The 71,838-nt window shown below is 45.6% G+C and overlaps 2 protein-coding genes and 2 long non-coding RNA genes across 13 annotated transcripts; 2 read left to right on the top strand and 2 right to left on the bottom strand.

The window, feature by feature from the left end:
- Positions 1-20,343: 20,343 nt before the first annotated feature.
- LOC123191090 (uncharacterized) lies at positions 20,344-25,655 on the top strand. Of its 9 annotated transcripts, XR_006496710.1 has the most exons (9): positions 20,345-20,710; positions 21,145-21,543; positions 21,644-22,127; positions 22,645-22,810; positions 22,901-23,149; positions 23,448-23,677; positions 23,810-23,969; positions 24,780-24,914; positions 25,064-25,655. It is a non-coding gene; the product is annotated as an uncharacterized lncRNA (long non-coding RNA). The 9 variants fall into 9 exon arrangements; XR_006496706.1 differs by having other exon boundaries at positions 20,344-20,710; positions 23,810-24,914; XR_006496708.1 differs by having other exon boundaries at positions 23,448-23,969.
- Positions 25,656-35,348: 9,693 nt separating this feature from the next.
- Positions 35,349-38,058, bottom strand: LOC123186623 (F-box protein At4g22280-like). Its single transcript, XM_044598354.1, has 3 exons — positions 36,147-38,058; positions 35,842-35,997; positions 35,349-35,759 (listed from the first exon to the last, which is right to left on the bottom strand). The coding sequence occupies exons 1-3, from the start codon at positions 36,963-36,965 to the stop codon at positions 35,574-35,576; spliced, it is 1,161 nt and encodes a 386-aa protein (XP_044454289.1). The 5' UTR covers positions 36,966-38,058; the 3' UTR covers positions 35,349-35,573.
- A 240-nt stretch (positions 38,059-38,298) lies between these two features.
- On the bottom strand, positions 38,299-41,133 carry LOC780594 (phosphomannomutase-like). Of its 2 annotated transcripts, NM_001428022.1 has the most exons (10): positions 40,665-41,122; positions 40,475-40,541; positions 40,267-40,343; positions 40,150-40,185; positions 40,001-40,056; positions 39,824-39,923; positions 39,629-39,724; positions 39,466-39,555; positions 39,204-39,255; positions 38,299-38,611 (listed from the first exon to the last, which is right to left on the bottom strand). In NM_001428022.1, the coding sequence occupies exons 1-10, from the start codon at positions 40,788-40,790 to the stop codon at positions 38,556-38,558; spliced, it is 756 nt and encodes a 251-aa protein (NP_001414951.1). In that variant the 5' UTR covers positions 40,791-41,122; the 3' UTR covers positions 38,299-38,555. The 2 variants fall into 2 exon arrangements, with proteins under 2 accessions (NP_001414951.1, XP_044459795.1); XM_044603860.1 differs by having other exon boundaries at positions 38,311-38,611; positions 40,001-40,185; positions 40,665-41,133.
- A 7,713-nt stretch (positions 41,134-48,846) lies between these two features.
- Positions 48,847-49,905, top strand: LOC123186622 (uncharacterized). The gene is made up of 3 exons (XR_006493676.1): positions 48,847-48,942; positions 49,078-49,219; positions 49,867-49,905. It is a non-coding gene; the product is annotated as an uncharacterized lncRNA (long non-coding RNA).
- Positions 49,906-71,838: the final 21,933 nt, after the last annotated feature.

Here is a 71,838-nt window from a genome sequence, read left to right as displayed (position 1 = left end):
TAGTTATAGGAACATGTATAAGTCATGAAGAAAGCAATAGCAACATACTAAACGATCGGGTGCTAAGCTAATGGAATGGGTCATGTCAATCAGATCATTCAACTAATGATGTGACCTCGTTAATCAAATAACAACTCTTTGTTCATGGTTAGGAAACATAACCATCTTTGATTAACGAGCTAGTCAAGTAGAGGCATACTAGTGACACTCTGTTCGTCTATGTATTCACACATGTATTATGTTTCCGGTTAATACAATTCTAGCATGAATAATAAACATTTATCATGATATAAGGAAATAAATAATAACTTTATTATTGCCTCTAGGGCATATTTCCTTCAGATCTCTCACTAAATTATCAAGAAGTGTTCTCCCTGAGTATGCACCGTTGCCAAAGTTCGTCGTGCCCAGACACCACATGATGATCGGGTGTGATAAGCTCTACGTCCATATACAACGGGTGCAAGCCAGTTTTGCACACGCAGAATACTCAGGTTAAACTTGACGAGCCTAGCATATGCAGATATGGCCTCGGAACACGGAGACCGAAAGGTCGAGCGTGAATCATATAGTAGATATGATCAACATAGCGATGTTCACCAATGAAACTACTCCATCTCACGTGATGATCAGACATGGTTTAGTTGATTTGGATCACGTGATCACTTAGAGGATTAGAGGGATGTCTATCTAAGTGGGAGTTCTTAAGTAATATGATTAATTGAACTTAAATTTATCATGAACTTAGTCCTGGTAGTATTTTGCAAATTATGTTGTAGATCAATAGCTCGCGTTGTTGCTTCCCTGTGTTTATTTAGATATGTTCCTAGAGAAAATTGTGTTGAAAGATGATAGTAGCAATGATGCGGATTAGATCCGTGATCTGAGGTTTATCCTCATTGCTGCATAGAAAAATTATGTCCTTGATGCACCGCTAGGTGACAGACCTATTTACAGGAGCAGATGCAGACGTTATGAACGTTTGGCTAGCTCAATATGATGACTACTTGATAGTTTAGTGCATCATGTTTAACGGCTTAGAATCGGGACTTCAAAGACGTTTTGAACGTCATGGACCATATGAGATGTTCCAGGAGTTGAAGTTAATATTTCAAGCAAATACCCGAGTTGAGAGATATGAAGTCTCCAACAAGTTCTATAGCTAAAAGATGGAGGAGAATCGCTCAACTAGTGAGCATGTGCTCAGATTGTCTGGGTACTACAATCGCTTGAATCAAGTGGGAGTTAATCTTCTAGATAAGATAGTGATTGACAGAATTCTCTAGTCACCATGACCAAGTTAGTAGAACTTCGTGATGAACTATAATATGCAAGGGATGACAAAAATGACTCCCGAGCTTTTCATGATGATGAAATCGATGAAGGTAGAAATCAAGAAAAACATCAAGTGTTGATGGTAGACAAGACCACTAGTTTCAAGAAAAGGGCAGAAGGAAGAAGGGGAACTTCAAAAAGAACAACAAGCAAGTTGCTGCTCAAGTGAAGAAGCCCAAATCTGGTCCTAAGCCTGAGACTAAGTGCTTCTACTGCAAAGGGACTGGTCACTGGAAGCGGAACTGCCCCAAGTATTTGGCGGATAAGAAGGATGGTAAAGTGAACAAAAGTATATTTGATATACATGTTATTGATGTGTACTTTACTAGTGTTTATAGCAACCCCTAAGTATTTGATATTGGATCAGTTGCTAAGAGTAGTAACTCGAAACAAGAGTTGCAGAATAAACAGAGACTAGTTAAGGGTGAAGTGAAGATGTGTGTTGGAAGTAGTTCCAAGATTGATATGATCATCATCGCACACTCCCCTATACTTTCGGGATTAGTGTTGAACCTAAATAAGTGTTATTTGGTTTTTGCGTTGAGCATGAATATGATTTGATCATGTTTATTGCAATACGGTTATTCATTAAAGTCAGGGAATAATTGTTGTTCTCTTTACATGAATAAAACCTTCGATGGTCATACACCCAATGAAACAAGTTCATTGGATCTCGATCGTAGTGATACACATATTCATAATATTGAAACCAAAAGATGCAAAGTTAATAATGATAGTGCAACTTATTTGTGGCACTGCCGTTTAAGTCATATTGGTGTAAAGCGCATGAAGAAACTCCATGCTGATGGGCTTTTAGAATCACTTGATTATGAATCACTTTATGCTTGCGAACCATGCCTTATGGGCAAGATGACTAAAACACCGTTCTCCGGAACAATGAAGCAAGCAACAGATTTGTTGGAAATCATACATACTGATGTATGTGGTCCGATGAATATTAAGGCTTGCAGCAGGTATCATTATTTTCTGACCTTCACAGATGATTTGAGCAGATATGGGGATATCTACTTGATGAAACATAAGTCTGAAACATTTGAACAGTTCAAAGAATTTCAGAGTGAAGTGGAGAATCATCGTAACAAGAAAATAAGGCTTCTATGATCTGATTGCGGAGACAAATATTTGAGTTACGAGTTTGGTCTTCAATTAAAACAATGTGGAATAGTTTCACAAATGGTGTGTCCGAACGTCATAGCCGTACTTTATTAGATATAGTGCAAATCTATGATGTTTCTTACCGATTTACCACTATCGTTTTTGAGGTTATGCATTAAAGACAGCTGCATTCACGTTAAAAAAGGGGCACCATCTAAGTCCGTTAAGACGACACAATTTGAACTGTGGTTTAGCAAGAAACCAAAGTTGTCGTTTCTTAAAGTTTGGGGTTGTGATGCTTATGTGAAAAAGTTTCATTCTGATAAGCTCAAAACCAAATCGGAGAAATATGTCTTCATAGGATATCCAAAGGAAACTATTGGATACACCTTCTATCACATATCCAAAGGCAAGACTTTTGTTGCTAAATTCAGAAACTTTCTGGAGAAGGAGTTTCTCTCGAAAGAAGTGAGTGGGAGGAAAGTAGAACTTGATAAGGTAATTGTACCTTCTCCCTTATTGGAAAGTAGTTCATCATAGAAATCTGTTCCTGTGACTACTACACCAATTAGTGAGGAAGCTAATGATGATGATCATAAAACTTCAGATTAAGTTACTACCGAATCTCGTAGGTAAACCAGAGTTAGATCCGCACCAGAGTGGTACAGTAATCCTGTTCTGGAAGTCATGTTACTAGACCATGACGAACTTGCGAACTATGAGGAAGCGATGATGAGCCCAGATTCCGCAAAATGGCTTGAGGCCATGAAATTTGAGATGGGATCCATGTATGAAAACAAAGTATGGACTTTGGTTGACTTGCCCGTTGATCGGCAAGCAATTGAAAATAAATGGATCTTCAAGAGGAAGACGGACGCTGATAGTAGTGTTACTATCTACAAAGCTAAAATTGTCGCAAAAAGGTTTTCGACAAGTTCAAGATGTTGACTACAATGAGAGTTTCTCACTCGTATCTATGCTTAAGTCTGTCCGAATCATGTTAGCAATTGCCGCATTTTATGAAATATGGCAAATGGATAAACAAAGCTGCATTCCTTAATGGATTTCTTAAAGAAGAGTTGTATATGATGCAACCAGAAGGTTTTGTCAATCCTAAAAGTGTTAACAAAATATGCAAGCTCCAGCGATCTATCTGTGGACTGGTGCAAGAATCTCGGAGTTGGAATATGCGCTTTGATGAGATGATCAAAGTATATAGTTTTATACAGACTTGTGGTGAAGCCTGTATTTACAAGAAAGTGAGTGGGAGCACTACAACATTTCTGATAAGTATATATGAATGACATATTGTTGATCGGAAATAATGTAGAATTATTCTGTAAAGCATAAAGGAGTGTTTGAAAGGAGTTTTTTCAAAGAAAGACTTCGGTGAAGCTGATTGAGCATCAAGATCTATAGAGATAGATCAAGACGCTTGATAAGTTTTTTCAATAAATACATACCTTGACAAGATTTTGAAGTAGTTTATGTTGGGGAACGTAGCAGAAATTCAAAATTTTCCTACGTGTCACCAAGATCTATCTGTGGAGAGACTAGCAACGAGGGAAGGAGAGTGCATCTACATACCCTTGTAGATCGCTAAGCGGAAGCGTTCAAGTGAACGGGGTTGATGGAGTCGTACTCGTCGTGATCCAAATCACCGATGACCAAGTGCCGAACGGACGGCACCTCCGCGTTCAACACACGTACAGCCCGGTGACGTCTCCCACGCCTTGATCCAGCAAGGAGAGAGGGAGAGGTTGAGGAAGACTTCATCCAACAGCAGCACAACGGCGTGGTGGTGGTGGAGGAGCGTGGCTATCCTGCAGGGCTTCGCCAAGCACCACAGAAGAGGAGGAAGAAGAGACGCAGGGCTGCACCAACAAGAGATCGAATCGCGTGTATTATGGGCAGCCCCCTAGGCCTCATATATATAGGGGAAGGGGAGGGGCTGCGCCCCCTCTAGGGTTCCCACCCCTAGGGGGGCGGCAGCCCTAGATGGCAAAGGGGGTGGCGGCCAAGAGGGGAGAGGGGAGGGAGGCGCAGCTAGATGGGCCCTAAGGCCCATCCCCTTTAGGGTTTGCCCCCTTCCCACCTCTTAGGCGCCATGGGCCCTTGTGGGGCTGGTGCCCTTGGCCCATGTAGGCCAAGGAGCACTCCCTACAGCCCATGTGCCCCCCCGGGGCAGGTGGCCCCACTTGGTGGACCCCGGGGACCCTTCCGGTGGTCCCGGTACGTTACCGATAAACCCCGAAACTTTTCCGGTGACCAAAACAGGACTTCCCATATATAAATCCTTACCTCCGGACCATTCCGGAACTCCTCGTGACGTCCGGGATCTCATCCGGGACTCCGAACAACATTCGGTAACCACATACAAACTTCCTTTATAACCCTAGCATCATCGAACCTTAAGTGTGTAGACCCTACGGGTTCGGGAGACATGCAGACATGACCGAGACGTTCTCCGGTCAATAACCAACAGCGGGATCTGGATACCCATGTTGGCTCCCACATGTTCCACGATGATCTCATCGGATGAACCACGATGTCAAGGACTTAATCAATCCCATATACAATTCCCTTTGTCTATCGGTACGATACTTGCCCGAGATTTGATCGTCGGTATCACGATACCTTGTTCAATCTCGTTACCGGCAAGTCTCTTTACTCATTCCGTAACACATCATCCCGTGATCAACTCCTTGATCACATTGTGCACATTATGATGATGTCCTACCGAGTGGGCCCAGAGATACCTCTCCGTTTACACGGAGTGACAAATCCCAGTCTCGATTCGTGCCAACCCAACAGACACTTTCGGAGATACCTGTAATGTACCTTTATAGCCACCCAGTTACGTTGTGACGTTTGGCACACCCAAAGCACTCCTACGGTATCCGGGAGTTGCACAATCTCATGGTCTAAGGAAATGATACTTGACATTAGAAAAGCTTCAGCATACGAACTACACGATCTAGTGCTATGCTTAGGATTGGGTCTTGTCCATCACATCATTCTCCTAATGGTGTGATCCCGTTATCAATGACATCCAATGTCCATGGTCAGGAAACCGTAACCATCTATTGATCAACGAGCTAGTCAACTAGAGGCTTACTAGGGACATGGTGTTGTCTATGTATCCACACATGTATCTGAGTTTCCTATCAATACAATTATAGCATGGATAATAAACGATTATCATGAACAAGGAAATATAATAATAATCAATTTATTATTGCCTCTAGGGCATATTTCCAACAGTCTCCCACTTGCACTAGAGTCAATAATCTAGTTCACATTGCCATGTGATTAACACTCAAGGTCACATCCCCATGTGACTAACATCCAAAGAGTTTACTAGAGTCAATAATCTAGTTCACATCACTATGTGATTAGCACTCAATGAGTTCTGGGTTTGATCATGTTGCTTGTGAGAGAGGTTTTAGTCAACGGGTCTGAACCTTTCAGATCCGTGTGTGCTTCACAAATCTCTATGTCATCTCCTAGATGTAGCTACCACGTTCTATTTGGAGCTATTCCAAATAACTGTTCTACTTGGAGCTATTCTAAATTGTTGCTCCATTATACGTATCCGGTATCTCTACTCAGAGCTATCCGGATAGGTGTTAAGCTTGCATCGACGTAACCCTTTACGACGAACTCTTTTACCACCTCCATAATCGAGAAAAATTCCTTAGTCCACTACTTACTAAGGATAACTTTGACCGCTGTCCTGTGATCCATTCTTGGATCACTCTTGTACCCCTTGACTGACTCATGGCAAGGCACACTTCAGGTGCGGTACACAGCATAGCATACTGTAGAGCCTACGTCTTAAGCATAGGGGACGACCTTCGTCCTTTCTCTCTATTCTGCCGTGGTCGAGCTTTAAGTCTTAACTTCATACCTTACAACTCAGGCAAGAACTCCTTCCTTTGACTGATCCATCTTGAACACCTTCAAGATCATGTTAAGGTATGTGCTCATTTGAAAGTACCATTAAGCGTTTTTGATCTATCCTTATAGATCTTGATGCTCAATTTCAAGTAGCTTAATCCAGGCTTTCCATTGAAAAACACTTTCCAAATAATCCTATATGCTTTCCAGAAATTCTTCGTCATTTCTGATCAACAATATGTCAACAACATATACTCATCAGAAATTCTATAGTGCTCCCACTCACTTCTTTGGAAATACAAGTTTCTCATAAACTTTCTATAAACCAAAATCTTTGATCATCATCAAAGCATACATTCCAACTCCGAGATGCTCACTCCAGTCCTCAGAAGGATAGCTGGAGCTTTGCATACTTATTAGCATCTTTCAGGATTGACAAAAACTTCCGGTTGTATCACATACAACCTTTCCTCATAAATCGTCGAGGAAACAATGTTTTGACATCCTATCTGCAAGATTTCATAAATAGTGCAGTAACTGCTAATATAATTCCAACAGACTTTTCAGCATCGCTACAGGTGAGAAAGTCTCATCGTAGTCAACTCCTTGAACTTGTCGAAAACATCTTAACAACAAGTCGAGCTTTCTTAATGGTGACATTTACCATCATTGTCCGTCTTCCTTTTAAAATCCATCTATACTCAACAGCCTCACGACCATCGAGCTGTTCTGTCAAAGTCTACACTTTGTTTCCATACATGGATCCTCTCTCGGATTTTATGGCCTCGAGCCATCTATCGGAATCCAGGCCCACCATCGCTTCTCCATAGCTCGTAGGTTCATTGTTGTCTCGCAACATGACTTCCAAGACAGGACTACGTACCACTCTGAAGTAGTACGCGTCCTTGTCATCCCACGAGGTTTGGTAGTGACTTGATCTGAAGTTTCATGATCACTATCATAAACTTCCACTTCAATTGGTGTAGGTGCCATAGGAACAACTCTTTGTGCCTTGCTATACACTAGTTGAAGTAACGGTTCAATAACCTCATCAAGTCTCTACCATCCTCCCACTCAATTCTTTCGAGAGAAACTTTTCCTCGAGAAAGGACCCGATTCTAGGAACAATCCCTTATTGCTTTCGGATCTGAGACAGGAGGTATACCCAACTGTTTTGGGTGTCCTATGAAGATGCATTTATCCGCTTTGGGTTCGAGCTTATCAGCCTGAAACTTTTCACATAAGCATCGCAGCCCCAAACTTTTAAGAAATGACAGCTTAGGTTTCTCTAAACCATAGTTCATACGGTGTCATCTCATCGGAATTACGTGGTGCCCTATTTAAAGTGAATGTGGTAGTCTCTAATGCCTAACCCATAAACTATCATGGTAATTCGATAAGAGACATCATGGTATGCATCATATCCAATAGGGTGCAGTTATGATGTACGGACACACCATCACACTATGGTGTTCCAGGCTGTATCAGTTGTGAAACAATTTCCACAATGTCTTAATTCTGTGCCAAACTCGTAATTCAGATATCCATCTCTATGATCATATCATAGATCTTTTATCCTCTTGTCACGACGATCTTTCAACTTCACCCTAAAATTACTTGAACCTTTCAATAATTCAGACTCGTGATTCATCAAGTAAATATACTCAACATCTACTCAAATCATCTGTGAAGTAAGAACATAACGATATCCACTACACGCCTCACCACTCATTGGACTGCACACATCAAAATGTATTACTTCCAACAAGTTGCTTTCTAGTTCCATTTTACTGAAAAACGAGGCTTTCAGTCATCTTGCCCATGTGGTATGATTTGCATGTCTCAAGTGATTCAAAATCAAGTGAGCACAAAACGGTCCATTTGCATGGAGTTTCTTCATGCATAAACACCAATAGACATGGTTCGCATGTCTCAAACTTTTCAAAAATGAGTGAGCCCAAAGATCCATCAACATGGAGCTTCCTCATGCGTTTTATACCGATATGACTTACGTGGCAGTGCCATAAGTAGGTGGTACTATCATTACTATCTTTTGGCATGAACATGTGTATCACTACGATCGAGATTCAATAAACCATTCATTTTAGGTGTAAGACCATTGAAGGCATTATTCAAATAAACAGAGTAACCATTATTCTCCTTAAATGAATAACCGTATTGCGATGGACATAATCCAATCATGTCTATGCTCAACGCAAACACCAATCTCGATGGTAGAGGGAGCGTGCGATGCTTGATCATATCAACATTGGAAACACTTCCAACACATATCGTCAGCTCACCTTTAGCTAGTCTCCGTTTAATCCGTAGCTTTTATTTCGAGTTACTAACACTTAGCAATCGAACCGGTATCTAATACCCTGGTGCTACTAGGAGTACTAGTAAAGTACACATTAACATAATGTATATCCAATATACTTCTATCGACCTTGCCAGCCTTCTTATCTACCAAGTATCTAGGGTAATTCTGCTCCAGTGGCTGTTCCTCTTATTACAGAAGCACTTAGTCTCGGGTTTGGGTTCAACCTTGGGTTTCTTCACTAGAGCAGCAGCTGAATTGCCGTTTCATGAAGTATCCCTTCTTGCCCTTACCCTTCTTGAAACTAGTGGTTTCACCAACCATAAACAATTGATGCTCCTTCTTGATTTCTACTTTCGCGGTGTCAAACATCGCGAATATCTCAAGGATAATCATATATGTCCCTGATATACTATAGTTCATCACGAAGCTCTAGCAGCTTGGTGGTAATGACTTCGGAGAAACATCACTATCTCATCAGGAAGATCAACTCCCACTTGATTCAAATGATTGTTGTACTCAGACAATCTGAGCACAAGCTCAACAATTGAGCTTTTCTCCTTAGTTTGTAGGCTAAGAAAATCGTCAGAGGTCTTATACCTCTTGACGTGGGCACGAGCCTGAAATCCCAATTTCGTCCCTCAAAACATCTCATATGTTTCGCGACGTTTCAAAACGTCTTCGGTGCCTCAACTCTAAACCGTTTAACTGAACTATCACGTAGTTATAAAAATGTGTATGTCAGATGTTCGCAACATCCACAGACAACGTTCGAGGTTCAGCACACTGAGCGGTGCATTAAGGACATAAGCCTTCTATGAAGCAATGAGGACAATCCTCAGTTTACGGACCTAGTCCGCATAATTGCTACTATCAACTTTCAACTAAATTTTCTCTAGGAACATATCTAAACAGTAGAACTAAAGCGCGAGCTACGACATAATTTGCAAAAATCCTTTTGACTATGTTCAGGATAATTAAGTTCATCTTATGAACTCCTACTTAGATAGACATCCCTCTAGTCATCTAAGTGATTACATGATCCGAGTCAACTAGGCCGTGTCCGATCATCACGTGAGACGGACTAGTCAACGTCAGTGAACATCTTCATGTTGATCGTATCTTCCATACGACTCATGCTCGACCTTTCGGTCTTCTGTGTTCCGAGGCCATGTCTATACACATGCTAGGCTCGTCAAGTTAACCCTAAGTGTTTTGCATGTGTAAAACTGTCTTACACCCGTTGTATGTGAACGTAAGGATCTATCACACTCGATCATCACGGCGTGCTTCGAAACAACGAACCGTAGCAACGGTGCACAGTTAGGGGAGAACACTTCTTGAAATTGTTGTAAGGGATCATCTTATTTACTACCGTCGTTCTAAGCAAATAAGATGTATAAACATGATAAACATCACATGCAATCAAATAGTGACATGATATGGCCAATATCACCTTGCTCCTTTTGATCTCCATCTTCGGGGCTCCATGATCATCATCGTCACCGGCATGACACCATGATCTCCATCATCGTGTCTTCTTGAAGTTGTCACGTCATCTATTACTTCTACTACTACAGCTAACGGTTAGCAATAAAGTAAAGTAATTACATGACGTTTATGTTGACACGCAGGTCATAAATAAATAAAGACAACTCCTATGGCTCCTGCCGGTTGTCATATTCATCGACATGCAAGTCGTGATTCCTATTACAAGAACATGATCAATCTCATACATCACATATATCATTCATCACATCCTTTGGCCATATCACATCACATGGCATACCCTGCAAAAACAAGTTAGACGTCCTCTAATTGTTGTTTGCATGTTTTACGTGGCTGCTATGGGTTACTAGCAAGAACGTTTCTTACCTACGCAAAGACCACAACGTGATATGCCAATTGCTATTTACCCTTCATAAGGACCCTTTTCATCGAATCCGATCCGACTAAAGTGGGAGAGACAGACACCCGCTAGCCACCTTATGCAACTAGTGCATGTCAGTCGGTGGAACCAGTCTCACGTAAGAGTACGTGTAAGGTCGGTCCGGGCCGCTTCATCCCACGATGCCGCCGAATCAAGATAAGACTAGTAACAGCAAGCATATTGAACAAAATCAACGCCCACAACTACTTTGTGTTCTACTCGTGCATAGAATCTACGCAATAAACCTGGCTCTGATACCACTGTTGGGGAACGTAGCAGAAATTCAAAATTTTCCTACGTGTCACCAAGATCTATCTGTGGAGAGACTAGCAACGAGGGAAGGAGAGTGCATCTACATACCCTTGTAGATCGCTAAGCGGAAGCGTTCAAGTGAACGGGGTTGATGGAGTCGTACTCGTCGTAATCCAAATCACCGATGACCAAGTGCCGAACGGACGGCACCTCCGCGTTCAACACACGTACAGCCCGGTGACGTCTCCCACGCCTTGATCCAGCAAGGAGAGAGGGAGAGGTTGAGGAAGACTTCATCCAACAGCAGCACAACGGCGTGGTGGTGGTGGAGGAGCGTGGCTATCCTGCAGGGCTTCGCCAAGCACCACAGAAGAGGAGGAAGAAGAGACGCAGGGCTGCACCAACAAGAGATCGAATCGCGTGTATTATGGGCAGCCCCCTAGGCCTCATATATATAGGGGAAGGGGAGGGGCTGCGCCCCCTCTAGGGTTCCCACCCCTAGGGGGGCGGCAGCCCTAGATGGCAAAGGGGGTGGCGGCCAAGAGGGGAGAGGGGAGGGAGGCGCAGCTAGATGGGCCCTAAGGCCCATCCCCTTTAGGGTTTGCCCCCTTCCCACCTCTTAGGCGCCATGGGCCCTTGTGGGGCTGGTGCCCTTGGCCCATGTAGGCCAAGGAGCACTCCCTACAGCCCATGTGCCCCCCCGGGGCAGGTGGCCCCACTTGGTGGACCCCGGGGACCCTTCCGGTGGTCCCGGTACGTTACCGATAAACCCCGAAACTTTTCCGGTGACCAAAACAGGACTTCCCATATATAAATCTTTACCTCCGGACCATTCCGAAACTCCTCGTGACGTCCGGGATCTCATCCGGGACTCCGAACAACATTCGGCAACCACATACAAACTTCCTTTATAACCCTAGCGTCATCGAACCTTAAGTGTGTAGACCCTACGGGTTCGGGAGACATGCAGACATGACCGAGACGTTCTCTGGTCAATAACCAACAGCGGGATCTGGATACCCATGTTGGCTCCCACATGTTCCACGATGATCTCATCAGATGAACCACGATGTCAAGGACTTAATCAATCTCGTATACAATTCCCTTTGTCTATCGGTACGATACTTGCCCGAGATTTGATCGTCGGTATCACGATACCTTGTTCAATCTCGTTACCGGCAAGTCTCTTTACTCATTCCGTAACACATCATCCCGTGATCAACTCCTTGATCACATTGTGCACATTATGATGATGTCCTACCGAGTGGGCCCAGAGATACCTCTCCGTTTACACGGAGTGACAAATCCCAGTCTCGATTCGTGCCAACCCAACAGACACTTTCGGAGATACCTGTAATGTACCTTTATAGCCACCCAGTTACGTTGTGACGTTTGGCACACCCAAAGCACTCCTACGGTATCCGGGAGTTGCACAATCTCATGGTCTAAGGAAATGATACTTGACATTAGAAAAGCTTCAGCATACGAACTACACGATCTAGTGCTATGCTTAGGATTGGGTCTTGTCCATCACATCATTCTCCTAATGATGTGATCCCGTTATCAACGACATCCAATGTCCATGGTCAGGAAACCGTAACCATCTATTGATCAACGAGCTAGTCAACTAGAGGCTTACTAGGGACATGGTGTTGTCTATGTATCCACACATGTATCTGAGTTTCCTATCAATACAATTATAGCATGGATAATAAACGATTATCATGAACAAGGAAATATAATAATAATCAATTTATTATTGCCTCTAGGGCATATTTCCAACAGTTTAAAATGGAACAGTCAAAGAAAGAGTTTCTTGCCTATGTTACAAGGTGTGAAATTGAGTAAGACTCAAAGCCCGACCACGGCAGAAGATAGAAAGAGAATGAATGTCATTCCCTATGCCTTGTTCATAGGTTCTATAAAGTATGCCATGCTGTGTACCAGATCTATTGTATACCCTACCACTGAGTTTGGCAAGGGAGTACAATAGTGATCTAGGAGTAGATCACTGGACAGCGGTCAAAATTATCCTTAGTGGAATAAGGATATGTTTCTCGATTATGGAAGTGAAAAAAGGTTCGTCGTAAAGGGTTACGCCAATGCAAGTTTTGACACTAATCTAGATGACTCTAAGTCTCGGTCTAGATACATATTGAAAGTGGGAGCAATTAGCTAGAGTAGCTCCATGCAGAGCATTGTTGACATAGAAATTTGCAAAATACATGCGGATCTGAATGTGGCAGACCCGTTGACTAAGATTCTCTCACAAGCAAAACATGATCACACCTTAGTACTCTTTGGGTGTTAATCACATAGCGATGTGAACTAGATTACTGAATCCAGTAAACCCTTTGGGTGTTAATCACATGGCGATGTGAACTATGGGTGTTAATCACATGGTGATGTGAACTATTGCTGTTAAATCACATGACGATGTGAACTAGATTATTGACTCTAGTGCAAGTGGGAGACTGAAGGAAATATGCCCTAGAGGCAATAATAAAGTTATTATTTATTTCCTTACATCATGATAAATATTTATTATTCATGCTAGAATTGTATTAACCAGAAACATAATACATGTGTGAATACATAGACAAACAGAGTGTCACTAGTATGCCTCTACTTGACTAGCTCGTTAATCAAAGATGCTTATGTTTCCTAACCATAAACAAAGAGTTGTTATTTGATTAACGAGATCACATCATTAGGTGGATGATCTGATTGACATGACCCATTCCATTAGCTTAGCACCCGATCATTTAGTATGTTGCTATTGCTTTCTTCATGACTTATGCATGTTCCTAAGACTATGAGATTATGCAACTCCCGTTTGCCGGAGGAACACTTTGTGTGCTACCAAATATCACAACGTAAATGGGTGATTATAAAGGTGCTCTACAGGTGTCTCCAAAGGTACATGTTGGGTTGGCATATTTCGAGATTAGGATTTGTCACTCCGATTGTCGGAGAGGTATCTCTGGGCCCTCTCGGTAATGCACATCACATAAGCCTTGCAAGCATTGCAACTAATGAATTAGTTACGAGATGATGTATTACAGAACGAGTAAAGAGACTTGCCGGTAACGAGATTGAACTAGGTATTGGATACCGACGATCGAATCTCGAGCAAGTAACATACCGATGACAAAGGGAACAACGTATGTTGTTATGCGGTCTAACCGATAAAGATCTTCGTAGAATATGTAGGAGCCAATATGGGCATCCAGGTCCCGCTATTGGTTATTGACCGGAGATGTGTCTCAGTCATGTCTACATTATTCTCGAACCGTAGGGTCCGCACGCTTAACGTTACGATGACAGTTATTATGAGTTTATGCATTTTGATGTACCGAAGTTAGTTCGGAGTCCCGGATGTGATCACGGACATGACGAGGAGTCTCGAAATGGTCGAGACATAAAGATTGATATATTGGAAGCCTATATTTGGACATCGGAAGTGTTCCGGGTGAAATCGGGATTTTACCGAAGTACCGGGAGGTTACCGGAACCCCCCGGGAAGCATATGGGCCTTAGTGGGCTTTAGTGGAAAGGAGAAAGGGGCAGCCCAAGGTGGGCCGCGCGCCTCCCCCCTCCCCTAGTCCTATTAGGACTAGGAGAGGTGGCCGGCCCCCTCTCTCTCTTTCCCCCTCGGGGAATCCTATTCCAACTAGGATTGGGGGGGGGGAGTCCTACTCCCGGTAGGAGTAGGACTCCTCCTGCGCCCTCCTCCTGGCCGGCCGCCCCCTCCCCCTTGGCTCCTTTATATACGGAGGCAGGGGGGCACCCTAGACACACAAGTTGATCATTGAGATCGTTCCTTAGCTGTGTGCGGTGCCCCCTGCCACCATATTCCACCTCGATTATATTATAGCAGTGCTTAGGCGAAGCCCTGCGGCGATAGTACATCAAGATCGTCACCACGCCGTCGTGCTGACGGAACTCCTCCCCGATGCTTTGCTGGATCGGAGCCCGGGGATCGTCATCGAGCTGTACGTGTGCTAAGAACTCGGAGGTGCCGGAGTAACGATGCTTGGATTGGTCGGATCGGGAAGACGTACGACTACTTCCTCTACATTGTGTCAACGCTTCCGCAGTCGGTCTGCGTGGGTACGTAGACAACACTCTCCCCTCTCGTTGCTGTGCATCACCATGATCTTGCGTGTGCGTAGGAATTTTTTTGAAATTACTACGTTCCCCAACACTATGCACTTTCTGAGATGCGAGATGTGGAACACACTGTGAACTTCGAACAGCTCGGGCGGCAATTCCAACTGGTAAGCCAGTCTTCCTTTCCGGACAATGACTGGGAAGGGTCCCACATATCGGGGTGCGTGCTTTCCCCTAACCTTGAATCTCTTGACTCCTCTTAGTGGGGTCACTCGTAGGTAGGCATGTTTCCCGAGTTCGAAACTGATTTCCCGGTGCTTCTTGTCATAGTAGCTCTTCTGACAGGACTGTGTGGTCTTCAATCGGTCCCGAATTACTTTCACTTGTCTTTCGGCGTCGAGCATTAAGTCTATCCCAAAGATGCTACTGTCTCCTATCTACGACCAATTCAACGGGGTGCGGCACTTACTGCCTTAAAGAGCTTCAAAAGGGGACATCTTGAGGCTTTCCTGATAGCTTTTGTTATACGAAAACTCTGCGTATGACAAGTTGTCTTCCCATTTGGCTCCGTAGGTGAGGGCACATGATCTGAGCATGTCATCTGGTGTTTGATTTACTCTCTCGGTTTGTCTGTCCATCTGCGGGTGATATGATGTACTGTGTTGTAGCTCGGTGCTCAATGCTTAGTGAAGGCGTAGCCAGAATGCTGACGTAAATTGGGATCCTCAATCTGACGCTATGATCCTAGGTACTCCATGGAGGATGTCTATCCTTATTAGGTAGAGCTTGGCCAGTTGGTCGGCTCTGTACATGGTCTTGACAAGATGAAATGAGCTACCTTGGTTAATCTGTCTACGATGGCCCATATGGAGTCGTTGCCTTGAGTAGATCCGGGTAGCCCTATAATGAAGTCCATGCAAATGTCATGCCATTCTAGCGCAGGACTCGTAGTGGCTGAAGCATTCCTGCGGGGTTTTGGTGCTCTGCCTTCATCCCGTTGTAGGGGTCATAGCAAGATACATGGTAGGTGGTGTCCTTTTTCATGCCGTGCCACCAGAAGATCTTTTTTAAGTCTTGATACATCTAGATTCCTCTTGGGTGGATTGAGTAGGCTTCTTCGTGTGCTTCTCTCAGTATATGTTGCTTTAGTTCGGCATGGTCGGGTACGCACAGTCGATCACAGAGCGATGGCTATTTCTTTCCGGAGGGAGTAGTTTAGAAAACTGTCCGATGCCTTTCTGCTAGTAGCCTACAGGTGCAAGTAGAACAGGAAAGCTCAACTTGAAGTCGGTTTGGAGTTTCCATGTGAGTCGGTTTTTGTAACTCCTATCTGCGCACGGCATTCTACTGTTTCCAGATATTTTCAAAAATAAATAAACGATTTTGTTAGATTCAGCATTTTGGTTGGGGATGTGTGACGGCGGCGATGTCTCTTAGTAGGAATAATGTCTCACACGCTCTATCCACATCCCGATGATGCGTCTAGCATTGCCGGAGGACATGTGGAGGTGTGCCTTCGTCGGATCTCGCTGGATTTGGTCGTTGTTGGTCTTCAATGGATCTGTTTGGATCCGGTCTTTGGTCGTCTTCGTTTGAGTGCTTACATGTTTAATTTTCTGATCTATGACTTTCTTCATTGGCGATGGTTGCTACTCTGATGCGTTGGTCCTATGGGGCCTTAGCACGATGTCTTTTCGACTATCTTCTACAACAAGGTTTGCACGGCTCTAGTGACGAAGGGGCGATAACGGTGCCGCGCCTTTAGCTCGCTCCAATGATTGTAGTCGTCGCTAGATGGTCGACATACATGGTTGTAATTATTATTACCTTTTTATTTTTTGAACTGCCATGATTGAAGATGAATAGATTGAAGGTTTCTTGAAAACAAAAACAAGAAAATCAAGGCACACAGGGAGCAACTAGTTAACGAGCGCTCCTTCGGGAGCCTCACAACGATCAGCGCCACTTGGCGCGCTCTCAGCCACTTGCCACGTGTCGCGCTCTGGACGCTCCCTCCGGATTTTGTTTTTTTTTATTTTTCCGCACGCGTTTTAGGCTTTTTAAATGGTTTTTTTCGACGTTTTGGTTTTCTCCCGGTCTTCCTTAGCTTTTCGATAAAAATTTTTTTGAATTTTTTTGTGCGAAAAATGCATTTTTTTCCGCAAAAGTCACGGTTTTTTCCGCGAGAGTCACGGCCGTGCCTTTCGGAAACGAAAAAAACGCGTTTTTTCTTTTTTTTTCTTTCGCGAGAGTCACGGTTTCACTTTCGCGAGTGGCACGGTTGTGGTTTCGCGGGAGTCACGGCCGTGCCTCTCGGAAAGGGAAAAACAAAACGCATTTTCTATTTTTTTTTCTGTCGCAAGAGTCACGGTTTTGCTTCCGCGAGAGGTACGGTTGTGTTTTCGCGAGAGTCACGACCGTGCCTCTCAGAAAGGGAAAAAATACGTATTCTCTGTTTTTTTTCTTTTGCGAGAGTCACGGTTTTGCTTCCGCGAGAGGCACGGATGTGCTTTCGCGAGAGTCACGGTCGTGCCTCTCGGAAACGAAAAAAACGCGCTTTCTGTTTTTTTCCCTTCTACGAGAGTCACAGTTTTGCTTCCACGAGAGGCACGGGCGTGATTTCGTGAGAGGCACAGGCGTGTCTCTTTCGAAAAGGGAAAAAAACCGTGCTCCCGGTTTCGGTTTTTCGTCCGGTTCTTTTCGTTTGGTTTTTTTTGTGAAAAAAAGCTCGTCAAAACCTACCAACATGAGATCTAGTTTTGAAGATCTCGACGCGAGGAATCCAATGGTGAAAACGGTTCGAGATTTAGATGCACGGTTTAAAAGATAAAACGTTTTGAATAAATAAATCTATGAAAAAAGGGAAAACTTTCAGGTTGCGACAAATGGCGCGCTACATGTACGTCATTTGTCGCGACCTGAAAAAATAAAGTGTTTTTTGCAACGAGTACTTTTTAATTAGTGATTTCGAATAAACGTAGGCTATTGGAGCATAACCACGCTGGACACGCGGCCTGCCGACGGCCCAGATCCAAATCCAAGCAGCCGGCCTGCCTACTGCCTTGAGATCCAAAGGCAGGTTATTTATCTCCGTCTCCCTTGTCTCAAAAAAAAAAAAAAACTCCGTCTCCCTATCCCGATCGGCTTAGGTAACCACATACGGGGAAATCTTTCTATTTATACTTTGGCCCGGCCGCCAAGAGCCACCGGACAAACACTAGAGATTGATTGATCCATGGGTTCCTTATTCTCTTCCCCAGCCGCCGAGCCGCCGCGCCGGCGGCGACGGCGGCTACGATTACGCCAACGCTCTCCGGGACTCCGACGAGTACATCGGCCGCTCCATTGCGAAAAAAGAGTATGTAATTCCTAGCTTCGTACTGGACAATTTTCTTACAAAATTTGCTTAACTGCTTGCATGGGATCTATTCTTATATTCTTGCTATATGAGATTCATTCCCTGGATGAACGTCTGATTGCCCTGAATAACCATTCCAACCATTATGTTTATTATTTTAGAAAATGATTATGTTTATTTATTTGGTGTACCCTTGTTTATTTGGCGAACAACCTGGTATTGCCCTTGACATCGCCTTCCGAACTTCTACGCTGGTCGACATCGCCCTCCATCATTACAACTCCAACAACCCGGTATGATACTCTCTCTCTCTCTCTCTCTCTCTCTCTCTCTCTCTCATACATCCAGGCGAGTGCTTAATACTTATGATTGAGAATTTGAGATCGATCGCTGCGATGCAGGGTGCCAAGTTCGAGTATCCTGAGTATCCTCCCCAGTCGACATCGGAGATGAAGGCAGCCTGCATCGGTTTCAGAGGAACTTTCTGGTACCACCTCAGCTTTTTCGGCTTGCCCGATGGATGCCACCGCCGAGAAGCAGCACTTCTTTGCCGAGCTATATTATCATAGACAGTTCCGCCAACTAGCCGTTCAAACATGCACCATCTTAGGTACTACCTAAATTTACCTTTACATTGGGACGTACTATGTTTGCTAGCCACTTAAGTATAGGCATGTTATTATGCAACTTGCAGCTAATTCTCTCTCTATAATGTCAACAGAAAAGCCGTTGTGCCGCTTTAGCAGCTCATGTGCATTTTGTCCAGAGGAATCCAATATCTTGCACCCAAGCGATGAAGAATTTGTGTGTGGAAAGCCAGATCACAAAAAAGAATTCTTCCGCAAGAAAGATATGCTAGTGCGGCCATTCAATTCTTTTATGATACCTCCTGATATAGATAACAGCGATGATCCATGACTCGACTCTTATGTTAAAAGATAGCAACAACAATTTTCTACTTGCTTATCATCCTTGTACAATTTTGTCGATCACTAGAAAAATAAAAACTAGTATTTCGAAATTTAATGTGCACAAGAACGAGTACCATAAATGAGAAGCATGGTTTTTTTTTAAGAAAAAGAGGATCACCCTCAGCCTCTGCATCGGAACGAGTACCATAACTAAGAAGCATGGGTACAACTATAATGCATACGATCCACCAGCATTTTCTCTCTCTTTTATTTCAGTGGTGCAATTTCTGTTATATTTCACTCGACCGAGGCTCCCAATGGTAATGACCAGCTAGCCTTTTGTGTCGTGGCAATGCCATGGAGACGTTAGGCTATCCTAGTGTGTTTTTCCAACACTAGAAAATATTGATCGAGTTTTTATAAAGCTCCCATGGTATCAACTGTTCCCAAACTCATCCCTCTCATCTCTCATACGATATACCTCCGATCACATACCTCTGTTAATCTCCGTTGACACGGTGATTCCACGTCCCGCACTTCTCCAATTTGAAAACTCCTGGGCCAAAAGGCCGGGCTGCTGAGCAGCAATCCAGTGCACTTGGGCTTTGGCCCTTCAGCGTTCAAACAACGCTCTATCTCTCGCTTCCGTGCTAAATTTTTTGAGAACCCATCTCAAATGATGACGAAACTATCTATCACACTGAGCACTGGAGAGAACACTTGTAAGTTTTTCATCAACATTCTTGATGTGTTAGAGGAAGACCAGCCTCTCTCACACCCTGTACTCTTGAAACAAGCTTTCGCCCCCTTTATAATAAAGGCACGAACGGCCAAACTGATACATAGTGGTGAGGAGACCCTCATCTCTACTTTTAATGAAGCAGTTGGTAGTCTTTACCGGTCAATTTTCGTCCCCCCTCCCCTGGTTTTTTTGATACTTCGTCCCACCCCCCGCTTTCCACCGTTCCCCCACATTTTACCTCCCAACCGATAAAAAAACATCAAGATACAACTACGCCTATCCTGAACCGCGCCGGTTCACAGCTAGAAAAAAGACCTAAAACGATCTAACACGGTTAACCTACGAAATGACAGCTGATCGATCTGAAACAGGACCCCTAGGAGCCGGTCCCCCGCATTTTACGTGCCCAGCCGATGTGGGCTCCTCTCGCTGTTGGATCTCGAGGTCCCCGCCGCCGTCTCCTGCAGCTTCTGCCCCGCCGCCTCATCGCCCGAGCTCGCCGTCGCACCAACCTCGGCGCCGCGCCGCCGCCGGCTCTGGTCGCCTCCACCTCCGCTCCAGGCAACCCTCGGTCGCTGGCTCGCTGGAGCACGGCGGCAGACGATGGATGCCCTGGTTGTGTGCGACGGATGCAGTTCTCACGCGCAAAGCTAGGGTTGGAGCCGCCAGCTCTTCATCCTGCCCGCGGCGGCGAGTCTTCCCGTCCCGCACTGCCGCCTCCCCGTTATCACAGGTATCTCCACCCCTTCCTATTTCCCCCTCTTCTCTCCTCTCCCTTCTCCCTCCTCCATCTCTGTTCCCTTCCCCCTCCCACCCCGTTATCTGTTCATGTTGTTGGCACCTGAAGAAGTTGGTGGCATGGTGAAAATCTATACATATTCTGTAACAATCGAAAATTCATCCATTCACTTTGTGAGATGTCACACAACACCATGCTCCAAATTGTTGTCTATCTGATCCTTGCGGCAGAATCATAGACTCGTGCATAATTGCATATATACTTATATGGGATTGCAACATGATTTGGCAATGCCTATCTCTTCTTGATGCCATTTAATGACAACTGGATTTCTCACATGTTATGAGTTTACAATCCATACAATTTTTTTATTTCGTCATTGTCGATATAGTTGGATGATGCGATGGTGATATCTTTAATTTTGACAGAGGAGCGATGAGGAAGGCGGCAAGCTCCAGCGGGCGACGGCCATAGATTGCGATTTTTCTTCTGTCAATTCTCCATGATCTAAACCATTGCATATTCTGAATATATGAAGTGTACTGAATATGGTTGAGAGAGTCCCTCCCAACTTTGTTGGGCATTGGCGTATTCTGAATAAAATAGATGAAAATTTATGTAGTGACCTTGTACAATAGGGTGGAAAGCTTTTTTATATTCATTCATGATCACTAACAAATTTATGTAGTGTACTGTCCAGATTTAGAATTTAGAACTTAGATGATTATACATGCAAGCTAATAAGATGCCCAACCGGCGCTGTTCTGTCCTGCCAGAAGATGGAAAGAAAGGGGAAGGGACTAGCAATCCAAAGAAAAGGGGCAGAGGTAATTTCTCATTTTCTGAAATTTTGTAGCAATTTTGAATAGCAGTTTGAACACTGATATTCAAGCAGATTTTAGTGATATATTAATCTTGTCATTGCAGATTTGAAAAAGTATTTTGAATCAGGGGCAGGACCCATGGGAGGGTGTGGTTGTGGGACGCAGCCACCCCCGTTGTCGCGGAACCCTAGGGCAGGGCATGGTCGCGTTGCGGGAGTGGCGCAAGGCCGTGCCGGCCGTTCCTTACATCAAGGAGGAACACAGGCATTTACATCTGACTCAATATGATCGTCTCTTCTTGATCTATTTGTGTGTTCAACCGCCTCTTCTCTGATCTATTTGTGCGTTCAACTCACGCTAGATACAAGCGGCACGGGGAGGGAGATCTCCACGGTGGTGATGGAGCGAATGGGACGGAGGCATTGGGGTCAGGGTGTATGAAGTGGTCGGGGAAGTTCGAGACGGTGGAGTCGATAAGGCCGTGTATGCATCAAAGACCTTGAGCTAGCCGGCGCAGTTGCCATAACCGTTGTGTGCTTCCGTTGAATCACGTTGGTAGTCTCATCAAAGGTTCATGAAATCATCAGGTATGGAAATGCTTCACTGTTTCTGTAAATTACACCATGCAAGTACAATATTTCAGTTTCTTTTTCCATTATTTCCCGGTTCTCTTGCAGTACTATTCAACAACCTATCTTCCTGCCTAATGGATAAAAGAGGACTTTTGTTTACTTAACATAGTTTCCTGATTAACAAAGTCATGGTTTCTATTGGCTATTTTTTTTCCTACTACATAGACAACAATGTATCTTCCTACCAACCAGATATGCTACCCCTTGATTGCGTATCTCCCAAATTGAGAAGCTCCACCGTTATTCTATATGATCGTCTAGAAATTTTGAGTTCTAATTTGGTGCGAAAACATGCACGGTGATGATGTTCTGAGGGCCGATGTATGTTCATATAGAGGCAAATAATCTCAGATTTCTGGAGTGCACCGTAATCCCATCTTTTTTTAGGAACTGTAATCCCATCAAGAAGAACATGTTTTCAGTTTTCCGAGCAAAGAGCGAAATTAACTCTATTGTTTTTTACTTCTTGCAGGATAATTAGTAGATTAATGACTTGTCGCGGGATTAACATTGTTCAAGCTGGGAGTATTGGCTTTGTTTTCTCACCTCTGGGAATTAGAAATGGATGAGTACTGGGTATACATTGGATACATTGCAAACTGCGGAACTGAAGGAAACCTGCATGGTATTCATGTTGGGTAATTACTTGAAAATTCCCTGTTCTATTGACCTGTTATATACCACAGCTTGTTGTAAAATGTTCTTTTTATACTAAATCTTCTGTATAGACCATTTACAGGATATAGGTATTCCTGATGGAATCTTGTATGCCTTTGGTGAGCCTCACTAGCTATTCAGTATCCAAAGAAGGATGGGATATCAAGCTGGACGCCCATATTCTTGAGAAATATTAAATGGACTAACTCAGATGAACACAATATTGTATGATGGTGACATGCCTGTCGACTCTTTGGTCTTGGTGATTAGAAGGCATGAAGGACGTGATCGAGCAAGTGAACAAGCAGTTTAAAGATCCAGTAAGACTACTGACCTTGTAGAGACTTACTACTAACCTTGTAGAGAGCCAAATATATTCTATCTAATAAAAATCTAAGATGTTTATTATTTGACTTAACTGGCAGTTCTGTACTACCCATCATGTTGTCTTTATGATGATACATTATGTTGTTATCCTTTCGTATTATGATATACTTTTACCACTCAATCAAGATGCAAATTAGTGTGAGAGATTACTTCCAGTACTCCTTGTCTTTGTTTCGCTTTATGTAGAGAGGGATCTTGCATTGTTACTTCTTAAAATAGTAGCACTGACAGGGGTCACCGATTTCTGCTTCCCGCACGGTGCACAGACTCCTCCCGGACAAGCACAACGACTAATACATATCACGTCCTGCCAGGAAATATTCTCCCGTTATCCTTTTCCTTTTTTCCTTGGTAGTGTTAGATAGATTTGTAAAAAGACAGGATCTAACACTTGGCTATATGAATGTATGATGCATGTTCTTGAAGGCCAAAAAGTTCAATGTTGAGAAGACATTGCAGATGTGAGGAGACATTGCGCTCATTTTTCAAGCCATTATGAGGAACAGGGAACAAATACTGCAGTTCAGAATTTTGATTTTAAGATTTGGTCATACAGTTCATCCAGGTAAAAGTTGTATGCCTGTTTGTTGTAGAGCTGTTTTAGCAGGTTGTTTTGCCACGCTGGCCTGGGCATCGTTAGTTGCCGAGTAAAGTTTTGGCCTCCCGACCAAAACTCCACTGCTTTGGCCTCTCCATCTATGATGATGTGGCATCTAACGCCCGCTTGACCAGAGAATGTGCGATGGCGAGCAGGTAGTACCCATCCCGTTCACTCCCAATGTTGGTAAAATTTTGATTTTTGGGAAGATTGGGATTGTTTGGCGTTGCGGTTAGGGTAGCGGCCAGAGGGGTTTGGGGCTGGCCGGCTGGAGTTTGAAATCTCTGCCATGTTCTGATTATGGCATCTATGCCATTTACTCTTTATGTCATGTTTGACATGTTGACTGTTTGATCTTTGCCATGTCCTGATCATGACATATGACATTTACTATATGCTAGGAGGTGTATGTCATATATTTCTATCATGTTTGATCCTTGCCAAGTTTTGAAAACAATCATGCTGAATTACATGCCATTTTAGTCTGAAAACAAAGTATATTCAGTCTAAAAACATAGTATATATTCAGTCTAGAAACAGAGTACATTCAGGTTGAACTTTGCTTTCCTAAGTGAAGGACACCAACTGACATGTCAAGTGCTTCATACTTTTTCTTTATATATCAGAAACAAGGAGGACAGGATTCGCATGTTTTGGTACAACATCTTGCTGCTGCCTTTTCGCCATTAGTCAAGTGCTTCCTGATGCCCAATTCTTTTTTGGTTTTGCTATATTCAACCTTGTCTCTGAAATTTTACATATTTCGGTGTTGCTGCTATATGCAGGGTATATACACTAGCTTCCAAAAGCATTCTAACCACACTTAGATGGAAAGTCTTCTACTACTAGCTTCTCAATAGCGAATTTGTGGGGTTGTCTCCAAGTTGAATGGCAATAGTACTAAGATAGATGGATTAGACATTATCAAAAATCATATACTGAGGCGTTCATTTTCCTTGAGATAGGCGGAAAGGTTCAAATGGAATAGCAAAAAAGCTTATGGAGGAAAGGAAGGAACTTATTGATTGCTAGGGCTGCTGGTTGACGTAATATACAATGTCTTCAAACCTTTTTCTGCATACATTCAAGCGCATTTAGAGGTACACATTTTTGTTAAATTGCAGCTAAAATACGTGCCTCAGATATGTTGTTTGAAAAAGTACAAACCCTACGCACGGTTGATTTATCGATACAGTCATGAGTCGCATGCCGGGTGTCTGTTTTTGACCTGTCGCCATTTTGCACGCAGGAGGTCCTGCTGGGTGATGGAGTACCTCTGCCGCCCAGGACCAGCGGCTATGGCAACCCAGACGTTGGCCCCGTCAGGCCGCCGTTTGCCCCGCGCGGCGCTCCGGCGAGTCCGGAGTACGCCCCGCCTCTGTACCGCGACTACCGGTCGTCGTCCGGCAGCGTCCGCCACTGCCACTCTGCTGCTTACCACGAGTACAGGCTGTAGCAGGCGGAGCCGAGCGACTGACCGTGCGCCTAGCTTCATCACCGCGCCTAACCTAACGATCACCACCCGGACCATGCCTGATTAAGCAGGAATTGAATGGAACGGCTTTGCCGTGACGATTGATCGTTTTGGGGATGTGATAGTTTCCATGCCGGCTTGTGATGGAAATGCTGTAGATGTTTTACCGAACGCCTCCTTGACTGGATGTTTTAGTATCAGCCGAACGCTGTCTTCGACCCAGCTCTTCTACCTGGCTGGTTCATTCCCCCTTCTTGAGTTTATGTAATATTTTAATATTTTCATTTAACTATTATTAGCTATGTTGTTTGAAAAAGTACAAACCCTACGCACAAACCCCTTTTTTACGTATGTCAATTGTGTGCAGCCTGAGAATTTAACTTTGAAACATGTTTTGGCACTTAATTTGGTTTTCCATCTTATATATATCTCTACTACAGTGGACTAGGAAATCAGCTTTACCATTTGGCATGCCAGAGAAGTGATTCATTGATTGCTATTTTAGAAAGAAAAGTGAACTCAATTTTTCTATTGTTATCCATTAATTTGTTTGTGTTACATGTAAACCATCTTTGCCATTTGGCAGATCAAATGTTGTTGTTTTCGCCCCCACTGAAACACCCTACCAACGCACCACTTCCTAAGATTATGTATTCTGATGTTTACAAAATAACTTTAGATCTATTCAAATTTTATATTATAGGAGTTATCTTCTTATAGTTCTCTCTATTTTGAAGTTATGTATTATGATGTTTCTTGAGTAAATTTAGACCTCTTTACAATTTTACATTATACTTGTTGTCATTTCATGTTAAGGTACACATAAAAGGTTGATTTGGAGAATACCCTCGTCGATGCGAACCTAAGATAGTCGAAAGAAAGTATGTATCTTCTCGAAGACCAAGGAAAAAGAAGTTTAGTTGTATGCAAAATTGATAATTAGTGTCAATCTTATTGCTACACGTGCATTCTAACCTTTCTGCCTGATAATTTTTATGCAAGAAAATTTGTCAACTATTATGATTCAGCCTTGCTTTTATGAAGGGGATTTTGATATATGTTGTTATATTTGTCATAAAATTTATTTCAATATTAAATTTATGGTTCTGGATACATTCAAGTACATTTCCTCTATTTCAGAAGGAAGTGCAAGCGAATCTCATGACTATAATTCGATGATAACATCTACTCCCTCCGTAAAAAAATATAAGAGCGTTTGGATCACAAAAGTAGTGATCTAAACACTCCTATATTTCTTTTGAGGGAGTATTTTGATACACATGTTTTTTTGTGATAACAATTTGTTTTATTTCATCTAGCTCTTTTTAAGAACTACGGATCTGATTTCTGAAATGTTGAAGCTGGTTTAGATGATGAGGGTGACTAGCCGATGGATGGGATTAATTCTTCTATGAAGTCTGTTGGCATAAGAAGCTGCCAAGATGCTGCTGAGAAAGAAAAGGTTATGTGTATGTGGTCAATGATCAAGGACGACATAGGAAAGTTACCAAAGTTTTTCTGTTTATTTACTTTAATGAATCACTTCCATCACTAGGAAAGTGTTTTGAGGATATTAAGTATTCCTACCTTATCGACCGTGCATATGAAAGTGGCAAAGTGTATGACTTCTTTCCACTATTTTTGCATCCTCTTCTTTTCTTACTTGACTCAATTTAGTCCAGAGGAGACCATTCTAGGAAATAGGGAGACACTCGGCTTTCTTCATCCGCCACTGGCAATGAGCTGAAACCGATGTCTGTCGATAATGATTAGTTAGGTGAGCTTATTAGTTGTGTGCTGTCCTTAGTGGTGTATGTGGTCTTGTTGGTTCCAGGTCGGCCGGGTGCCCTTCTATGTGGGCATGCTGTAACACTTTTTGCCTGGGTTTTCGTTAATTAATTGGGCAACTCTATTCTTCCTTGTTTAATGAATGGGGCCCTAAGCATGTGATTTATACACTGCATATACTGATATTTTAATATATGTTTTTATAGATAAATTTTTTGCTTCATGGCATATACTGGCATTTTCATATATGTTTTCATAGATAAGTTTGTTGTTCATGGCAACACATACGCATTCAACTAGATTTAGCTTAATTCCTTATATTAGGAATAGATCTTGAAGGTGATGTGGTCAGATTGTTTTTGTATCATTTTGGAGGGCAAATTGAGGAAATGCCACATCTTTCCTGGGACTTTGATTCTATAGCACACCTTTCTTTTTATTAGATTATATAGCACACCTTTGACTAATAGCTAGATAAAATACCACAAATTAATTTGTTCCCTTCTTTTCCACGTCTAAACCCACAGCTCACTTTTGTTAGGACGAAATTGCCCCCAGGCTGTTTCCTGGTCGTAGGAAACCATGACAGACGGAAGCACCACGCCGCCTCGTCGTTCCTCCTCTCGACACCACCACCTCGCTGTGCCAGCTCCCCGGCGAGCCGCTGTCTCGCCGTGCCTCCTTTCCCGCACCAACCATCTTGCCGTTCCTCCTTCCCCACTGGCCACCCATACCTATGTAGCGTGTTCCTGTCCAGACGTACGTAGCTGCTCATTGCTGCACTGGCTGGAGAAGTGCTCGCTGTACATGTTGGCTGCTCCATCAGTTGTAGTTTTTAGCTGCTGGTTGGTCAGGTTGCTAGCTTTGTTAGCATATGGCTCAAATATTAGCGACACAAACTACATATTTTATTATGTGTTGATGGTTGTAGCAACTGTTGTAAGAAGATACGGATGCTTGTCTGTACGTATGTAATCAAAATTCAGATTAGGATCTAACATGTAATGATATATAATTTTGTTGGTATGAATATAATCAAAATTTCAACAGCATATTCACATAAAATTTTGACATGACCTCTCTATATTTCTGTACCATTTTCACATATCACAAGAATATATATGACAATCCAGAATTAATAAATATGAATTTATATTTGAAGCATAAGGTGAGTCATTGTGTGACAAGTTGCATCCAGAAGCATAAAGTGAATAACCATCTCAGTACACACACGAGAAGATGACAAGACATTTAAAGACAGAATTCAATCGAAAAACATCAACTTTGTTGAAGTGGCATGAACTCAATGCAAATCACTAAACACATAACATGATCACAGAATGGCATGCTACACTCCTTTTCTCTTCCTCGGCGTGAGCTTTTTTGCGGCCTTCACAACTACTTTTGCTGGAGAAGCGGGAGTCCATGTTTCCATAGAAAGTTCCCTACATAATACATCAATTTCATGCATTAAAAATAAGACCAATCTTATACATAATTCAATAAAAACATCAGATTTGTTTTTCACCTCCTTGTGATTGGACCAGGGCTGCCTTGTAGGACAGCTAATGAAGATGTACCTCCAAGAGGGCTACGAAGAGATGATTGACTACAGAAAAAAAAACATTGTTTAGGATAAAAACATGCCACACTTGTAGAGATATTGAAGATAAGCCAAATGAAATTTACCTCCTCGTTATAGGTCGAGGGCTAGCTTGTGGGACACCCAATGAATACATCCCTCCAAGAGGGCTACGAGGAGATGATTGACTACACCAAAAAAAATTGTTTAATGTAAAAACATGCCACATTTGTAGAGATATTAAAGTTAAGACAGAAAAAAAATTACCTCGTCGTCATAGGTCGAGGACTAGCTTGTGGGACGGCCACCGGAGACATCTCTCCAAGAGGGCTACGAAGAGATGATTGACTACAGAAAAAGGCATTGTTTAAAATAAAAACATATGCCACATTTGTAGAGATATTGATGATAAGCCAAACAAATACCTCCTTGTCATAGGGCGAGGGCTGGATTGTGGGACAACCAATGGAGACATCCCTCCAAGAGGGCTACAAATAGATGATTGGCTGCACAATATGTAGTTTGAGAAAAGAATATCTCACGCCCACTTGAGAAATTGAAAAGAAGCATTGTGTTTTACCTCCTTGTAACAGGACGAGGGCTGACTTGTAGGAGAGCATCTCCTGGGATTGAACATTCAACATCAACTTCGGTATTTGGTTTTATCTTTCTAGGTTTTGGTTTCCTGTCAACAAATTCAAACAATCACAAACTCGAGCAATACAAAAGGAAATATGAATTGAGCAAATGTGAATCAATATAGATTACCTTTTCTTCACTCCATTAGTTGGGCAACCAGCTTGCCTATGTCCAAGTTGATTACACTTCTTGCACCTGTTTTGGCTTCCTAATTGACCCTTTGGTGGCCGTTTCTTTTTATAATGTCCTCCTCCCTTTTCAAGGCAACTTCTAAATCTCAACTTTCTTTTTCTTCCTACAGAAATTTTGGGGAGTGGTGCATGCAATACAAAGTCTAATTTAACATTAGGCCATTGCGATCTATCTGTGAGGGGCTCTACAACCCCCATATATGCTGCCCTAAACCTTTCTAGAGAGTAGTACTCATGAAGATAATCTTCCATCTTCACGTTCCTTTTCCCAATCAAGAAAACAAGTGCATGTTCACATGGTTTACCTGTGTGCTGCCACTCAAGGAACGTGCACTCACTTTTCTCTATGTTAACCACATGCCTCAAATTGTCTTTGTTGATGTCCCTGACCTCATCTTTCCAATTACTTGATCTGGTAACTTTCAAGTGCCCAAGCCCTCTTGTTCTATTATTCACTTGTTGTACAACTGCTGGCAACATCCGTCCTTGTAGCTTCTCCCCAATCTTTCTCCTTGTTGCAACCAATTTCATTATCTTTCCATTAAGCGTGTCAGCTAACACATCTACGGGGAGATCTTTGGTTCCTTTTATCCAATTGTTAAAGGTCTCTGCAAGGTTGTTATGAATGTAATCACACTTGATCTCGATGTCAAAACTAGACTTCATCCACTTCAGATTATGGTAATCTTGCAAGTACTTGCCCACAGTTTGGCTAGATTCTAGAACCTTGGAGAAGTGGTACTCAAACATTGAAGGTCTATATGTCTTGCCTGCAGCCCACATGCGTCCAATTATGTCACCATTATATCTTTTCGAAAAATCCTGCATTAAATGCCTAAAACACTCCCTCTGTTCTGCTTGAGGGAAAACTTTCTTAACTGCATTTTCTAGGCCTTTACATGCATCAGTACATATAGCAAGCTTTGAAATTGGCCCTAATGCTCTATGCAACTGTGTCATGAACCATGTCTAATTATCTTCATCTTCGACCTCAATAAAACCAAATGCAAGAGGAAACATCCAATTATGTCCATCTAAAGCTGTGCATGCAGCTAAATGACCATTCCACTTCCCATTCAATGCAGTTGAGTCAATGCTAAGATAAGGCCTACATCCAGCATGGAATCCATCTACACAAGGCTTAAGTGCCATAAAGAATCTGCGAAAGTAAACTTTACCTTTCATTATTTTAGTATCGACCTCAACAATGCTTCCAGGGGATCTAAGTTCCATCTCTGCTTTGAAATTGAATAGGTAACGGAAGCTACTACCCCAAGAACCATAGATCTCGTCCTTTGCTCTCTCTCTCCCCTTCCATACGGTGTGATAGCCAGTGGTTACATTCCAGTCTTCCTCCAACTTTTCTTGTAAATCCTTGCAACCAATGTTTGGAGTTTTCCTCAAAATTTTCTTAGACCTTTCTTGAACCCAATCTTGCGAGGCCATTGCTGAATTTAGCCTGCTACTTGAAACACATGTGTGTGCCGGTCCTATCTGATTAACCTGCATACATCACAAAGTTGTTAGCGTTGCTACAATAATATGATGCTACCATAACAAAAATAATAGAAAAAGTGAAATAAATAGCTATGTTAGTACCCTGGTCTTTGTCTTATCAGCCATAATACGACATGTTATTTTCCACGGACAATCCTCAGCCATACAATGTGCCATCCACCTACTCTTGTCAGCTCTGTGAGTCCCAAGGTTAAATTCTTCATTAATTGCCCATTGCCTCACCGCTCTCCTACAATCGATCATTGTTGGAAAGATTGAACCTTTCTCAACTTTTGGATGATCTTTGTCATATGACATTTCTATGTCTTCAGGAACTTGATCATCGACTGGTATAGCTCCCTCAGCCATTAACTCCTCATTAACATGGCACACAACAGCCGGAGTTGGATCATTTACTGGTTGAGCATCCTCAACTTCATCCTCAATTCCAAGTACCTCACATATGTTTTCCTGGGACATAGGAGCTATTATATCATCACCAATAGGAGTTATATCAAGAGTGGACCAATCAATGACAACTTCACCATCAGATTGCACGTATCTCTCATTATTACGGAGCGCATTAGAATCATCAACACATGATGCACTACTAGCATTTGACTGGTAAACATCAGAACTTGAGCAAATGATGTTGTCTACTATCTCACTAGATGGGATATTTTCCGAGCAAGATGATGCCGTAAACCCCTTTGCAATGTCCACAACTTGAGCTAGCACAAGCAATTCTTTCTCTTCCCATCTCTCAAGAAATGATGTCAGCAACTTCCAGTAGTTATCAATCCTCTCAACTGATTCAAAATGCTTGTCCTTGCACAAAATATGAACCTCCTACCCACTCCCCCAAACAATTTTGGACCCAATGAGTTCTATCATTTTTTCAACCGTAAAACGTTTCATGTTAACCTCAAACTCCACATCATGTTGGGCCACTTGATGCTTGCTGCCATCGTCAAGCTTTGCTACAAATCGAAGAATTCTAACAATTACTTTATAAATGACAGTGCGCAACTCCACACCTTCTTCCCTATACAATTTCAAATAGAATCAATGATTAGGCATGAATATTCGTCAATATTGAGTTAACAATTCACAGAACCCTCCAATTCAAAAGCATAGGTTGATCGACTAACCCTTCCGGAGCTGCGCCCTCTGGCTCCAATCGTTCCGAAGCTGCACCCTCTGGCTCCATCTCCACCAACAGCACGTTCTACTCGTACTTGTGAAGCCTTCCCACTAATTCTCCTCCTCCACCATAATCTCCATGGCTTAGGGTTCCTGAACACAGATGTCAGACCAAATGTATGTGTGTGTGTGAGAGAGAGAGAGAGGGAGGGAGGGAGGGAGGGAGAGAGGCAACCTGTACGGGGCGGCGGCAGAAGGTATGTGTGATCCGTCGGGAGAGGAGAAGAAGCAGGAGAAGGCAATGGCGGGAGGTGACCGCGCGCCCGCGAGGACGAACGGCGAGGAGTCGGTTCAGGAAGGAGGCACGCCGAGGCAGTAGGTCGCCTGGGAGGAGGCACAGCTAGGCGGCGGCGCTGGGAGGAGGAACGACGAGGCAGCGGCGTGGTGCTTCGTCTGCGTCTCGTACGTCTTGATCGTTTCGTATGACCAGGAAACGACCTGGGGGCAAACTCGTCCAAAGAAAAATAAGATATGGGTCTGGACGTGCAAAAGAAGGGAAAAAATCAATTTGTGTTATTTTGTCCAGCTATTAGTCAAAAGTGTGCTATATAATCTAATAAAAAAAAGGTGTGCTATAGGAGCAAAGTCCCAGGAAAGATGTGGCATTTTCTCAATTTGCTCCATTTTGGACAACAAAACAACGACATGGAAGCTACATGTAAAGTAAAAAGTATATGAAACTCAAACCTAGGTGGGAAGTCAAGAGGCAATAGATTGAGAGGATGAATGATGTCTAGACAGAGGAGGTGATGGATAACAAGTTCGGTGGAAAAGGGCGGCTAGAGGGATGTGTGGTGTTTGTAAGAATAGAGAGAAGAAGATGCTTGCAATTATGGTATGGTTGAACATTATGTGCACATGCAATGTGCTCATTGGAGGGGAGGAAAATGATCATTGTTTACAAATTCATTTGTTGGCCCGTGGCACAATGATATATGGGAGAGGATAAAGATATATATGCCACTTTGTATTCTTGCAAAGAAAAGGTGGTTAAGTAGACACAATGATCACCAAGGAGGAAATGAATGGAAGATATGAGGGTCTCGAGACAATGTCATTGAAAGAGGCCGAAAATTCATTGAGTTTTATACAACAATTAGGAAAATATATTATAAAGCCCGTGGCAATGCATGGGCGTTCTACTAGTACAAGCAGGTCGAAAGAAAAATATAACGACACTGATCTAGTGGCACACGTACCACTAACCCAACACCTAACAGGAAACCGGGAGACACCATCCCTAACACATAACACCCACTACTACTGTGAACCAACATGTGGTTGAGATGGTTAGGTGGACAGTGCTATCCCTAACCCACCAGGGTTCAAATCCTGGTGCTCGCATTATTCCTGAATTTATTTCAGGATTTCCGGCGATGCGCTTTCAGTATGAGGAGACGTTCCCGTCGACGACGAGGCGCCTACGGTGACTTCGTAAATCTCAAGATGATATGCCGGCTCAGTCTCTCGGAGGTGCTCATAGGGGTAGAATGTGCGTGTGTGTGCTCATAGAGATGAGTGTATGCGCGTGTATATGAGCGCTTATGTCTGTACTGATGCTAAAAAAAAACACCCACTACTACTGGACAAGACCGGAGGCGAGCCGCTTGAAGAAACCACTGGTGACTGGTCACCATGGTACCGAACACACCAAGCCAACTCCGAAAGGACCGCCTCACCGTAGAGGCAGCCCACTCGCTCCGGGCCGTGGAGCTCTCTCCCAAAAATCGTTATCAAAACCATCAAACAAAAGGTGAGAGAAAATGTGGCATATTGGGTCCAACATGGCAAGGTTCGCTCATCCACAGGGACGAAAACACATGAGAAAATCCTGCTGCTAGTGCACGCCAACCAAACATGTTTTCTCTCCGGCAGAAATATCTCTGAAATTTTTCTCAACACAACGGACATTCTCTACTGTTGCACCCATACCAAAGCTCCCGCACTTGTCATGAAGCTAGATTTCAAAACAGAGTTTAATTCGGTCTTCTGGCTATCCCTTCTAAAAGAAATCTGTGTTCAGTTCGGTCATCAAACTAGATTTCAAAAAAGAGTTCAAGCGCTTACAGGTGGGCCTCTTCTATCAGTAATCAGTTTAAACCTCTCCAAACCAGTCATGAGAGTTCATTGAGAAAATTAGTCAGGAAACTGGTAGATTTTTGGGGCGCCCAAGGAATGTGGTAGCAAATCCAGAATTGAACTTGAAATGTGGCAGTTTTTTGCAATTCACTTGAACTTAACCCGACTGCCTGCACCAACCCATATGGTGCTACGGGTGCACCGTCCGTCAAAAATACACTGTACAAGTGTATTTTTTCACTTCACTTCGGTTCTGTAGTCAAGCAATTGAAATGCCTAGTGAATTTTGCTCCAGGTGGTCTTGTTCTCAGGGCAGAGCTGGTTGAAGCAGAGCTCTGTTTTCTTGCAGTGAGCTATTCAGCCGCCTTTTCATTTCTTTCCCAGCTTACAATTTTTTATTAGTGTTTAATGATGTTAATACTTTTCTTAATTTACTAGAGTATTTCTTATGAGTAATTTGTGACAATGAATTTGTAATCATATGGGTGGCAAAATCTTTCTACCCTTCCAAAAAGTTGGAATGCACTGGCACTGGATAGTTAAATTCACAGGGTCCCTGGCTCCCTGTATCTGTATGCATGGGTAGATATCGGATGCTACCATGCTACCATTTTCTTAAAACCACTTTTAAATGTTTCAAAAAATTATGAGTGTTAGCAAGACACATGTCTACAATCTGTAAGAATTTCAAGTCAAAATTCAAAATGCACATCAAGAACCAAAAAGACATATTCTAATGTGCACAGTGTCATTTCGGTTTTTGTCCCTGCATGTGTAAGGAAATCTGTGAAAACACTTTTTTTAAAGAACAAACCACCTGATATTTGTAACTGTTAAGCTATAAACTTATCCAAACATCTATGATCAGTAATGTATTAGCAAAAACCGGCATTTTCTGAAAGCACGAGAGAATCCTTTAATGTACATGGTGACAACCCAAATTATTTTTTACAGATGCCCATATCCATATTCTTTTTCCCCCAGCACATGTAAGTTGAAAGATTGTTAGTCAAAAGCTAGCTAGTTTATTTTTTGGAAGTTAATGGATAATTAATATAACTAGGGAACCGCAAATTTGCTAATAATGCAGAAGCTCAAATTCGCATTCCAAAGATTTTCTCAGCCGTTGTACAGACAAGGCAATGTCCAGAATCCATCAACGCGCCCAGTGCCAACATCCAACCAGCCTACATTGACGAATCAGCTCAGATCCAACAACCATCACACCCATGGACAACGTCGGCGTCTCCAAAACACTCTGTCTCTACTAAATCAAATTTGCGAAAGAGGTCTTGATTAGCATGGATCAGGGCCGCTCGATGCTGATGTTCGCATTGCCGGCAACCGGTAGCAACGCCTGGACCAACTCACCGACCCTCGGATGGTCTTTCTGGCAGCAGATCTTGATCCTCTCGATGCAAGGGTAGCTGCCTGAGCCCGATGGCGGCGCTCTCCTTGTTGACGGCAAGGCTTTGCATCTGCTGCATTCCTCCTGCAGAATATCAACATGAAGGTAGTATCAGTAAGAGTTCTAGCAGACCAACAGGTACTTGGACATACTTCTGAGCAAGTACCATTTTGAGCTTCACAGTTAGCTCCTTCAGCTTGTCCGAGCGCTGGAGAATACTGTGCAGTGGGTAGAAGTCAGCAGTCATGACCCAATCGCCCAGGACCAAGCTTGTCAGATTGCTCAACATGGGGCATGTTGGCAAACCTCCCTCAAATGCGCGCTTCAAATTCATCCATCAGACAAGAAACCAGCATGTTACAGAGTTGCAAAGAAAACATAATACCAACATATACGAGGCATTCCTAGACTAATAGCAACATTGGGCAAGTTTCATCATATGGGTAAGAAAAGAAAAGAACCTGTTCTTACCTCATGTAATGGCGCATGCAACTCCAACGTTGTGGCATGTGAAAGGCCATCAAGTAGATGATACCCCACTACTACTGTGTCCCTATGATAAAAATGTTTGGATACTAGACTAATCGAAGCTGTTACCAGAGAAGACAGATCCCTAGTTACTATACCACCAATGTCTGTGTCAAGGATAGAGAGATTGGTAAGGTTCCTAGCACAAATCAGGAGACTGGGGGTGAGGTAGCACTGACTGATATGCAGAACCTTGAGTGACCTTGATGAGATCTCCTCATGGCCCCAGAAAGTGCACAACTTCAGCCCTAAATGTTCAAGCACAGGGCAGTCGTAGTTCAACGGCCTAAAAAACCCATGTCTCAACATGGCAGCTTGGAGCCTGATTGTTTTCAGGTGCTGAGAAGGAAATATTGCTGTCTTATCCAAACTGAGAGGTCCAGAAATATCAAGGACACGAACTTTGTGCATGATGGCATGACGAATCCACACGGAACATTTGGTACAATCAACGCAGCAGGGAGAGATTCGGGCTTCATCCAAGGAAGCGGTATAGTCGCGCAAGAGCAGCAAGCAATCAATGAAATTCTCCAACTTGCTATTATCCACGAAGTCTTTGCCGTCGATGCGGATGAACGGTGTAGAGCACCAAAGAAAGCGCCATCTTGGTGAGAGAAGGCTTGTGCGCATGACCTGGGGCATCGGCAGGAAGGACATCACATGGTGGAGCAGATCGTCGGACAGGCTGCTGAGCCTGTCGACACCATTCCTGTTGCGTCCCACACTCTTTGAGCCACAGGGAATGGATGTTGGTGCCGACATTTCGTCAAACAGGACGGCTGCATGAATCCACAAAGGGCAAGGGCAATGCTAAATAATCAAAATCACATTCACAGGTATACACATTGCAGAAACCCTGGATACACACAATGCAACCTTATACAAACACATACAGTTCAGGAAAGGGAAATACATATCTATGCAGCCTTGAGCGAAAAATTGTGGAAAGTTTAAGCTGCAATAAGCTCAATATTGGGCTAAAGAATAGCATAAATAGCCCAATCAAGTCTCACAAGCATTTCAGTTCAGGAAATATGTTCCAAATGTGTAGATTTGAAAGCAATGGCGTCAGTTATTCAGTTGTATATAAGCAGGAAGTAGCATTGCATGATTTGCATCAATTCTACTGTATGGCAGTATAGGCAGAAGCTCTGTATGCAACAGTTTTATTCAGCTTCATCTTGCCAGATCTGCAGGAAGTTCAATTGTACCCTGCTTAACTTGCTACAGAACCCTGCGGGTTGGAGACGAGCCGGCGAGGGGAGGGGGCCGCGCGGCCGGCCGGCGCCGTGATGGCGTCGGCGTCTCCGCGACACCTGACAGGGGAGAGGGAGGCGAGCCGGCGAGCGGAACGAGAGGGCGGCCTGTCGGCGACGTCTAGCAGGGGAGCGGCCGACGGCCGAGGGAGGTGAGCGGCGCTGGCTGCGGCGGCGCCTCGCCTCTCTCTCTCTGACGACAGGGGAGGAACAATTTTTTTCTTTCTTTGAGCGACACCAGAGGAAGTGACGGGAGCAGGCTGCTGCCTTGCTGGGCTAAGGCCATGCTGCCCTTTTTGGGCCACAAATCTGTAAAATATGACACGAACATTTTTTGAATTTGTTAACTCACACAATTTTGGGAACAGCAATTTTTGAATTGATGAACTTTCTGAATTCGCGATTTGAATACACGAACATACTTCAATTTCACAGACATTCTTTAAATCCGTGTACATTTTCAAATTCATTAAAAATTGAATTCATAAACTTTCTCAATTTTTTTGAACAATTTTTGAACTCGCAAACATATTATCGAATTCATGAACAATTTTTTGTAGTGACAAATCGTTTTTCAATAAATATTTTGGATCCATGACGATTTTTGAACGTCAGCTTGCTGGGATACTTTTCCGAATTAATTAACATTTTTTTGTGAATCAGTCTCTGTAAATTCTTAAGTTTGCACTTGGGTAGATAAACCAATCCCCTAGTTTCCTCTTGCCTTTGCTTTTGAACTATGCAACTCCGTTTGATAATCAATAGAATGCGCTAGAAGACTTTCCTAGGAAAAAAATGTAGACCTTACGCACCACACCAAACAACGAAAAGTGGGCTGAGCAAGAAGTATCTTAGATCAAATATGCCCTCATACATTTGCGCCAAATGCGCGTATACAAAATCCGCTGTTTGTGAATGTATGTATACCAATACAGTTCTGTTTACAACAACAATAGCGATAAACTACTCCCAACGGGGAGGAAAGCAAAAAACGTACTGAGTTCAAAGGGAGATCTATAGAGGAATTATTCCGAGACGCAAGTGTTCGAGGGGTGCAGGTGAACAAATGAATGTAAACGGCACGGTAATCTGGCGATCACTCCGACAGGAAGATGGATTTGCACTGCTGCACGGTGTCATTGGGGCTGGTAACTGCACATGTAAACGGTCAGTCAGCACCAAATCCCGATAAATAAATCATGGGTGGGACTCGGCTAAAAAACTGGGCCAGACACCAGCTCTAGTCTCGCTAACAAAGCGGAGTAACAGAGTAATGTTTTGCAACTAAATCACAATGGGAGCTGCGTAATGTTTCTGAGGGGGTATTGATGCCCTATTATTTACTCGGTTACAGCCCGAGGTGCACACTTCAGGGACGAATATGACTTGAAAAGGTGCTACTCCGGATGATTAGATATGATGGTGAAAAGGTAGTTTCTGACAGCCACTACAGCTCGATCATCAACAATTCAGAGTGGTTGGATATTAATGATACTGCCCTCACGCTTGAGCACAATGCCAAATATGAAATCAGTTGGCAACTAATAATATCGTTTGCTACAAAGAGGTTCTCTCTGTCTCTCCTGTTTACTTATTAACCAGCCATTCGAGAAATCTCCTGTTAAGCTACGATATTTCTTATCATGCAGAATTGTTCGTTCAGGGATGTCCTATATATAAATATAAATGCCTCCTAGATTTCATAACCATCAGAAGAATAGCTTTTAACATACAACTAGCATACCTGTATGACCAACTGTTCTGTCAGATTCAAATATCTCATGATCATTGCCACCCTATTAAACATAATGAAAGGAAAAAACGAATGTCAGTTTCAGTTTGTAGTATATAGTACAGCTAAGTTTGTAGTAATTAAATGGGATGTCGTTAAGTGTGGCTTGAAAAGTTTATCAAACAACATCTTGTGTGCACAAAGGTACTTCACAAAAAGAAAAGGAGATTTCTTTACTTGGAAGCACTGCACAACAAAAGTATATATCTCTTACCTTGTAGGTTTTGTCCCCAAAGAAATGGATTTCCTTGAATTCTTCCAGATATCTCAAGCAGTAGGTTTTGTCCCAGCCTTGTGGGAATACCTGAATTCAGTGATGCAGTAGTAAATACCAAACTGAAGGTTTCTAGCAGATTTTATGAGTTTAGAACACTTACATCAAAACTGATCTGCCCTCCAATAGAAAAAGTCAGGTTCAGGTGTGCAAACTTTTCACGAAGCACTGAGACCATTTTAGGCCGAACGTTATGTACCTAAACAAAACGAGTCGGTTCAGTTTCATGTTTTCTATCTAATAGCTATTTCCCTTTCTGACTATAACTAACTACTTGTTCTTATAAGAGAATCTGTACCTTATCATACTTCTCAAAATCATCACGTTCTTGTTGACTACAGTTCCTCCCTATAGGTGACACATTGATCATTCCACTCCTGAACTCTATGAATGTACCCCTGTGCAAACATTTACTTTACCCGGTCAGTAAAGGGCAAGCGCCCGAGGGAATTCTCGAACAGGATTCTGCACTGACCTTTTAATTGGGATATCCAAGTCCGCAATGTAATGAAGAGTGAAGTTAATGAATTCCTGCAAAGAACACATAAACATCACTACCAAGGCCTCAAAACTCATCTTCAACAGCAGTACGAGAAAAAAAAACGTCACACAACACAGGCTCACCTTAAGCTGGTCATCTCCAAGATACGTTTTCAAGCTCTGCAGAGTGAAGAACACCAGGCAAAATTCAGTTGTACATCTGTGCTAAAACAGCGCGCATTATGCGGCGTGGGCACTTACTTGCGTCCCGATGAGCTTGCCGTCCTTGTGCGCGACCAGGCCGTTCTCGGAGAAGACGTAGTCATAGTCGGTGATGACTGCAGTGGGGAGAACAAATATCAAGCTCAGTCTTGCAGTTACAGTTACAGACAAGGTGAGTAAACAGTGCGGTTAGGGGGGACTCTGAATCCAAGCAGAGTGTCCTGCTGAATCCAAGCAGGGCGGGTACCTGATTTGCCGAGCTGCTCGGAGATCTTGACCAGATCGGATCCCCCCACCACGCCGACGGTCACATTCTGCTCCCAGGAAGAAAACCAGAGTGCCACAACCCAGACACACAGTGAGCAATCTCGCCTGAGAATTGTACGGAAAAGAAACTGAAACGAGAGAACGACAGACAGGGTCACATTCGGCCTCACCTCGCGCAGGCGCTTCATGAACTCGAGCATCTCGGGCGTCACCTCCTTGCGGGCCGCGGTGAGTGTGCCGTCGACGTCGAAGAGCGCGAGCACACCGGCGTTCTTCCTCGCCGCCGCCGCCGCCATCTTCCTCCTGCTGCTGAAGCTGCTGCTACGAAGAAGAAGAAGAAGGGACGGGGCGCTCCTCCTCGCGGCGGCCGCGTGATATAGCGCCCCCGGGGTGGTCGCCGGGAGGAGGATGCGTGCGGCGGAGAAAGAAGTCAGCTTTGCGGCGCGGATCCAGATGCGCCGGGGCTGCTCCTCTATCTCTTCTCGCTCCCCCACGAGGCCACGAGGCGGCAACGGCGACGACGGGGATGACGTCGTCCCACGCGGGTCGGCGCGGGCCGACGACCGGGCGCCACGTCAGCCGCCTCGACGTGCTTCCGGCGACGTGGCGGTCGCGGAGTGGCGCACTGCGCGCAGAGTTCGTATCCACACCCCCCACGTAGGAGACACGCTGGGGCTAAAATCACTATGGACCTTTTTTTTTACCGCACACATTATATTAATTGAATTATTAATTAATACTCTCTCAGTAAAGAAATACTGAACTAAACGCTCTTATATTACTTTACAGAGGGATATTAAAAAACAGAACACAACTGCATATAAAACTAGCAGAAAGACGAAAACATGACAAATGTTCACGAAACATTGCAGAGCGAACCGCACATAGAAAACATTACAAATAGGTCCTTTAAGCATCCTCGCGGTCAAACACATGAAAGCCTCTCACGCGCCCAAGAGACACCAATTGATTATCGACAGGAACAAAAGTGCTCGCGACGCTTGTTCTTCCTGAAGCATGCTGAACCACAACACCGATTACTCAGCCGGTGCAAGCATGTCCGCAAGCTCCTCCCCCGTCGGCATGTCGTCCTCCATGGGCTCAGGCCCCTCCATCTCCCCCTCCATGAACTCGGCCATCTCCCACCGACAATGTAGCAAAACATCGCCGGCTACAATGAGCAAAGTCCTCTCGAGCGAGACATGCAAATAAAAAGGAGAGGATGTGCAATGAATGCCGTGTCTGAATTGCCCGTAAATCAACAAACTTATAGGAAAATGTAACCGCCTCAAAGAAAACATCAAAGCGCCAAGACACACCAGGGCCATGGCAAATCGACATAATGCCCCAGCCAAACTACCGGGTAGCCGAAAGGGCCAGGCAAACGCCTCCCACAGGCAGCACAACGGCTAAATGGCCATCCGCACAGCTGGGTAGCCAGAAGACCCAGACAAGCGCCCCCAGCCCGCACAGACGGCTGGACATCCCTTTGCATAGCCGGCTGGGTGCACCAGGCGAGTGCGCATGTCTAGCTCGCGGAGAACAATGCTTGCACGGACGAAACAATACCCACAGAGCCAGGCGCGCGCACTATGCCCCGCTTGCCCGACCAAAGCTACCCGGCATGGACCGCCGAGCCGGGTTGCCCAGGTACGCGTCTTGTATGCCTGGCCCCATGTACGAGCCATCTAAGACGGACACAACACACGGCCAGTGGAGCGATCGCAACGCATGAACCGCTTGTCGTGACCGAACGAGCCTGGTATGGGGCGTACACACTGACAGGCGAGCTCGGCCAGGCTCTGGCATGTGGGCTTGTGGACGCCCCATGCCACCCAGCAAGGTCGCTCGATCTTCAAGTTCTACACGCCGATGTTGTAGATAAATCAAAAGAAGGTCAACATGGATACACGGCCAAGGTCATAGAAGGTTACAATTTCATCCAAGAGTTTCTGACCGTCAAAATTGATCTAGTCTTCAATGAGGTGATCCATGTAAATATCTTCTCTGTCAGCACAAGTCTCCCCAGAGTTAATGAGGCTTTGGGTACTTCAAGGAGCTTCCGATCGCCTAGTCCAGCATCGTAAAGTGTCCTTACTCGATCTTTTTACATGCACTGCCACAGCCTGGAAACCAGAAATAGTAGGAGCTCATCTCGGACTACTGTTCCCGTGCATGCTTGTGAACCATCCATGTAAGGACACCTTACTAGTGCCATATTGTGACAAGTAAGTCGTTAAGATTCACTCATTTACTTTGAAACATATAAATGACCTTGTGGTTTCACCTCATCAATGCTAATTTCTTCTCTTTTTTTGCGCAGCGACCGATATTGGATCGTAATCACGCTACTACCGACGCAGGGCTTGGCTTATTTCTTCGATTCGATGAGACACCCTAAAAAGCAATGGACCAGATTGAAGAAGGTTCTAAATGATGCTCTAGCCAAGTGTAAGAACTACAACCAGACGATAACAGATCATTCTGAATTTAAGTTCTTCACTAGCGCTTGTTGCTATGGAAAACCAAATGTCAAATCCTCTCATAGGTCTTGCTATTGTGCCATGGCCATCATGTACGACTTTTTGAAGAAAAGCAAATATTTGCAAAAACATAGCCAGACCGTCAAGTGGTCCGAAGAGATGGAGAGGGACATAGACATAGGGGAATTATTAACAGAGTATGAGCGCATCCAAAAGGTGTTGGCCAAAATCATTAACAAAGAGGTTCTAAATGAGGACGGAGAGCATAATTGGTTCGATGCCAAAAGTTGGCATGCCAATATTTAGCAAATGTCAAATGTTGGCTACCAACTTTTCTTGTCAATTTCACAAAAAGTTGCCAAATTTTGGTGACTTTTGATTTTGCCAAATGTTGGCTTGCCAAATATTGGCAATGCAGAATGTTGGCATCAAACCAATTATGCTCGGAAAGTTCCACTACGAGCCAGAGCGAGATGAGAAATGACTTCACCGTGTTGAAGACATATTGCGGAAATCGATTGCGAGCGAATAGTCAAGTTGATACATACACCTCTTCAAAACAGCGTGATTCGTTGTTCATTATATGAGTTGAGACATGCATGTTTATTTGTTGCCCTGCACTTCGTATACTATATGTTTGCTCCATTAATGCTCTTAATTATTGTATCACCATTGTAATATGATTGTTTGAATGCTAAGACAATATTCTATATATGTAATGCAATGGGATGATCAAGTGCAAATCATTGCAACAATGCCATTAAAATGCTACCACGACAACAGAATAACGTTGTCGCGGCAGCAATTCTTCTATATGCCTAGATCACTACCAATAGCGAGCGGCAAAGGTGCATGCCAATGCTGCTACGCACGACAGTGGCGAGCAGAGACCAATGCATCACTCGGTAGCTACAATAGTCGTGGTGGGCGGTACAACCCGCCCGCCACTACAATAGTGCAACCAGTGGCAGGCCCTCACCCGCCACTGATGCCATCTTAGCAGTGGTGGGAGGTCCGTAGCGGGCATCCCTGAGAGCCTTGCCCGCCACTGCTAGGCATTCCTGCAGTAGTGACTTGGTGTTGGCACCGTCTGTCTGCACCGAGGGAGTGGAAATGAATGCATCTGCTTCTACTCAAGGCGATGACTAAAGACGTAGAAATGGGTGAAAAATCATATTTTATTAGGATTATCTAAGAAACGAAAATGAATGCCAACATCTAGGTGGCAATACTCGACCGCCAATATGGAGTTTATCAGTTTGAGTCATGGAAAGAAAAACAAGAGAAGAAAAGAAAGAAAATGGAAGAAAGAAAAGAAAATAAATAAATAAAAGGAAAGAAAAGCAAAGTAAAGAAAGAAAGAAACTCAGAAAGAAAGAAAAGAGGAGACTAAAGATAGGAAAAGAAAGAAAAAGGAAAGAAAAGCAAAGCAAAGAAAGAAGGAAAAGAAAGAGAACAAAAGAAATAAAAGGAACGAAAGAAAAGAAATAAAAGGAATTCCCCCCTAGCGTTTCTACTTGGCCACTAAGCAAACATTTGGGCCCGGGACTTGGCCCAAACTCCAGCCACACCCATTTCATCCCCAAATTTTGAAGCCGTCACATATAACCCTAGCTCCCCTTTATACCTTGCATCCTCCTCCGCCGCCGCCGACCCCGACCTTACCTTCCATCGCCGCCTCCAATTCTCAACTCTGCCAACCATCGGCCCCTCCTTCCCCCGGCGCACCTCCTCTCCCCTTATCCTCCTATCTTCGCCCCATCCGAGCTTCCTCGCCGAAGCCTCCCAAGATCCTCCCACCTCCCTCGACACGTCCTCCCCGTCGCCGAGCTCCACCGTCGTTTTGAGATCCGCCTACCACCCTGGTTGCACCCGCCACTCTCATCGTCGTCACCGCCCCAAGGTAAGCCACCATTTTTCTTTCAAATTTTAATGCCTTTTGTGGATTTGTGATGGTGATGAATGGTTGTATGGTTGTGACGTACATCATATATGCGAAGTGGTTGCAATTTTTTGCTTGGTTGCAAATTTTCATGTTCGTATGAAATGTGATTTCATAAATGAGAAGAGAGATGAGGGAAAAGAGAAGAGATAAAAGGGAAGAGAGAAGAGAGAAAAGGGAAGAGGAAATAGGGAGGAGAGAATAAATATAAGAAGAGAGATTGAGATTTGCTATGCAAATTTTGTATATGTCAAAACTGCATATGCCATTGCTAATTTTGCTATGTCAAGAAACATTGTATGACATTGCAATTGTTTCCTATTGCTATTTTTTATATGTAAAGAGACATGGTATGCCATTACAAAATTGTCTTGTAAAGAAAATTTCAGTGTACAATTTTGATATGTAAGTGTTTATGTGTGTATGTGTGAGTTATGAAAAATGAGTTGTTTGGCTAAAAACCACTGTGTGTGTGTGTGTGTGTGTGTGTGTGTGTGTGTCGTTCAAAACAGTTTCTGTTTAAGTGTGATCTTTTTCTTGTATGACATGTCGAACTTTGTTGCAATGTAAAACCTTTGTGGTGGTGAATCTTTAGGGATTGATCGTTCTTGCAGGCCTTTCAACAGGAGAGACACCGGTCTTTGTCCCCGACCATGCTTCAAGGGTAATATCTCTATTCATGTGTATGTTCATTTATTTTTTACATCACCTAGTCAAGTAACATAGATGTATCCCATTTCTCGGGAGTTATATCATAAATATGCAAGTATTTGCATATTTATAAAAATACCCTTTCAAATTGTTTATGATTTTTGGACAACGAGGATGTATAGATTGGGCTTGTTTCCATGATCTCCTCCATTCCAAGACAAAGTTTCAATAGCATCCCCCTGTTGTTATCAGAATACTCATTCTCTTGTCTTGTTGTCAAGATGTGTACACTACTACAATGCTGCTAAATCAGCCAAATGGTTATTCAGTGCGTCCGGGTCAGTGATCACAACCCGCATCACTGGCCAGCCAAAAAACTGGTCTGTGTTGACTCACAACTGATGACTGGAGCATTAGTAATGTAATTTAGAGGACATCATCACTAACCAGTACTTCACAATTGACCGGTCAGTGACAAAAATCCATTTCTGCACACATGCTGACAAAACAAATCAAAACAAATACTAAAAAAATTTCAAAAAATTCCAATTTTTTTGTGTGTTGTAGAGAATTTGATGCATGAGATTCGCTCCAATTTTCAAATCATTTGGACATATGAGGAACTCTCGGCAAAAAAAAACAAATTGGGAGTCTGTAAAAATGTTTACTGTTCATGTACTGTTTTGGTCCGATTTGTCTTTTTTGCTAAGAGCTGCTCAAATGTCCAAATGACTTGAAGTATGGAGCGGGCCTCATGCATCAAATTGTCTACCGTACAAAAAAGATTTGGAATTTTTTGAATTTGTTTTGAATTTTTGACGAATTTTTTTCTAACCGGGCGCAGATGAGCCTGTGTACCAAAACGCCCTACTCAGTCAGTGGTATCTTTAGAAAAACACCCCAAAAATAGCAGAATCCCAATTCAAATACGAATAGTTGAGCCACATATACACATGCTTGTAATCAAACATAGAACTAGGAAGACTATATGAAGCACAACAAGAACATCACTAACATACAAATCAAACTCGAACATTATGAAGCATGACAAACAAAAATATCACTAAGTCGTAAACTAACTCGCAATGTGCTCTACATCACCGTCGATGCATGTGACCATCAGTTACCCATGCCTTCACACGATCTAAAAGGTTCATACAACCATGTAAACCTCTAATCATCAACTTCAAAATTGAAATGATGAACTATAGAGAATAGAATGTTAATCAATAGAAAGTTAAATAACCAAGTTAAAATGAATGAATTGTGTGCACATGTTGACATTGTGTAAAACCAAATGAACATACAAGTGATATGGCTATTACAATTTATAAGTTTGATAGAACATACTCCTTCCGTCCGAAAAAACTTGTCCCTGAAATGGATGTATCTAGCACCAAGTTAGTGCTAGATACATCCATTTGAGGAACAAGCTTGGGACAAGTTTTTTCGGACGGAGTGCTAGATACATCCATTTGAGGAACAAGCTTGGGACAAGTTTTTTCGGACAGAGGGAGTACAAGTGACATGATTGTTTAGTTTACAAAATTCGACAAGGGTCAAAAGATTGTCATATTGCATCGCCTCTAGAGGTCGCATACGTACATTGAATTAAGATGAAACAAAACCGAAGTTGTTCAATTTGGTGAGGAGAACAACTTTCTTGTTGGGCAATTTTTCTTTTAAATCCATCTTGAGGGCTGAATAAGCGACGCCATACACCAGACTAATGTTTTGTGCCTCAACTATGTTGTATTCTAACTTTGGAGGTATGCGATTGTATGGAATCAGGCGGTTGTATTCTAACTTTGGAGGTTGCATATTACCTCGGATGGAGATGGCCTATAAACTAATGTTTTGTGCCTCAACAATGTTGACAACTTTCATGTATTGATCAACCCTTCAGAAATGGACCTTAGGTTTCACCAATGATATTGTGTGTGTGTGTGTGTGTGTGAGAGAGAGAGAGAGAGAGAGAGAGAGAGAGAGAGAGAGAGAGAGAGAGAGATACTAACTGAGATATGTCCATGGTGATGTCCGACAGAGAAAAGCGAGGAGATAGGTTGATGGCTGCCGAGAAACCCATCATCAAGGCACATCACCTTGGCAATGACAACATCGAGGTGCGTCTCTTTTCTCCCATGTTGTTTTGTTCAGGTCAACTTTGTTTCCAGTTTAGTATGAGCAACATATACTGAATGACCTCTTCATTCTTGCACGCTTTGTAGTACTACACATCTCCTATTACGAGCATGATGTCCATGATGAAGAACAAGGTCACGCAATACCGCAGGTTCAAGAAGCGCGTGATCAAGGGGAGGTCACGTGTGGTGATGTGAAGACACTACAGGTGAGCGATGAATTATGTGTGATACAGACTTACATAGATGTTGTTGATGGTGTTGAGATCTGTGGTGTGAACCACGGTTGTGTTCTATGTTCAGGGCAACTATAGCTGGATCCCGGAGGGTTGGGCAATGGAGATAAGGGCTGAAGGGGAGGGGGTGAACAAAAAAATATTCAAGGTATGTAAAACAAACAAAAAATGCACTTGTTTAATAAGTTTCCAGCAGGTGGTGAATAGCTAGATTATGTAGCTAGCCTTGGCAAACTATATTGTTTGGACACTTTTTGCAACAGAAAATGTCTGACATTTCATATTTCATTTTGTAGAGCCTTATTTATACATTCATCCAAGATGTAGTAATGATTACAACCACGACAACGACATTGCACACATACACCTCTTTTCTTTTTCTAAAAATGATTTGGTATGGATGGATCATTGTATTTAGTTATATTATGTGTGAGAAATTAAATGGCTAATATAACAGATAATTTTTTTTTATCTTGGAATGCACCATTGGTCAGATGAGAACCAAGCAAAGATACTTGTTCATCTAAGCAACTCACTAAACTTGAACATATCCTCATGCAGTTCTTCGTCCATAAGTCCTCCGGTGTGCGATTTACAAACAAAGATGATGTAGAGGCCTTTGAAAAAATAGTACGAGTGCCAAAGATGCCACTGCCATCCAAAGAAGATGGGTCTAAACAAGATGTGTCTAAACAAGACGTGCTGCTCTTTGAAGAACCAATAAAAAAGAGGAAGACCCCCAGAGCCTGCAAAGACCCAGACGCAGTAGAGTGCGACACGAGCTCTCAGGATAACGTATGTACATCTCTACATAGCACCACATACATACATACTTCTAGTGTGATCTTAATGCTATAAATTCTCAAGAATTGGCTAACATTCAGTCTTATGTATTATAGATGATTGCACAGCTTGACTTCTATACCGAGCGTTTGTCCGCTGGATGGGTGAAGGAAACCTACTTCAGACCAGACGACAAAAAAAAGAAAGACACGGTATATATAAACATGTCATATTGGCCTATTTTTTTGTTAAAATGCATGCAAATTGCGAACACACGCTGTGCTTATATATTTTTCTTCATTGGTTTCAGTTTTCTATTCTTTAACTATCCTTTTGGTCTTCTGCAGTATTTTACCGACCCTTCTAGTTCTGAGTATCTCGTGTTCCGTACGAAGAAGGATGCAACGAAATACTTCTGGACTGGACAACGTCCTAAAGATTCCTGGAAACCGACACAGAGTGTCACCAAGAAGTACAAAGACTTGCTTGGTAATTGTTGCTCCTGTTTTTTCACAACTCGTTGAGTAGTATTGTTCTCGCCAAAGTTTCATACAATGAGACTCATTAAGTACATCTGAGAAGATATCTAGTGCTTTCTTATCTTTTTACGGTGCTTCCATGCAAACCCACATTTCTGAATTTTCTGATAAAGTTGAGACAAGATGTATCTAAAGTTCCCACAGAGTTTCATTTCAAAACTTGAGCCATATATAAATAAACAAAAATAAAAATGATGTGAATTGTGCCAAACATATAATATTCACAACAAATCTGAACTGTGTACTTTTATCTTTCTTTCTGTTCTTGAGTTGTGAATCAAGTTTGGTCTTCAAATTATGTATCATGACTATTGCACCATGTCCCAAGGTTGTCTTTTTTATATACAAAATAATTCTTTTAGATTGTGCGTTTGCTCTTAGTAGATAGTGGAGAAATACCGTCAAGGAGGAAGCATCAGGAAAAAATGATGATTTTTTGGGAGCACGTATAGGACGTGCACTCAGGCACTAATAAGATCATAGCTCATCCTTCTTTTTACAAAATTGCTTCCATTTCATTATTCTTTCCCCTCTCTTTTTTGCGGGGGATTTCATTATTCTTTCCATCCTACCTATTAATTTGACTTTTTTTTACAGTTACAGATGCAGATGAAAAAGACCTAGTTGGTCAGCATGAGCCCAAGGAAAAGAAGCCTAAGACTACAAGCACCGAAGCCGACGAGGCAATGACCTGCTCACAGGTTAGACTGCTAGGAATCAATCAAGGCCAAGAGAAAAATTGAAGAAAACCAGAGTGATCAATGGCAGCATTTTTCCGGCTTAAAAAAAGAGAAGGAACACTGCCGCTGCGAAGCTATTTCCACCTTGTGCTGTGAACTTAATTATATGGTGGGTTTGTCGTGAAACTTGCAACCAAAGGGGACAGTGGTAGGAGGTTTTTGTCCCATTGTCCGAGTCCGAGTATGCGATTGGACCTCCTCGGTGTGTTGAACCTGTTTCCTTTTTTCTATTTTTGCTTTTGTGTTTTACTTCCTGAGAACCTAGCCTTCCTAGAATTGTGAATTGTTTAATTCGTGCCGAAATATATTTGGATTTTCTCTGATTTTACTCGTTTCCTGAACTATAATCGTCTATACGGCATTACATGGCTCTGGTTCTGGCAGACAGGAAGGTTGCAACAACGAAACATCATAAGCATTTAAGCATTATAAGGATCTCAAGCTGTCGATCAAAAGGAATTGTGTGTGCATTTATAATTTATATGGATGAGTGTATGTATGTGCGTATGAGTGTATATGTATGTACTGCGTTTAAGAGAAAAGTAGTTATCCATTTCGTCGGGTGTGATTATGACATACAACACGCCAGCACTATCTTGGTTGTGGATGCGCACTAGCTTTTCAGGCAGATAAAAGTTCCAGCCGCCACAGCTCTCCTCCTCGTTTTCCTGCCGACCGCGACCATGACGACGACCACACGTCAAGGGCATGTGTGCGTGTGTGATTATCTCTGCCAGAATGAAGGTGAGCGCGATCTTGATCTTGCCGCAGTACTCCTCCTTGACGACCTGGTGCACGCCCGGCGGCAGGATGCACTCCTGTAGCACCGTCTCCAGAGGGATGCTCTGGAAAATGTTCAGTGCATTACATACATGATACATGTCAGTTCAGAACGCTTCGAGGACTATGACACTTCTGCCATCTTGTTCTGATGAGAGTAGAGGCTTGTGTGTGTCTGGTTAGCTACTGAAGAAATCGGAGTCGTCAAGGCCCTTTGCGAAGACAAGCAGGACCTCTAGCTTCATGCATTGAACGATGGGAACCTGGGGTAGGTGCACCCATTTTTTCCCAAAAGAAAGTAATTGTAAACATGGTCGAAATCATGATTTGTTTTAACAACAAACCTGGTCAAGCATTACACTCGCACTTTTTTTAGAGGTAATATCATTGATAGTCATAGAACTTGCGCTGGATGTCCAGTTTGGTGCTAAAACTTGTAAAATATGGATTTCTGGTCATCTAACTTGTTGATTGGTGCAAATACGGTGCTTTCTACTGTATCCCGGCATACACCCTGCCTGCATGGCATGTCGGCGGCCCACATATCAGTGGTCAGGAGTTAATTTTTCCAATAACTTCCTAGATTTTTAAATCTACACTACTATTAAACAAGAGAACATGGTGGACGAAAACTCTGCCAGGCCCACGCTCGCGCACAAGGGAAACAATCAAACAACCCACGTCCAATTTATATGGAGAGGAAAAAAAAACAATCGCAAAAGGAAACCACACGTCCGTTCCGCATGCATTGTTCAACAATACAGAAAGAAAGTTGCTAAATTAGCGGCAACTAATTTATTTTCCCCCGCCGCCGCCGCCGTTCCACATTGCCATCTAGGCGTACATGTTAACCCGTGGCATCGCTGCCCTGGGCAGCTGGCGAGGCACCTGACTACCACGGCGATGACAAGCTCTTCGGCGACACAGGTGCCGCGCCCAGACTAGCTGAACTCTATTGTCATCCAGACGTCCAGGTTTACATGCGCCATCGCTGCCCTGCGCAGACGGCAAGGCACCAGACGACGGCCGCAACGACGAGCTCTTCGTCAAAACAGGTACCGCCCAGACTGTCTGAACTTTGTTGCCATCCAGGCGTCCAGGTTGACCTGTGCCATCGCTGCCCTGCGCAGCCGACGAGGGACCCGACGACGGGTGCGACGAGCTGACCTGCCCTGCGCCATTCACGTCCGCGCTCTTCGCCAACAAAGGTGCCGCCCAGACTGTCTGAACTTCGCGAGGCTTTTACAGGCCGCCACCACCCAGACTGTCCCGCGCCATCGCCGCACTGCGTGTACGACGACGTCACAGCGCCGATGAACTGCTCCGCAGGTGCATGCTTATTTGCCAACATGTTGCCAGTGTGATCCATTTGATTGATCCTCGTGCTTTTCTGCATATTATAATGATAAAAACATGTTAGCATTCTATAATTTATCAAAAACAAGAATGAATCTTATGGCATGAGCATATACTAACATGATCCCTATTGTACGTACCTGACCTAAACCTGAAATCGTACCATGAAGCCTTGGCAAATGCACATGGTACTGACCTCACCTAAAAGCCTCACCAAGCTGCATATGGTTCACCCACACTCTGAAAGAGACCTAGATGAATAGTATTACAAACTACTACATCCTGTTACATTATGCCAAGTATATTAATGCAAATTGAATTCATTTGGGTAGCAGACCTAGATGAATAGTATTACAAACTATTATATTCTGTAGCATTATGAAAGTAAATTAATGCAAATTGAATTCATTTGGGTAACAGACCTAGACGGGCATTGCGCGTGCAAGATTACTAGAGTTTTTCTTATTGTGCATCAGGTTAGCGATGTGTTGAAACATCAGACTCCACACAGTCCAAGTAAGTTCCCTGTATTTTATTATATTAAGTTTGGATAAAGCAACCTAAGATAGAGTTTGGATAAAGCAAAATAACTAGAGTTTGATAACCAGCAACCTAAGTAGAGTTTGGATAAAGCAAAATAACTAGAGTTTGATAACCAGCAACCTAACTAGAGTTTGGATAAAGCAACCTCACTTGTGCGCGAACAAGCTAGGTGCCTGAATTTTTTATGGTGATATGTCAAATTGAGATGCTTAGAGAATTGGCAATCAAATGTGTAAGGCAACGGCAGCACGCAGATCGCCAAATGTGAAAGCATTATACTAAGTATATTAATGCAAATTGAATTCATTTGGGTAAGCAGAGGCACCACAAGAAAGCTCTCAAGGTAAACAGTTAGTGGGAGTTGAACATAAAACTCTACTATGTCTGTATTCCGGTAACGTAATACTATTCATTCAAAGATAGTTGTATGATAACACTCTTGACATTCACAGGGTTGAAGGACTTCGTATGGCCCCTACCACTCCCAACAGGTAATGATCATAACCCAATCACTCGATTGTTGCTCAACTGCTGAATTGTGTCATGATTTGCAGACCCTAAAGAAATAAAAAGGCGGATGGATAGAGAGCAATATGCACAAAATAGGGATGAAATCAATAAGAGACGACGTGAGGCCTCCGTCTACGCTGCCGGCTCCTGCGCCACTGCTCCTGCTCCTCCCCCTCCTCCGCGGCCGGGCACACCGAGGCCGAGGCGGCGACCGGCGCGCGTGTGTATATGCGGCACCGGCGTTGTATTTGGCGTTGCCCACGACGGTGGGATGCCGGAGGCGTTGGCGCAGCAGCAGCATGCCCAGGGACTCCTTCGCCGTAACCGCCGGGAGCACCGAGGACGGTGGCGGCGGCTTTTTTCCTGAGAGCGGTGGGGAGACAGTGGAAGGGATAAGGTATGTGAAGTGTGTGGGTGTGGAGAACTGAGAGGAGGCAGCGAGGGGCGTGTCCAATTTTTTCTGCATCGATTCCTTTTCTTTTTATTATCACTGGCCTTTTTCATCATTCTTTTTACAGTGATGCTACACACACGACACCGAATGCACGATTTATGCACGACGAGTGAGCTCGGCCTTTTGTTATGTCTGCGAATCTACATTACAACCTCACTTCTGTGGCCGATCCTTGCACGACAGTCAATCCGGTGGTGTGCTACAGTTTTAGTTTATGGTTGGATGTGTAGCATCGTCCAAACATCGTGCAAGAAAGTCGTCTGCATAGCAGCTCTCTTATGTCTGATGCATGGATCAGTACCCTTGGATCAGTTGTCGTGCAAGAATCGGCTACAAACTGTCGTGCGTAAAGTAGTTTTGTTCTGTTTATATTACTTTCTCAGTTAAGATCTTACATTATGAAACGGATGGAGTAGTTAACTAATTTTTCTATTAGAAGTTGACGTATGGGTGCAATCTTTTTACAAGATTACAACGGTTTAAATAAACGTTCTATCATGAACTTTTTGTTGAGGATAAATCATGTAGGTAATTTTGTGGCCTCTTGATGTTAAATTTCATGGAGCACTTATGGGAGATATTTCGACACTCTTGAACAGATATATTTTTGCATCATATCATAATTTCATGGAGTACTTATGAAGTAGCAACTATTTGAAAATTAAGTCGTATTACTTGACTTTACTTTCATAGGGCATATTTAGAACAAAATTAGTTGTTATTTTAGTAGATTGAGAATTGAATAATGATGATATAAGAAATCCGGATCGTTAGGCATGACACACATGCACATGGCTCAATAACAATGACTCACTAAAGAGAAATAAGATTTAAAATGGATGTTTCTATTATAGATTATGATACGTGCGTGCAAATCTACTAGTCATGAAAAAAAGCTTAAGTGAGACTCACTTGTTAGTGAACAGTATATGAGAAAAATGATAAAAATAAATAGGATGGGGCGGGAGACTCGAACCAACGACCATCACAAGGGAACGTATACTAGGTGAACCAGCAGGCCCAACGTGATTTACTGATTTGGAAGGATAACCACTTTTTGTAACCCGTCAGGTAGAACACCTGAGCCTACCAACTCAAATGGGCTATAATCAGTGGAGCCCATTTTGCAACTTTGATTTGCTTTAGAAATTTGTATGTAATTTATGATCTATGTCTAAAAAAATGTTAATTATGATCTCAGTAATGAAAATATATTTATGGATTACAAAAATGTTTGTATAGTTTAGAGTAATCCAAATATGTGTAAAATTACATTTTAAAAATATTATACAAAAACTGTACTACTCATAGATGAGAGAATTTTTTAACATAAAAAAGAAAGCCGCTAGGTCTCGAACCCACGAGGCCGCTACCAACGACACCCTTCACTATTGTCATACAGAAGATGACAAGTAAATAAAAAAGTTTCATATAAGCCTGACTATTATATAAATATTTAATAAAACATAAGTAATATAATTTGTTCAGATATTTGTGTGTTAAAAATATTATACATACAAACGATGATTAGTGAACAACAACAACAACAACAACAACAAAGCCTTTAGTCCCAAACAAATTGGGATAGGCTAGAGGTGAAACACATAAGATCTCGCAACCAACTCATGGCTCTGGCACATGGATAGCAAGCTTCCACGCACTCCTGTCCATAGCTAGCTCTTTGGTGATATTCCAATCCTTCAGGTCTCTCTTAACGGACTCCTCCCATATCAAATTCGGTCTACCCCGCCCTCTCTTGACATTCTCCGCACGCTTTAGCCGTCCACTATGCACCGGAGCTTCTGGAGGCCTGCGCTGAATATGCCCAAACCATCTCAGACGATGTTGGACAAGCTTCTCTTCAATTGGTACTATCCCAACTCTATCTCGTATATCATCATTCCGGACTCGATCCTTCCTCGTGTGGCCACACATCCATCTCAACATACGCATCTCCGCCACACCTAACTGTTGAACATGTCGCCTTTTAGTCGGCCAACACTCAGCACCATAAAACATTGTAGGTCGAACCGCCGTCCTGTAGAACTTGCCTTTTAGCTTTTGTGGCACTCTCTTGTCACAGAGAATGCCAGAAGCTTGGCGCCACTTCATCCATCCGGCTTTGATTCGATGGTTCACATCTTCATCAATACCCCCATCCTCCTGCAGCATTGACCCCAAATACCGAAAGGTGTCCTTCTGAGGTACCACCTGGCCATCAAGGCTAACCTCCTCCTCACACCTAGTAGTACTGAGACCGCACATCATGTACTCGGTTTTAGTTCTACTAAGCCTAAACCCTTTCGATTCCAAGGTTTGTCTCCATAACTCTAACTTCCTATTTACCCCTGTCTGACTATCGTCAACTAGCACCACATCATCCGCAAAGAGCATACACCATGGGATATCTCCTTGTATATCCCTTGTGACCTCATCCATCACCAATGCAAAAAGATAAGGGCTCAAAGCTGACCCCTGATGCAGTCCTATCTTAATCGGGAAGTCATCAATGTCGACATCACTTGTTCGAACACTTGTCACAACATTATCGTACATGTCCTTGATGAGGGTAATGTACTTTGCTGGGACTTTGTGTTTCTCCAAGGCCCACCACATGACATTCCGCGGTATCTTATCATAGGCCTTCTCCAAGTAAATGAACACCATATGCAAGTCCTTCTTTTGCTCCCTATATCTCTTCATAAGTTGTCGTACCAAGAAAATGGCTTCCATGGTCGACCTCCCAGGCATGAAACCAAACTGATTTTTGGTCACGCTTGTCATTCTTCTTAAGCGGTGCTCAGTGACTCTCTCCCATAGCTTCATTGTATGGCTCATCAGCTTAATTCCACGGTAATTAGTACAACTCTGAACATCCCCCTTGTTCTTGAAGATTGGTACTAATATACCCCGTCTCCATTCTTCTGGCATCTTGTTTGCCCGAAAAATGAGGTTGAAAAGCTTGGTTAGCCATACTATCGCTATGTCCCCGAGATCTTTCCACACCTCAATGGGGATACAATCAGGGCCCATCGCCTTGCCTCCTTTCATCCTTTTTAAAGCCTTCTTGACCTCAGACTCCTGGATTCGCCGCACAAAACGCATGCTGGTCTCATCAAAGGAGTCGTCCAGTTCAATGGTAGAACTCTCATTCTCCCCATTGAACAGCTTGTCGAAGTACTCCCGCCATCTATGCTTAATCTCCTCGTCCTTCACCAAGAGTTGGCCTGCTCCGTCCTTGATGCATTTGACTTGGCCAATATCCCTCGTCTTCCTCTCTCGGATCTTGGCCATCTTATAGATGTCCCTTTCACCTTCCTTCGCGCCTAACCGTTGGTAGAGGTCCTCATATGCCCGACCCCTTGCTTCACCAACAGCTCGCTTTGCGGCCTTCTTCGCCATCTTGTACATTTAAATATAAACCTATGTATTATGTTAGCCAGGACTGAATGTTCATATCAACAATTTAAATATTTATATCATTTTAAATTATACAAACATTTTCATAATTCATAAGTACTGTTTTAAGTATTGAAATATTACATGAAGAGTTTTGAAAGTAAGCTATTTCGTTTGTATTAACAATATTTTAACATGAATATTTAAACAATATTTGTCTAACCGAGATCATAATTTACAGACTATCTACAATTTTCTAAAGAATTATCAAAGGTGCAAAATGGGCTGCACTGATCATAGGCCATTTGAGCTGACAGGCCCACGTGTTTTAAGAGGATAATATAGTACGACCTTATCCCTTGAAGTGTCATTAGGCGGGTTGGTTCACGAGGTGTGCGCACCATCTGAAGGTCGCTAGTTCAAATCCCGGCCCCTTTAAATGATTTTTTTTTTCTCTTATACTCCCTCCGTTTTTATTTAGTTCGCATATTAGCTTTGATCAAAGTCAAGCTTTACAAACTTTGACCAAGTTTATATACAAAAATATTAAGATATACAATAACAAATCAACAACATTAGATTTATTATTAAATGTACTTTTACATTGTATAGATTTATTATGATAAATGCCTATATTGTTTTCTATAAACTTGGTTAAACTTTACGAAGTTTGACTTCAGTCAACTCTAATATGCAGAGTAAATAAAAATGGAGGGAGTACTGTTCACTGGCAGGTGGGTCTCATCTGTGCTTTTCTGCGTAATTAAAAAACTTGAGGAAGTTATTTGGAAAGTGATTTCTTTAATACTGTTCACTGGCAGGTGGGTCTCATATGTGCTTTTCTGTGTAATTAAAAAAATTGAGGGAGTTATCTGAAAAGGATTTACTCCAGTCTACTGACATGTGGGCCACTACCAAGCTGGCATGCCACGCAGGCATGGTGTATGTCCGAATACGGTAGAAAGCACTGTATTTGCACCAATCAACAAGTTAGATGACCATAAATCTGTATTTTACAAGTTTTCACACCAAACTGAACGTCCAACGCAAGTTCTATTACCTCTTTCGGTTCGGCAGGGGACGGAGAGAGCATGAAGAGCAGATCGAGGCGAGGCGCATGAGCAACGCGATCAGTTTACCCAGGTTCGGGCCGCACAGATGCGTAAAACCCTACTCCTGCCTTGTGGTTGTATTGATTTCTTGCTCGGGAGCGCTGATTGCTACAGTACACACCAGCAGCTAGCTAGACCGAACGTGAGTGCTTCTGTTGGCCGACCCCCTCTATGTTGCGCATGGGCATCCTTTTATATGCTTAAGGGGTCACCGACAGGTGGCAACATAGACGAGGGCAAAAATGGAAAAAGGCGTGGCGGTGGCACCGCCGCCTACTACAGTGTATCATACCTAACCCTGACGGCAGGGGACAAAGGCATTAAATGCCTGTCTGCGTCACCTAGACGGTGCGGAAAGGGACCGCTAGGGATGCCACTGCTTGCCACGATGGCAATCTTGTCAGCGCCGCTTGCCACCGTGTACCTCTGGCTGCACAGCTTCCCGCCACGTACGCTCTGGAAGGGTCCCATAGCGACACGTTGGTGGATGTGCTGGAGCGCAGGTACAGAGTGGAAGCTTGCCGCGGCAAGTGCCTTGCCGCGGTCGTTGTCTTGTCGCATCCGGGAGCTTGTCGCTCACCGGGCCTTGCCGGGACGCGTGGTGCGTCGCGGTAAGTTCCTTGAGATGCCTTGGTTGGCCTTCCCGGCAAGCTCCTCTTGCCGGGGTCTTGTCTCCTTCCCGACAAGCTCCTCTTGCCGGGGTCTTGAATACTTTGTTCTTGAATGGCTCCAAAGGGACCACGGAGGATCTTGGCGGTCACTCGGCAAGCCTTGCCGCGGGACGCTGCGACTGCCCGTGCATAAGTTCGGGATACTAGGGTACCCCTACTCTAGTACACCGATAGGAGCCCCCGGGCCTGGGCCATACACGGTGCCGAGCGCTGTTGGGCCAGGCCCAAAACAGGGCACGGGCACACGCGGCCTGGGTTACGCCGTGTTTCACTCCGCATCCACCGCGCCCTCCCCGCATGGCACGCGTCGAACGCGGCGTTGTGGGAGAGATCGTGGGCGGTTTCTTTATTAGGAAAGGCGGAACGTCCGCTCCCTCCTCCTTTATAAGCAGGGAAAGCAGGGGTAGTGCGCCCACTCGCCCCCTTTCCACTCCAATCTCAGAAGCCTCCGCCGCGCCCCTGTCTTCTCAAAGCAGCAAGAGAGGAGCGCCCTGCCCCCCCATTGCCACCAGCACCACCAACGCCGTCGACCTCCTCCACCACCTCCACCATGGCTCCGAAAGCCGACAAGGGGAAGGCCGTGAAGTCGACCGAGGCGCAGCGGCTTGCGGCGCTGCGGAAGGAGCGGGCCATCTTCCCCCCAAGCTTGCCGCGAAGGAGCTGAGGGAGTACTACTACCTATTCTGGTCGACGGAGACGCGGGCTCACCCGAGCACGAAGGTACTCCCAGCCACTGCTCATAAACTTGCTCCGAACGGATATCCCTTCTTCGCCGTGTTCTTCTACTGCGGGCTCCGCCCGCCTTTCTCCGAATTCTTTTGCGACATCATGAACACCTACGGCCTCTGCCTCCTTGATTTCACCCCCAATGCCATTCTGACCATGGCAGTTTTCGCACACCTTTGCGAAAACTTTGTCGGAGTCCACCCAAACGTAGCCCTTTTCCGCCATTTCTTCATGCCCCGAGTAGAGAGAGGAGAGCCTCTATCCGGCGGAATCGCCTGGATCTCAAGGGCCGGCAAGAAGGACTCTTATTTGGAGGGAGAGTTCCGCGGCAAGTGGGAGGAGTGGAGAGCAGATTGGTGTTGGATTGTCGAGGAGAACCCGCAACCATTTACCGGTCGGCGCCAAGTAGCAGCAGTACGCGGCAGCGATTGGAGCGACTGGCCCCGGAGGACGATAGGCCGAGGATTGCCGTCACCAGGATCCAACGCCTCAGGCTTGCCGGACTCACTGTAGGCGCCGTTGGCGCAGATTTCCTTCGCCGCCGCATTGCCCCCCTGCAGGAACGGAGGAGGCCCGCCTGGGAGTTCAAAAATGCGGCGGATATCATGAGGCTGCGCCCGGGCCTCAATTACAACTTTATTGTTTTGGAGCTGAATGCGATGCTTCAGGAGCTCTTTAAGTATGACCCAGATCATCCCGAAGTATTTAGGTTGCCGCAGGGCGTCGTCCCGCTGTGCAACAATTCCGCGCTCGACCGCATCCGGGCAATGATGCCGCTGTGCGACTCGCATGGACTTGTGCCAACTTGGCAAGAGCCTGCAGATGAGGTCGTGCAGGAATTCTTCGACAACTTGGTAGAAGTGCCAATCCGCCCCGACAAGAAGAACGGCCTTACTCGCGACACCACCGATGCGGAGTTGAAGCGCATCGCCTCCAGGCTGGAAGAAGCGGCGGCAGCCGCAGCGGCAGGCGAGTTTGGATTCACTTTGGAGGAGGCAGAGGCAGCAGAGGCGGCAAACCGGGCCGAGCGAGAGGAGCTTGCCGGCAAGAAAGAGCTTGCCCGACAAGAGGAGCTTGCCGGCAAGAAAGATATTGCCGGGTGTGACGCCGAGCCGAGCGAGCCCGCCGAGGATACGAGCGGTTCGTTGGATATCAACTCTTCTTCCTCCTCGTCCTCAGACAGCTCGCCGCAAGCTGAGCCTCCATCTCCACCAAGAAGGCGTCTCCGCAAGGCCGGGGACGTAGCGAGGCGGCAGCCAAGTCGACAGTCGCCGCGCCGTGCGACACGCTCTACCGCGGCAAGCACTGCTGCCGCGGGAGCGCCTCACGCTGCTGCAGCAACTGGAGCGGGGTCTTCTCGGACCACCGCTTCTGCTCCCGCCAAGCGGCCAAGGGATCCTACTCCTCCGCCTGCCTGCGCCGGGCGTGAGCCGGATTTTGACTTCTCCGCGTTCAGCTCCGACGAGGAAGAAGAAGAAGAGTAAGATTCACTTGTCATACTTGCAGTTCTTCAATCCTTGCTGTTTTGTCTTGTATCTCACTTGCTTCAATCTGGACCTATTCCTTTTTAGGACTCTGGCCCAGAGAGCGGCGAAGAGAGCCAAGGCCCCCCGTGATTGTCATCGAGGACGAACCCACCGCGTCAGCAGGGGATGCGCCCGAGACAACCTTGCCGAACCCGGCAACTGTCCTCCAGAGCAGCCCCCAGCGTAAGTATCTGGTTTGCTTTCCGCTGTTGGGTGCGCTTGGAATCTCTTGCTTTGCTGATATCTGTTTGTTGACTTGTGCAGGAGCAGAGCAGCCCCACCAGGAGAGCCCGGAGGCCGCCCCCGAAACGCCAAGGGAGAGTCCTCCGGCAAGGGAGAGCTCTCCGGCAAGGGAGACGTCTTCGGCAAGGAAGGGTTCTCCGGCAAGGGGCAGCACCAGCGGCCCCCTGGCGACGGAGACCACGGCTGTAGATCCTGGCACAGGTAATCTTCTTGCTTCGACACTTCCCTTGGGTTCTTCTTCTTTGGATCTTCTTTTTTGGATATTTGCTTGACTCTTCTCCCCTTTTTCGGCTGTCAGATCCATCTGCTGCAGAGCCGATGGAGACCGAAGTTGCCGCCGAAGACGCCGTTGCCGTCGAGGAAGCAGCCGGCGCCGACGAGCCCACCGGCGAAGAGGCCACCAGGGCTGCCGCTGCAGAAGCAGGCGGGGGATCAGGCGATCGCACTGACGACCCTGAGGCCGCAGGAGCGCCAGGCACTGCACCGACCGCCGATCCCTTCGCCGCTGCCGCAGCGCCAGGCTCCGAAGAGCCCCAGCCTGGCGTCTACTTGAAGGCCAGCGATGACATCTTCATCAACCTCCCCTGGGCGTCAAGCTCCAGGGCGCCGGTCGAGGAAGAGAGCTTCGACGGAGAAGTGCTCGCCTCCGCCGGGCTGGCGCTGGTTGACGCGCCAAGCAGCAGCAGCGGCGAGCCTGAGGAGGAGCGGCTGCTGCGGAAGCTTGTGTCACTCTACCGCGCCCGTCAGGTCATGCTGGAGTCCCGCGAGGCACTTGTCGCGAAGGCGGGAGTCGACATCGAGAAGCACGCGGAGGAGCTCCGGTGCGCCAATCAGGAAGCTCTCCGATTCTTGGCAGTGGAGCGGGCGCGACTTGCCGAGGAGCGGGAGGCCTTCCTCCTTGAGAAGGCCGAAGCCGAAGAGCAACAACGGCTTGCCGCTGAGAAGTTGGCGGTGCAGGAAGGCGAGCTGGTGCAGCGGAAGGTCAACCTCGACAGCCATGAGGAGGAGCTTGCCGCGCGCGAGCGGACAGTTGGCGGAGCCCTCAAGCAAGCCGAAGATGCTGCCGCAGCTGCCGAGGCCGCCAAGAAGGAGCTGGAGACAAAGGCGGCGCAGCTGGAGGCCGATCTCAAGGCGAGCGGTGACGAGCTTGCCGTGCTCAAGCTTGAGCGGGAGAAGGACGCCAACAGCTACTCGGAGCTGCAGGCCCATCTCGCCGAGAAGGGCAAGGAGCTTGACGCCGCCAAGGACTCCAATGCGGATCTTGAGTTAAAGCTGATCGCTTTGACCAAGATATTGGACGGCGCCAAGGAGCAGGAGACGGCTCTGAAGGAGGAAGTCAAGGCCGGCAAGGCGCTGCTGGCGAGTGCCGCTGCCGCCCAGAGCACTTTCCGGGAGAACGTGGAGCACTGGACGGAGGGTCTCATGGATGTTGCCGGAGACATCGACAAGGAGCTGGCGTAGCTGGGAATGGAGGATCTCGGGTATCCTTCCGACGAGAGCCTCCAACCTAGCGGCAAGCTCACTTTGTTCTTCAAGGGCGTGGCGACGGCTCTCCGGCGACTCTGGGAGAGGATCCCGAAGCAGCTGGCCGACGAGTCGCGCAAGATCTGCGCGGGAGCTCTTCAGAAGGTGCTGGTAAAGGTGGCCTTCCGCAACCCGGGCCTCAACCTCACCAACGTCCTCAGGTCATTGCCGCCGGATGCTGATCTGGAGGCGCTCAAGACCCTTGTCGCACCCATTGTGGACAAGGTGAGCGGGATCAAGAGGGTCGAGGGCGACCGGATAGACTAGGCCGCCCGTTTTCTTCTTTCCTTGTCGCTGCTATTCATGTTATGCAAACAATCTGTTAGAGCCGGGACAAGCTATTTTGCAATATAACTTTGCTTTGGGCAATGATTGCAACGTTATTTCCTTTACTTGATTCCTTCCTTTGTATGTTTTTACCCTACGCTTTTAGGGAACTTGCCGGCGCAGGCACCTTAGCCGCGAGCGCTGAGTGCGGGACATCAGCAGCCTGCTGGCGGTGCCGCTGCCGACAAGAAACCTTGTCGCAGAGCTAGTCGTAGCTCACTTAAGTTGTTGAGCGGACTCGAAACAACAGTAAGGGCGCAACTAGCTACGAGTTGGTTCCTCCGCGCACAGGTTTTCCATACAAAGAACGGTCGTTCAAGGAAGATAACTTTAAAAATTTAAAGAATCTGACTGCTCAAACTTTGGCAACTTATCTTTTTTGTTGTTTGCTTCTCGGCAAGGCGAACTTTCTTGAACGACGCCTGGTCCATACCGTATCTTCTCCTTTCCCCCCGGCAAACTTGTGCGCGAGGGAACCTTCCTTTTATGGCAGAAAAAAGAAAAAGGAGAAAAAGATATGGAGCCTTATGGCTCGTTGTTGCTTACCGGGGGTAAGTGCTGCACAAAGTGTCAGATAACACATGCAAAATATAAAAAGCACGAAATCGACAAGATGTGCGGAGCACATGATCTTTATGCACGGGATCTGCGCCCGGCTTTGTACAAAGGATTACATGCAACAACGGCAAGACTTGTACAAAAGGTGGTTGCCGGAACGGGTTCCGGCGACCGCGCCCTACGGGTAAAACTTACGAAGATGCTCGATATTCCAGGAGTTGCTCACTTGTATGCCATCTTCGGTCTCAAGGCGGACAGCGCCAGGCCTAGTGACTCGTTTCACCCGGTAAGGGCCTTCCCACTTCGGCGTCAACTTCTTGGAATTCTTGGCGGACTAAACGCGCCGAAGAACAAGGTCGCCTTCCTCGAGACTTCTGGCGTTAACTTTGCGGCTATGGTAGCGGCGCAAAGCTTGCTGGTAGCGAGCAGCTCGCACAGCAGCCTGAAGACGGTCTTCCTCAAGGAGCAGCGCGTCATCTTGTCGCAGCTGCTCTTGCTCAAGCTCATCGTAAGCGAGCACTCGAGGTGACCCGTATACGAGTTCCGTGGGGAGAATTGCCTCTGCTCCATAGACTAGAGCGAAAGGTGTCTGGTCAGTGGCTCGATTTGGCGTCGTCCTGATCGACCAAAGAACCACCGGCAGCTCCTCGATCCAGTTTCTTCCGCACTTGTGCAGCCTGTCGAAAGTTCTGGTCTTGAGCCCGCGCAGCACTTCAGCATTTGCCCTCTCCGCTTGACCGTTGCTTCTCGGGTGAGCAACAGAAGCGAAGCAGACCTTGGCGCCAAGATCTTGGACGTAGTGCATGAAGGTGCGGCTCGTAAATTGCGTACCGTTGTCGGTGATTATCCTGTTAGGGATCCCGAAACGGCAAACAATCGACCTGAAGAACTTGACTGCTGACTGTGCTGTCACCTTCCTCACTGGTTCCACTTCCGGCCACTTTGTGAACTTGTCGATTGCAACGTACAAGTACTCAAAGCCCCCGACTGCTCGGGGAAAGGGGCCGAGGATATCAAGCCCCCAGACCGAAAAAGGCCAGGATAAAGGGATCGTCTGGAGAGCTTGAGCTGGCTGGTGTATCTGCTTGGAATGGAACTGGCACGCTTCACACTTGGTTACTTGTGGAGTTGCATCCTGGAGGGCTGTCAGCCAAAAGAAGCCTTGCCGGAATGCTTTGCCGACAACTGCTCTTGCGCCAATGTGGTGTCCACATATGCCTCTATGTATCTCTGCCAACAGCTTTTGTCCATCTTCCCGGGGAATACACTTCAATTTCACACCGTTGAGTCTTCTTCTGCACAGTGTGCTGTCGGCAAACTGGTACATACTTGACTGCCGGGCTACTCTTTCTGCTTCTTCTTGCTCTTCGGGAAGTTCTCCTGTATGAAGGAAACAGACAATCTGCTGTGCCCATGTTGGAGCTTGTGGCTCGACAACAAGGACTAAAGGCATATCTGCTGCTGCGGGAACATCCGCTTCTACGGCAAGAACCTGCGGCTCTGCCGGAGCTTGACATTCCCCGGCAAGCTTGCCAGAGCAAAACTTGTCGGGAGCGTCTGCTTCGATGGAACAAACCCTAGGGCTTGCCGGAGCAGACTGCTCCTCAACACTCTTGTTGTTGATCTTGGGGACCTTCTTGGTGGCGAATTCGGGAAGCTCTGCCGGAAAATAGTCACTAGAAACCAACTTCCTCTTCTTGCTCTGTCCAGTTGATGGTGTTACGGACGGTTGAGTCAGCTTAAGCACAAAGATCCCTGGTTCCACAGTAACTTAAGTGCAGCGCACTTTGACAGGCCATCGGCAATGTCATTCTGAGCTCTTGGGGCATGCTCCATCTGTAGGCTGTCAAAGTGCTCTTCTAGCTTTCTCACTTCGTCAACGTAGGCTTCCATCAACGGACTCTGATAACTCTTGTTCACTTGGCGGACGACAAGCTGCGAGTCACCCCTGACAATGGGCTTCTTGATCCCAAGGTCTGCCGCGATCCTGAGACCGGCAAGCAAGCCTTCATACTCTGCAGTATTGTTTGTCGCTTGCTCCTTGGGAAAGTGCATCTGGACTACGTACTTGAGGTGCTCTCCGGTGGGTGCGACAAGCAGCACGCCAGCGCCGGCGCCTTGCAGCGAGAAGGCACCGTCAAAGTACATGAGCCACTCTTTGCTTGTTTCCTTGACGGGGATGCTTGTCTCTGGAATTTCTTCATCTGGTGTTGGCGTCCACTCTGCTATGAATTCTGCCAATGCTCTGCTTTGGATAGTTGAAGTACTCTCAAACTTGAGGCCAAAGCTTGACAGTTCCAGTGCCCACTCAACAATCCTGCCTGTTGCTTATGGATTCTGCAGTATCCTCTTCAGCGGGAAGCGAGTGACAACTGTGATCTCATATGCTTGGAAGTAATGGCGCAGCTTTCTCGAGGCCATGAGAAGGCCGAAAAGCAACTTCTGCACACCAGAGTACCTTGACCTAGCCCCCTGCAGAAGGGAACTGACAAAGTAAACTGGGCGCTGCACCATTCTTTTCTGCATCTCCTCGCGCACCTGCGCAGATCCATCCTTGTCGGGACCAGAGCTTGTCGGGGAAGCCCCCTGCTTGTCGCTGGATGCGCTTGGCGCGGTTGCTGGCTCGTCATCTGCCTCTCTCTCCACCACTAACGCAACACTAACCACTTGATTGGTTGTCGCTATATACAGCAGCAACTTCTCTTGCAAGTGTTGAACCAGCATTCTTTAAACCGAAAGGCATCCGTATGAAACAGTATGTGCCACATGGAGTAATGAACGCGGTTTTCTCCTCATCCTCTTCTGCCATGAAGATTTGATGGTACCCTGAGTATGCGTCAAGAAATGAAAGCAAATCACATCCGGCTGTGGAGTCAACAATCTGGTCAATGCGCGGCAAGGGAAATGGATCTTTGGGACAAGCTTTATTAACATCAGTAAAGTCGATACAAAGCCTCCATTTCCCGTTTGCCTTGCGCACGACTACAGGATTGGCCAACCACGTGGGATGGAGCACTCCTCTGACAAGGCCTGCTGCTTCCAACTTCTTGATCTCTTCTGCTATGAATTCTTGGCGCTCCACTGCTTGCTTCCTGACCTTCTGCTTGATGGGCCGCGCATGAGGACAAACGGCAAGATGGTGCTCAATTACTTTCCTGGGAACACCGGGGATGTCAGACGGTTGCCACGCAAACACGTCGACGTTCGCCCGCAGGAAAGCAATGAGCGCGCTTTCCTATTTAGGGTGGAGAGTGGCACTGATGGTGAAGGTACCACCAATGCCGTCCTCCTTGGCGGACACTTTCTTGGTATGTGGCGGAGCTGCCATTGCCTTCTTACACTTGCCAGTGGAGCTCGATGGTGCGTCCTCGACGGTAGCGCAGCACTCCGAAGAGGTGCGCTTGCCGGAGTGGGCATCTGAGCTCTTGTCGGACTTGGTCTTCTTCTTCCCCCCGGGAGCTTCAGCGGCAAGTGACTTGCGATCTGACACGGCTGCTGCTTCCTGGTAGATCTTGTCGGCGCAGATAAGAGCATCTTTCTTGTCGCCAGGGACAGAGATGACGCTTATCGGGCCTGGCATCTTGAGCATGTTATATGCATAGTGAGAAGCCGCCATGAACTTGGCGAGCGCAGGACGGCCGAGTATTCCATTGTAAGGCAATGGAAAATCGGCAACGTCAAAAGTGACCTTCTCAGTCCCGAAGTTCATCTCGCTGCCAAATGTTACCGGCAACGTGACCTTCCCCTTCGGCTTGCTCCTTCCCGGGTTGATTCCTTGGAATGTGCCGGTCTCTTCGAGCTCGCTGTCAGGGATCTGGAGTTTCTGGAGTACAGCGGAGGAGATCAGGTTTAAGCCGGCCCCGCCGTCAACTAACATCTTAGTGACCCTGAGGTTGCGGATAGTTGGTGAAACCAACAATGGCAAGCACCCGACCGCAGTTGTGCGATCAGGGTGGTCCTCAATATCAAAGATGATAGGCGTGCTGGACCATTTCAGAAGCTTGCGCGACTCGACAGGTGGCTCTGCCGCATTGACTTCCCGCGCCCACTGCTTGAGTTGGCGGTGAGAAGTATGCAGAGAAGCACCGCCATCAACGCACAAGACTTCTGTGGCTTTCTGGAACTCCTGCTCACTGGTCTCGACATCATCCATGTCTTCGTCGTCGTCGTCGTCTTCATCCTTGTCGCGGCCGCGGGGAGGTCTGTCTCCTTGCCGCTGCTTGGCCTTGCCGCGGTGTCCTCCTCGGCCAGCGCGCTTCTTGCTGGCTTCTCCAGCGCCTCCTTGGGCTCTCTCCTTGTCGCGCCGCTCGTACTCAGCTTTCTGTTGCTGGACAAGATGCTCGACCTTCTTGCAACTCTGGAGGTCATGGCCCTTGGTGCGGTGGATCTTGCAGTACTGCTTGTCGGTGCCGTCCTGCTTGTCGGCAACCGCCACAGCCTGGCAGTTGGTGCATGCGGCAATCTCCTTGCCGGAGCTACCAACTTTGGCTTTCTTGGCACCACCATCGTTGTCGGACTGCTCAACGACTAGCACTTCTTTGCCTTTCTTCTTCCTGTTGTTCCGCCGCCGGTTTTTCTTTGCCGGGGCGGCATCCTCGCTGTCAGATCCTCCTGCTGCAGTATTCTCTCCGGGGAGTTTCCTCCCTTCTTCAGCACGTGCACACTTGTCGGCCAGGGCATACAGCTCACTGACGTCTCTGATCCTGCACATCGCCATCTCCTCCCGCATCCTGCGGTTACGCACGTTCTGATGGAACGCGCTGATAACCGCGGCAGGGTGGATATCTGGGATGTTGCGCTGCACACGGCTGAATCTCTGAATGTACTTGCGCAGGGGCTCTCCTTCCTTCTGGGCGAGCAGGTGAAGGTCACTCTCTTGGCCATGAGGTTTGTGGCCGCCTGTAAAGGCGCCGACAAACTGGTGGCATAGATCTGCCCAAGCGGATATGGAGTTGTCCGGCAAGTGCATGAGCCAGGACCTGACGTCGGGCTTGAGCACCAGCGGGAAGTAGTTGGCAAGGACCTTGTCGTCTCGCCCCCCGGCAGCTTGCACCGCGATGGTGTAGATGCTGAGGAACTCCGACGGGTGCGACTTGCCGTCGTACTTCTCTGGTACGTCTGGCTTGAAATTCTTCTGGCTGGGCCACTGGACTTGCCACAGCTCACGGGTAAACGCAGGGCAACCTACCGCGTACGGCAAGTCGCCTGGTTCCCCTGGCGCATGCATGTCGACAGAGGGCAGCGCGCTGGTCTGATTGACGCCGCGCTTCTCTTCGGCGCTCGATGCGAGTACGCGTGTCTTCTTGTTGTCGTTCGTCAAGAACTTGGCGCTGATCGCGATGAGCTCGAGGATCTGATGACGCGGTGGAGTCGCTGTCGGGGTGGATCCGGCGAGTCGGCGATCTTGGCCTTCGGGGCGGAGAGTGCACGGTGGTTGCACCCCCACCGGTCTTGTCGCCACCGGCTCGCGCCTGGCTGACTTGCCGCGGCAGTGAAGTACTCGGCTGCCGTGGATTGTCGCCATTGGCGAAGCCGATGAGACTCTGAATGGTGGCCCTCCAGTCGTCGATCTTGTCCGCCGCTGGAGGGTAGTCTAGGAGCAGTTGAGCTCGCGCCAAAGCTTCTGCTGGAGTGGCGGGCGGCGGCGGCGAACGGTGCGAGGAGCGAGATATGCTCGGACTTCTAACCACGTTAGAAGGAGCAGTATCTCATCTAGGCGACCGCACTCCGCTCGCGCCAGCACGTTGGCGTGCATGCTAGTCTTACGCACTCCAAGATCCACCAGCTCGATCTTGGTCCAGCAAGCGTATGGTACCGTGGGTATCATGACGCTGCCGGTCCCGCGCCTCCTGGGATGGGCGCGGTGCGTGTACGGACGCCGAGGTCTTGGAGTGCGCCCGGTCGTTGTGGGAGTCGACTGCGCCGCCGATGTGTAGCACAGCCTTGTCCTTGGACCTGGCAGCACCGTGAGCTCCCTCGTCGATGCCCGTTCTTCCGCCGGCGTCTACCCCATCAGCCGTTTGCTCCGGCGATGGTGGGTTCGGCGCGGACGGAGAAGCCGCCTCCGAAGTCTTCTTCTTCGGCGGCATGTCGATGAAGACGATGAAGATTTAGCTCGTGCGAACGCCGGATCAGGTTCACACAACCTCGACGCACCCCTACCTGGCGCGCCAAAGATGTCGGGGGTGCTGATCCCACGGACACCTATGGGACCACGGCGGACCGGGCCCCTTTCGGTTCGGCAGGGGGCGGAGAGAGCACGAAGAGCAGATCGAGGCGAGGCGCACGAGCAACGCGATCAGTTTACCCAGGTTCGGGCCGCACGGATGCATAAAACCCTACTCCTGCCTTGTGGTTGTATTGATTTCTTGCTCGGGAGCGCTGATTGCTACAGTACACACCAGCAGCTAGCTAGACCGAGCGTGAGTGCGTTCTGTTGGCCGACCCCCTCTACGTTGCGCATGGGCCTCCTTTTATATGGTTAAGGGGTCACCGACAGGTGGCAACATAGACGAGGGCAAAAATGGAAAAAGGCGTGGCGGTGGCACCGCCGCCTACTACAGTGTATCATACCTAACCCTGACGGCAGGGGACAAAGGCATTAAATGCCTGTCTGCATCGCCTAGACGGTGCGAAAAGGGACCGCCAGGGACGCCACTGCTTGCCACGATGGCAATCTTGTCAGCGCCGCTTGCCACCGTGTACCTTTGGCTGCACAGCTTCCCGCCACGTACGCTCTGGAAGGGTCCCAGAGCGACATGTTGGTGGATGTGCTGGAGCGCAGGTACAAAGTGGAAGCTTGCCGCGGCAAGTGCCTTGCCGCGGTCGTTGTCTTGTCGCATCCGGGAGCTTGTCGCTCACCGGGCCTTGCCGGGACGCGTGGTGCGTCGCGGTAAGTTCCTTGAGATGCCTTGGTTGGCCTTCCCGGCAAGCTCCTCTTGCCGGGGTCTTGTCTCCTTCCCGACAAGCTCCTCTTGCCGGGGTCTTGGATACTTTGTTCTTGAATGGCTCCAAAGGGACCACGGAGGATCTTGGCGGTCACCCGGCAAGCCTTGCCGCGGGACGCTGCGACTGCCCGTGCACAAGTTCGGGATACTAGGGTACCCCTACTCTAGTACACCGACACCTATATTGTTTTCTATAAACTTGGTCAAACATTACGAAATTTGACTTCAGTCAACTCTAATATGCAGAGTAAATAAAAACGGAGGGAGTACTGTTCACTGGCAGGTGGGTCTCATCTGTGCTTTTCTGCGTAATTAAAAAACTTGAGGAAGTTATTTGGAAAGTGATTTCTTTAATACTGTTCACTGGCAGGTGGGTCTCATATGTGCTTTTCTGCGTAATTAAAAAAATTGAGGGAGTTATCTGAAAAGGATTTACTCCAGTCTACTGACATGTGGGCCACTACCAAGCTGGCATGCCATGTAGGCATGGTGTATGTCCGAATACGGTAGAAAGCACCGTATTTGCACCAATCAACAAGTTAGATGACCATAAATCTGTATTTTACAAGTTTTCGCACCAAACTGAACGTCCAACGCAAGTTCTATGACCGCCAATGATATTACCTCTTTTTTTATGAAGAAATGACTTTTGTGGTATTGTTGACGAAAAAACAAAATCAACACACATTACTGCTTAGCAAAAACAAAACAAAGTCAACTATCCACCTACATAGCCCATCTTCAGTAAAGGTCGCACATACCGACAATCATTGATGAACTCTTATATAGCATAACCCTCATTGCTTGCTCCTATTTTCTCCGTTGTTACTCGACAAGCCGACCGGTGATAACAATAATGTTGCCCGTTGCCTCGATTTTTGACCAAGGACTCAGGAAGGCAAGTCTGTGTACAAGAAGCTTCTTTTATCTCTAGGTATCCTCCAAAAGAAAAAAATAGATTGAGCTTGAAAATTCCAAAGAATGGAAGGTAAGGCATGCAAACATTCATTTGTGCTCGACATTACATAATTTAATGTAACACAGTAATATACTTTATTTTTACTATCCTCAAATGTACCTTAGGTTTAGAATAATGTGTATACTCAAAAATGCCTTTTATGGCAGCGCCTAGGCCTTGTACAATAATAAAATG

The sequence above is a fragment of the Triticum aestivum genome, chromosome 2A, assembly GCF_018294505.1.
Source record: "Triticum aestivum cultivar Chinese Spring chromosome 2A, IWGSC CS RefSeq v2.1, whole genome shotgun sequence".
In the NCBI taxonomy this organism is placed as follows: domain Eukaryota; kingdom Viridiplantae; phylum Streptophyta; class Magnoliopsida; order Poales; family Poaceae; genus Triticum; species Triticum aestivum.
Note: the sequence above shows the minus strand (reverse complement) of the source record. Positions and strands in the feature narration are given on the sequence as shown.

Coding starts and splice junctions, on each gene's coding strand:
- LOC780594 (XM_044603860.1), bottom strand. CDS start 40,790: ATGGCGGCGGCGGCGGCGAGGAAGAACGCCGGTGTGCTCGCGCTCTTC. Junction 40,542..40,664: donor TCATGAAGCGCCTGCGCGAG/GTGAGGCCGAAT, acceptor TCCTGGGAGCAG/AATGTGACCGTCGGCGTGGT. Junction 38,612..39,203: donor CAGAACAGTTGGTCATACAG/GTATGCTAGTTG, acceptor TTACATGTGCAG/TTACCAGCCCCAATGACACC.
- LOC123186623 (XM_044598354.1), bottom strand. CDS start 36,965: ATGTCGGCACCAACATCCATTCCCTGTGGCTCAAAGAGTGTGGGACGC. Junction 35,998..36,146: donor TGCATGCGCCATTACATGAG/GTAAGAACAGGT, acceptor ATGAATTTGAAG/CGCGCATTTGAGGGAGGTTT. Junction 35,760..35,841: donor TAACTGTGAAGCTCAAAATG/GTACTTGCTCAG, acceptor GATATTCTGCAG/GAGGAATGCAGCAGATGCAA.